Genomic DNA, 72,089 nt, shown 5'->3' on the forward strand with positions numbered 1-72,089 from the left:
AGTACTACATTAACAACAATAATATTGGTAATTTATTACAGGAGGTGTAACTATGTATTATATTTTTGTTTATTTAAAAAAAATAATAATATAGTGTCACATTTATAGTTACATTTCTTGCTGGAAAGTAATATATATCTGGTTTCTGGGTTCCTTGCAATGTCTGTTTTGCATTTAGATTGACTCTTGTCTGACACTTAGACAAGAGAGTGAGTTCTCTCATTGGGGTGGGAAATAAGTGTGACAATCTGGAAAAGTGTTTTTCTGTTAAATGTCTTGTATAATCAAAAATAATAAACACATTGTTCAAAAAAAAAATAATGTTATTGTTCTATGAATGTTTTGAGAGCATTATGTTATGTTCTTGTAATATTTTCTGTAGCTAATTTTATTTTTGTTACCAGAATGTTCTCCTAAAAGGTAGGATAACACTCTCTAAGAACATTTTAAACATGTTTAGTGATAACATTGATAGAATATTATCCCCTAACATTCTTATACAGTTTTACCGGGAAGTTTTCCAGCAGACACGGGACTGAACCTCTTAAAAGAGCTTTAGATGTCTAAGTTTGTTTGAAAGTAATAGTTTGGTTTGGTCACCATTGTGGAGGTCAGTGTTTGCTTTATGTCACAGTGTCTGATTTTTTCCCTGGGTTCTTTCCCTGATCGTCACATTTCCTCATGTATTACATTTCCCATCATCCTGTTCTGTCACTCATCACTGATCATTACACACAGCTGTTCCCACTCACATTGTTTGCACTCGTCTATTTATACCCTGTCTGTTTCTGTGTTAGTTGTCAAGTCCTTGCTTAATGTCTGTTTGCACTTCAGAGTTCTTGTCTTGTTTTGTTTCTTGCTTATGGACTGCTTTATGGATTTTGAACCTTTGCCTGGCTAACGATGAATATGGATTACCCTAAATAAACACTGCATTTGGATCTTACCTTTTTGTGTGCATCACGTGACAGAAGGACTCGACCATGTATAGATCCAGCAGTTCGGGAATCAATAACCGTCTTCCTATGAATGGGGGAGGAAGGGGACCACGGAGAGGAGGTTCGCAAACCTGGGAGGAAGCGCCCCGGTTAAACATCTTTCAATGTTTTGCTTTATGGGCCCATCAGACTGAGGAAGCTGCGGCGGCAAGATCTCCAGTGACAACTTCCGTTAGAGATGGTGAGTCGTTCGAGGGGACTCGTCTGGCCAAGTTCTCCGGAACTCGGGGAGGTTGCAGGTGAGGAGGTGGTCGACAAATTCCACGACACCGTCCTCCGCCCTGCCATGTTCCTGATCCGGAGCCGCTGGTCTGGTCCAGCACAAGACCCTCGTCGCAGGTTCCGCCCAGCACGAGGCCATCACCACGGGTTCCGTCCAGCACAAAGCCCTCTTCGCTGGTTCCGCCCAGCACAAGGCCATCACCGCAGGTCCCGTCCAGCCCAGAGACTTCTTCACCGCAGGTCCCGTCTGCCCAGTCAGAGACTGTTGACGTCCCGTCTGCCCAGTCAGAGACTGTTCACGTCCCGTCTGCCCGGTCAGAGACTGTTCACGTCCCATCTGCCCAGTCAGAGACTGTTCACGTTCCGTCTGCCTTCATGGACCTGGACTATCTGGAGCGTCTGGCTCGGATCCTGGACATGCCCGTGTCTCCTGTTCCAGAGCCAGAGCCAGTGTCTCCTGTTCCAGAGCCGGAGCCAGTGCACGTTCCAGAGCCGGAGGCAGAGCCAGTGCCCGTTCCAGAGCCGGAGGTAGAGCCATTGTCTGTTCCAGAGCCGGAGGCAGAGCCAGTGCCCGTTCCAGAGGCGGAGGCAGAGCCAGTGCCCATTCCAGAGCCGGATGCAGAGCCAGTACCCGTTCCAGAGCCGGAGGCAGAGCCAGTGCCGTCTGCCTTCATGGACCTGGACTATCTGGAGCGTCTGGCTCGGCTCCTGGACATGTCTGTGTCTGCTGTTCCAGGGCCGGAGCCAGTGTCTGTTCCAGAGCCGGAGCCAGTGTCTGCTGTTCCAGAGCCGGAGGCAGAGCCAGTGCCTGTTCCAGAGCCGGAGGCAGAACCAAGGCCTGTTCCAGAGCTGGAGCCAATGTCTGTTCCAGAGCCAGCGCCTGTTCCAGAGCCAGAGCCAGTGTTTGTTTCTGTGTTTGTGTCTGTTCTTGTGACTGTTACAGTTCTTGTGTATGTTCCTGAGCCGGTGTCTGTTCCTGAGCCGGTGTCTGCTGTACCTGAGCCGATGTCTGCTGTACCTGAGCCAGTGTCTGCTGTACCTGAGCCGGTGTCTGCTGTACCTGAGCTGGTGTCTGCTGTACCTGAGCCGGTGTCTGCTGTACCTGAGCCGATGTCTGCTGCGCCTGAGTCACGGGCGCCTGAGTGCCGAGCGCCTGAGTCACTGCCCTGGCCGCCCGAGGGGTCTACTCCGCCCTGGCCGCCCGAGGGGTCTGCTCCGCCCTGGCCGCCCGAGGGGTCTGCACCTCCCTGGCCGCCCGAGGGGTCTTCACCGCCCTGGCCGCCCGAGGGGTTTTCACCGCCCTGGCCGCCCGAGGGGTCTTCACCGCCCTGGTCGCCCTATGCACTCTGTGTTTGGCCCTGGTTCCCGGTTAAGCCCTCACCCCTTGTTCCTGTCTCCCTTCACGGACCTGGCCCACCATCCCTCCCCCTGATCCTCCACCGTTCCACCTCCCTCCTGAACTCTTGTGGCGTGTTTTAGTGTTGTCGTGGAGCGTCTGGTAGCTGCTCATTAGGGGGGGGCCAGGTCCGTTAAGGGAGACAGGAACAAGGGGTGAGGGCTTAACCGGGAACCAGGGCCAAACACAGAGTGCATCGGGCGACCAGGGCGGTGAAGACCTGTTAATTTTCAATAAAAACTTCTGTAGAAGTCTGACAGAAATAAAGTCAGTCTGGTTAGTAATAGGTGAAGCTGGTAATGCTGTTTGTGGAGTTTTTTAATCGTCCTCTGCTGAGATCTTCACAGATTGAATGTCTTCTTTTATCTTCAGGTGATTTCATATAAGGCTGTGTCTGAAGTCAGTTGTAGTTCTTGTGTTTCTGCTCGTCCCTTTTTCTATTCTCGTCTTTCCTTCAGTGATTCTGCTTGTTAACAGGCTTATTAAAGTTGAGATGACTCCATATTTAATATACACAGATTTTGTGGCTCAGATGAAGTCCAGTTCTGGTTTATTTATTTGCTCTTGGCTGACATGTGGCATTGCTATGGCCTGCTTTTGGCCCAGATCTGGCAAACAGGAGTGGGCCACCCAAGTGCCGTAATTCCAAGCTGCACGTGGGCCAGATCCGCATCCCACAAGTGCCAGATCTTGGCCGAAACAATGTTGCTATCTGGGTATCACACTACAGTAACCATAAACATAATAAATACATAAACGCCCTATCGGCCGCTGGACCGTACGTCAACGGCGCTGCCATATTGCAGAGGGCAACTTTCCCTTACCTCTCATTACGGGAACTGAGAAAAACGCGGACGCGTTGACGTATCGCAGCAACGTTCCAAAGCGGCTGTTAGGGCGTCTATGTATTTATTATGTCTATGACAGTAACTGACTTGAGGCCCACAGAGAAGGAAATGAATAGTTTAAATAAAGTTTTTTTTTGTTTTTTTTTCGCACAAAAAGTATTCTCGTCTTTTGATAAACTTAAGATTGAGCCACTGTAGTCACTTGGGCTATTTTAACGATGTCTTTAATAACTTTTCGAGGCCGGCAAGTTCAATTCCTGAAGAAGCCTATGAACTAGTTAGGAGGAGTGATCCAGCTCTCAGATTTCATCAAAAATATCTTAATTCGTGTTCCGAAGATGAACGAAGGTCTTACGGGGTTGGAACAACATGAGGGTGAGTAAATACTGGCAGAATTTTCATTTTTGGATGAACTATCCCTTTAAGGATGATTCAAGAAATATAAACTGAATCCACTTCTAAATATGCAATTGTCATTCATTTCTCAAGTTATTTATTTTCTTCTTCACTCGTGCATCACCAAAGCATATTTTGGTAATGCACTTAAATTATTGATTTTAATACTTATTATCTGATCTTTTAATCAAATTTTTTTTTTTACAAAATATATGTTTAATTTCTGTAACAACGTATTCCATATTTAGGCTTTGAGGGTTTACTTAAGAATATTACTCACAAGCTCCGTTTCCTAGCCAGGGTTACAGCAGCATGGATAAAAGCAGGGAGCGCAGCGATAAACCCACAAAACAAAACCATATGCCGACATCCTCCACGACTTCACGATATCTCAAGCTAACTCTAACCCACTAACTCTACATGAACAACTATTACACCCAAACTTCCTTTTAAAAACAGATTATGGCAACATAATGTATTAAATGTAAGATGCTAAATTAGTTATATCCAAAGATGTATTTGTGTTGGCTTTACCAGTTGTGCATCTAAGCAGGTCATTAACAGCGTGTGTCATCACTATTGGCCAATCATCTCTTGTGAAGTGATTTAATTAACCACCTGGATAATTCCTCATTTAACATTACAAAGAGAAAATCATTCTCTGCTATATATGCATTGATCATGTTTGGCTGTATATTATGAATATAAAATATTTATAAATGAAGACAAAAATAGCATTACATGTAATATTCACAAAGTGTTATCCTTTATTGTGTACATATACCGTATATTGCACATACATGTTCCCATAAAAATGTGAATGTATGTTCACATACATATATACATACACATTCACGTTATGAGTTACAACAGATTTCTAGTTTTTCTAGTTCCCAGCATGCTTTGCTTTTGACTGGTTAAGGAGAGTAAATGTTAAAATGAAGTGTTATTTAATGTGTTTTGCTCAATATTAATGCAGGTGTAGATCTCTTAGTGTTTAGTGCTCTATTATTTTATTAATTTAAAAGGTTTTCTGGTATTTCTGAGTTTTTGGGGTTATCATTGTGCTGAAGAGTAGAGCCTGCGGTTCTGCTAACAATTGGCCGGAGACCAATAAAACTAAAGTTACTTTATATATATATATATATAAATATAAAGTAACTTTAGTTTTATTGGTCTCCATAAATAATATATATGTATTGTCTGTTCACTCCTCACAGTGATAGTTTCTTGGATAAATACTTTAATGCATGTAGGTGTACTAGTGCTGTTGTCAACTAGCTTGAAAATATGAAACATTTATAAATAATTAAAAAAATATAAGACATATGTAACATTATATATTTATCTATAAATGTGTGTTTATGTTGCATGAGTAAATATATCTGCAATATATTACACATGCAGTGGCATATCTGATCACATGTACATCTATATATTATGAAGTGTATTACTGAATATAAAATTACATACATTATGATATATTAGTAAATATATTGTCACATATATTTCAATATATGAAAAGCGGCAATTCCTAAGTATTATTCAATATATTGTAATATATACACAATATATTATTCTGTATTTTTCAAAAATACAGTTAAACCATTGACTATTAATTTTCGTTCCGTAAGGGTTAAAACACACCGGAAAGGCCGGACAATCTTCTCTTTATTTAGTGAAGTAACAATGCAAAGATGAAGTAAATTGTTGTATTACAAATGTATTAAATGTTTCATTTAGGTTCCAATACAATAGTATATTTAAAATGAGAAAGTTTAGTAGACTGAATTTAGCATTTGAGGTATAAATGAAGTGAGTCAGACTACCGAGACTATCACTCTTTGTCTTTAATGGCTCCCTGTCCCAGTCATTGAATAGTCCGGCTGATTGGATAATCACCTTTGCATTTGAAACACACCTTTATGCTGATGAGATCAGGGCTGGGGAATTTCCGGTAATGGGCTGACACTGACGGGATGTACTTCATTTACATGCTTTGTTCAGATTGTCTCCACATCTATGTAAATCCCTCCCCCTTGAAAGGTATAAACTCTACTGTGCTGAGCTATTGAGTTTGACTACAGCGACGCACAGCAAAGTCCTCAATAAAGAGTAACTTCTGCTTGAAAGATATCCCAACGTCTCCTGGTCTCTGAAGAAAAAGTTTCTCCAGCATAATCTAACATGTCCCGTGAAATCCAACCAGACAACTCTAATTATAAACCATTACCCAAAGCTTTATACATAACTGCACTATTGATAGTAGACAATTGTCTACTTTTGCGAAATTTTGCTAACAATTTGCCAGTGTGACCGCATCTTTAAATTGAAATCTTCTGTTTTATTCACAATGGATGATCATAGTGATGATAGTGAACCAAGACATTTCTGTATGCGCACTGCAGTAAATAATAAATATACACATTGGATTGTTGATGGACATACACTTGTTAATGCTGATGGTGAGGATTACAGTGCCACGGTTCATGGATCCATGTGTTCATTTTGCCTATCTGTCGGGTCTGGGGTCTGTGTGTGTGGTGCTTGTTTGTTGCTTAGGAACCAGCTGATCACTCAAATCAGTCTCCATCTGCAGCTAGTCTACTGCTTGTTAAGCTGCCTATATCTAGTGAGAGTGTATATTGGCTTGTGTTGGTACGTCACTCTTGTTTGTTCTCTCACCTAGTTCCTGTGTCAGAGTTTTCCTAGCGGAGTTATTTCCTCCTTTATTTCCTCCTGAAGTAATGAGTGGTAGACCAATCATGAAAGACTTGGCATCTGACGAATCAAAGCAGAGCAGACCAATCACAACAGACTTGGTCATCTGACCAATCAGAGCAGAGTAGACCAGTCACAACAGACTGGGTCATCTGACCAATCAGATCAGAGTCGAGTAGGATTGTGAGGCATTAAGAGAAACTGAATCTGCGGACGAGTAGTTTGAGAAACATTAAAAAATGCGGTGATGTGCAATATATATTATGAGAAAATTAAGCTTGACTTTTGATGCATGAACCCTGTTATAGGAGACCTCAAAAACAAAATTACAAACTATAATAGGGGCACTTCAAACTCTATATAAACTATGAATTAATGCACACAATATTGTGTGTTATCTCATGTACTGTATTTAAGACATCACTGGAACCCAAAGCTTCCCAAGCACAGACAGAAACACAATAATGGTGATTATGTAAAGAACAAAGAAGGCCACATCTATGATTCTTGCCACTCTGGTCCAGCAGAGGCATCTCTGCATCTCGTTCTGATCTCTAACTGAGTCTGGAGGGCTCTGCAGATCTCTCACGCCGTCTATTAGAGGAAATTCAAAGCATGGCCATAGATTAATTTTATAATTATTGTGGTCAGTATCATCTCACATACAATTCTTTGATTAGGATTTGCTGATAGCTCTGTTGACTCTTACCATCTTGTCCACTAACAGCAGCTGTAGTTTCCACTAGTGATCTGCTCTCAGCTCCTCTAGCCATCAGAAAATTCACAAGGATGGTTTCCACAATGCTGATGCCAATGAGACAGAAAATCCCAGTGCAATAAACCCCTGTGAAAACATCAAAATGTTAATGCAACAGCTGAAATGACTCTGAAATTACACCCCTGTTGTTGATGCTAAAATTGTGTGTACGACTTTGGGTATGTCTTTTTATCTTACACTGTTTACTCTTTCAACTCCACAGGAAAATCCTGTAGTGTCCACACTATAACGAGTAAAAGTAACATTGACGCAGTGTTGCAGTGAGATAATTATGTGAATCTGTAAGTGATTTTTGAGCATTAGTGATGAACACCTGCAGTTAACAAGCAGAATCACTGAAGGAAAGAGGAACAACAAGAAACAGAAAAAGACAAGAGACGAGCATAAATACAAGAACTACAACCGACTTCCAGCCATTACACATTATTATACTTATTATTAACCAGTGAGTTTATTTCTGTAATGCATCTACAGAAGTTCTTATTGAGATGTTTAATTGAAAATGTTTGGTCTTACATCACATTTAAGAAGATCAGTGTTGTTATACCACACACACACAGCAAGATTTCCAACAGCAATCAGTTGTAATGAAGAACTTCTTTAAGCACATCATACTCAAGAAAACAGAGCTAACCTAACATTTAGACACACTCAGATATAAAAAAAATCAGCACATGAATCTCAACAATGGTGGCAATAAAAAATGCTGCAGTGCATGCTGGGAGTTTTATACTCTCCTGGAACCCAGCATGCATTGCGACATGAAACTTTTGATTGTCACCATTGTTGAGATTCATCTGCTGATTGTTAATGTCTGTGTGTGTCTGATTCATTTAGAAAGTCAGAATGTTTTATGCCCTGTATGATTCTAATATCCTTCAAAATAACTGATTTCTGAAATATTGTGCTGTATTTCTCATGCTGTAGTATTACAGAGATAAAATAATCAATACAATTTAAATACCCATAAAAATCAAAGATTAGATACAGGATGAGATCAGAGAAATCCATGTTGATTAGGGCATCATCACAACAGCCAAAAACACCTGATGAATTCTCATCCTCTTGACTTTTTCTTACCATAATCAATATGTTTTACCAACTCACAGTTACAGCAGCAAAAGAAAAAACGAATTAAAAAAGTCAAGGTTCAAGAGCCCAACTAAAGCGCCATAATGGTGACTACACCCTTTATTATTTTCAATAAAATATCAACATTTAATGTGGGTTAATTCTCAACAAGTACTTTTGTACATTTATGAAAGAAATAATGTTAAACTGGTTTGTCACTCAGTGTGGCTGGACGTCAGTTCTAGTTCTTGTGTTTCTGCTCGTCTCTTATCTTTTTTCTGTTCTTGTCCTTCAGTGATTCTGCTTATCAGGTGTTCATCAGTGTCTGAATTGACTCACTTCTCTTCATTCAATCTGTCAAGTGGACTATATTAGAGAATTAATGTAGGGAATAGTGAATGAGGGTATAGGGTGTGATTTTGAACACAGCCACTGAGTGTCGACTTTGAGCGCTACCAATTCACAGTATTTTCCTGTTGGTTATTATCTGGAAAATCAGAGAAATAGAAAATTATAAAATATTACCCAGAATGCATTGTTTTCTATGGTATATTTTAAATGGAAAATGGTATGATACTGTCAGAATTTGGCTTTTTTTTTACTGCAAGGTTTAACAGTGTAGGCTAGGAGCTGTTTACACGACAGTGACGTTTTGGGTGGCTGAAAACGCAAACTTTTGAAAACGGGTTTCAAAGTCTAAGGTTTTTAAAACGGTCTCCATGTGAACAACAAAAACGGAAATCTGTGAAAACGATGACGTTATGCACATGCATATTACATGTTCAGTTTATACAGCATAGGTTTTCAATTGTGCTCATGTAGGGCCACAAGTTTATATCCAACTGGCTTCAGCGTTTGATTTGAAAGGAATCCTGAATCTGTATTTGCTGCTTCAGTTGTGTTTGATATGAGATTTGAGATGTTTGAGATACTGTATCCTCCTTTTTTTTTTTTAGCTATTTTCTTTTAATGTGTGAGAGACATCTGATTAATTACGTTGGCTCTTAACTCTGAGACAGGATTGAAGACCTTTGGTCTATTGTTTTTCATCGCCAACTAATTGCCTGGCAGCAGAATACAGCGTTTTTAGTCGCTTTCGCCGATCCGCATGAATGGGGATAGTTTTGACAATGTCTGTATGCGGAAAACTCAAAGGAAACACTTCGAAGTTTCCTCAGTTTCTTTGTCCAATATAGTTTGTGGTAAAGTGAGTGTAGTTGTTCTCCTTGTTAACTGAAAGACTGTTTGACTCCCTTTGTGCGCTTTCTTTGTACAGCCACATAAGTTTACACAGTGCACGTTTTTTGTTTATGTTTGAGATACTGTATCCTCCTTATTTTTCCATGTGGAATTAAGCTATTTTCTTTTGACCCCAAGTGAATTTGCACAAACTGAGAAAGTCAAAAAGTGTTAGGTTGTGCCCGACTCTCCCCTTTCCCCAAAGTCGCACAGCTGGTGTTGTATTTCTTTTGAAGTATGCATTTGTGCATACTCTTTTTAATAACACAACACAAAAATGGATTTGCAAGCATTCAACAATAAATCCCTAAATTCACAGATATATTTTATTTATTAGGAGAATACTGTTGTCTTGACTTGAGCAGTTATAGGATTGCATTATTAACAACATGACAATCGTGTCCATGTTAGACTCACCAATCAGAGGGATTTTATCAGCTGTAGAGGGCAGTATGTCATTAAGAATCAGCAACAACACAGAAATAGACAGAAGTAAAGTCACTTTAAAGCTCAGCTTGTCTGATCCACTTGTGCCCATGAAGAAGGAGGTCACATCCAGCACTATGAAGAAAAATACTGGTAGGATAATGTTGATGAAATACAGAAAAGGTTTCCTCTTGATGGTGATCTGTCATGAAGAGAAAGAGTAGCTACTATTAATTTCATGGTGAAAACACATCAAATTTCACCAATCAAATAAAAAAAGAAATTTGACATTTCATTTTTATTGCAATCATGAGACTAACAAAAGTAACATTCCTTTTTCTAATGATCCACCAATGCGTGATGTACAGTGAGGATAGTCTGCTGTCAGCACAATAGGATTAAACAGCCTGCTGGAACATTTGATTTCTGATCTGATGGAATCAACCAACTGTTATTGCTCAAGTTAAAGGAAACGTAAGCATATGGATCCATAGGATAATTTTGCCACTGTCCATTTACACAGCAAACATTTTAATGAACTCTACTCCGAGCACATATGGCCCCACTCTACAGAGAGTTAAAGTAAAACCTGCTTGCACTACACGTCATTACCCCCTCCTACCCTGTGAGTCTCGAGCCCCGGGATGCCTCTGTTGTTTACAAGAAAACGATAGAGTAAAAACTTTCCCACGTGCTGCGCTGGGAAGGCTCGCTTGCGGGGATTCCTGCTGACGTCATTAAATGGAGGTTCAAACTAAAGTCCTAACACCACTGGCCACAAGCTCTGTGACAATAGGATGAAGCTAGAGCCAAAGTCTTTGAGTGTGAGTTCACGCCACATTTTTGACATCTTCAGTCTTCAGTTATACCTACTTAAAAATATGCTTGTGCTCTGTACCTGATATATCAGCTGATCCATGTCATCCCACACAATGGTGGCTTGAGCTGTAGAGATATTTATGTTGAGGAGTTCCCACTCTCCCTGGGATTTAAAGGATTCCTTGGAGTCAAACGTAACGCCCTCTGCATCATTGAGTGAATCTATTACAAGATTCTTTTCTTTGGGAACAAATATAATTTTTATTATTATTTATTATTAAGCCAAACGATTCAAAATAATAATTTAATTTATGTGTTTGTTTGTCAACACTGATTCATGGTTTTCAGATGTACTTGAATATGATGAAGACTGAAGCGTTATACTGCAGCTTTGGATGTCGAAGGGAAACCTGTAGAGATCCATCTTACAGGCCGTAGTCAGAGATAAAACGTCAGATGTGAGTAAAAAACCCCAATAGCGCAACTGCACATTTGGTGACTCCTTTGTTCCAAACTCTGTCTTGATGCTAAATGGATAAAAAAAGTTAATATGAAATATTATTAAAGACAAGATGATTAGAGGTATTCAAAATAAAGGAGAGGAGGATTTAACAACTCCACAAACAGCTTTAATAGCTTCACTTATTATTAAAAAAACTTTTGAACAGGGTGAAGATGTGTACATTTGTATTTTGTTTAAAGATCTTATTTTTTCATTTAGTACTGTCATTCAAAAGTTACAGAAGATACTTACATGTTTCCCAGAATAATTTATAATTATCTTCAAATTTAAAACATGTACACCCCTCGGCTCCTAATGCATCATAATTCCTTCTTGATCATCAGTGGATGTTTTCATCTTTTGTAATAATTGTGTACGAGTCCCTCAATTGCCCTCAGTGTGAGAAGATGGATCTCAAAACCATGCATTCACTCCTGGAAAGGGTTTAAATATGCAAAAGATGCTGAAAAACTGAAGAATTTGCAGGACCTGAAGGATTTTTCTGAAGAACACTGGGCAGTGGGACTCAAGAACAACCACCAGAAAAAAAATACAAAAATAAAGCAGTTGTGGATCATCCAGGTAACGACACAGAAATATGTAAACTTTTTAACGGGCTCATTTTTTATAAATCTAGTTATTATTTTGTTTTGTGGACTATATGTAAACATATTTTATGTCAAATATCTTATTCAGGACAGTACTAAATAAAAAACAACAATGTGCAATTTCTATGATATCTCTTATTTTTGTTAAAATTATTAACATTTAGCAGATTCTAAATAAAATAAAAACAATGTACAATTTCAATGATAACTCTTAATTTTGTTTAAAATTATTAACATTTACTAGATTCTGCAAAGTGTATGTAAACGTTGTTAGTATAATGTTTATAAATGACTAACGAAAGTGTTATGAGTGCATTTTGGTTATCAGATGTTCGTAAGGTGATCACTCAGGGTTGCTGTTGATAGTGTTACCTATCAGGTTAACTGAGATTAATTTGAAAAAAAAAAGTTGTCCACAAAGGCATCTGATTGCTTTTTTTTATTAAAAAGTATTTTATTTATGTAAATAATATCTACAAAATTTTATCATTTGCTAAATTAAAGTTTGTACAATTTAATTTAGGTGTACTGTGAACATACCTCTAAAATGCTATCAATCATTTCAGACCTTTCATTAAGTGAGACAAATGGGCTAAATGAAAAGTTCTGACAGAAGTATTTTTATACCTTTCTACTATTCCAATGTCCGGACTCCAAAACACATTTTTGGAGAATGCAAGTGTTCCAATTCCACAAAAGTCATTTGGATTCCATGAAAATTTTGAGTCCCTCCAAACCTGCAAAATTATAATTATGGAGTTCACAGTGATTATAAGAGTGAGATGTTTGAAAATCCAAAAAAATCTCTGATCATACATTTTTTTTAACTAAAACCTTATGAAATAAGAGGGAAATAAAGCACTCACAATTATCAATTTGATCTGTGTTGAGATGCTCTGGGCTTTTTCATTCTGTAGATAAAAAGAAGTGAGTGATGAAATGAATTTAAAAACAACTGTGCTAATTTGAATTAGCATGAGATAGGTTGCCTATATGGACTGAATGAAGAATGAAGAGACTTTTATTTTATATATATATAAAACGGTTATGTCCGGTCGAACGATGTATTAATTAACTTGCTGCCTTGTTGCTGCTGTTGCTCTTGAGTTGGTTTGCGTCTGTAAGCTTTGTACATCTTTCTGTTTTGAATCATTATTTACTATCATTCCCTGTTGTTTACATTGCTAAATATAACTTACTCAACATCACATATTAACCTGACATTGCTAGCTTCAATCTAAATCGTTGCTAGCACAACACGCTAGTAATTCGCTAACCTGTTAGGCAGGCTGACGGAGAAGATTTCAGAACAAGAGACAGGCATCCAAACTTTAATTGAGGTTAATTGAAAGAGTTTAAGGGCTTTAGATACTACTTTAGATGCGATTAGCTTAGAGAACACTGAACATAGTTCGGTTCCAGCTGAAGTAGAGCCCGTGCAGCAGGTCAATTGGGTGACGGTGAGACGGTGTAGTCGCGGGACAAAACACCGCTCTTCAGTTCCGATTGCAACATCAAACAGATTCTCCCCACTCAGTGAAACACCCACTGAGAACCCTGTTGAATGTGCCCTAGTTATTGGCGATTCTATTACACGAAACGTGAAAATAGGGACCCCAGCCAACATAGTCACATGTTTGCCAGGAGCCAGAGCGCCTGACATCAAAGCAAATTTTAAAGTGCTTGCTAATGCTAATCGTAAATTCTCTAAGATTATTATTCACGTCGGCACTAGTGATGTTCGACTTCGCCAGTCGGAGATCACTAAAATTAACGTTAAAGAGGTGTGTGAACTCGCAAGTACAATGTCAGGCACTGTAATTTGCTCTGGCCCCCTTCCTGTTCAAAGGAGTGGTGAGATAGTTAGAAGATTGTCCTCACTCAATGGCTGGCTGTCTATGTGGTGCCCGCAAAATAATATACAATTCATAGACAATTGGAAAAGTTTTGGGGCAGACTTGGCCTGTTGAAAAGAGATGGTATTCTTCCCTCCTGCACAGCAAAATCCCCAGTGTACATATGTACACTCTTGGTGTACATATAGGTCCAACTACAGGGTGTTAAAAATGAACACTGAAGCAGTGTTGAAGTTAATGAGATAATTAAGTGATTAATTAAGTGATGATTGGCCATTAGTGGTGACACCTGATGTTAATAAGAAGAATCATTGAAGGAAAGAGAAACAACAAGAACAGAAAAAAGAGAAACACAAGAAATACTGACTTCGAGCCATTACACATTATTGTACTTATAATTACCAGTGTATTTCTGTCATACATCTACACACATTCTTATTTATATTGAACAGAAGTTTAGATGGTAATGCTTTATGGAATGTTTCGTTTCATGTCACCGTTATGGCGATCAGTGTTTGCTTTAGTTCGGCTCTGGGCTCTTTGCCACTTAACATTAATTGTGACCCTGTCTGTGAAAACCCAGCTAAAGTCATTTTTTTGTGATTCACTGTTTTCTACATAAAATCATCCTATCTAATGTAAAGAACATTCTGTGAAAATATAACCTTGATATCTGTAATATTGACTGAGTAAGGCTCAGAAAATCATGTTTTTGAGAAATTCCAATTTTAAAAAAAGCTTATTTTTAAAGCTGCAACACATTTGATCCATAATTATCCTCCATATGTGCCATATACCCTTTTTAGTGATATATGACACATTTTGGGGAAAATTCTTAAAAGTTTTGTAAAACAGGCCTATTTATTATGATGCGCATGTTCAAAAAGCTAAAAGCATAAAAACATTGAAACGAATGGGGCCACCACAAGAGCTTGATTGTAGCAATTACAATGTCAATTCAGTTGAATGATTTGTATAACTTTATTAGTAAAATGAAATATCAGTGAAAATATAATATCAATAATATATCAATTAATTAACATATAACATTTCGACAGAAAATCTTATTCTCTTACTGGGCCACGGTGTAACATTGAGTAAATCTGGAGTAAAAAATAAATAAATATTCAAGGAATAGTTCACCCAAAAATTAGAATTCTGTCATTATTTACTCAGCCTCATGTTGTTCCAAACCTGTATGAGTTTCTTTCTTCTGCTGAACACAAAATAAGACATTTTAAAGAATGCTGGTAACCAGACAGTTGGCGGCACCCATTGACTTCCATAAGAAAAAACACTATGGAAGTCAATGGGTGCTGCCAACTGTCTGGTTACCAGCATTCTTTAAAATGTCTTATTTTGTGTTAAACAGAAGAAAGAAACTCATACAGGTTTGGAACAACATGAGGCTGAGTAAATAATGACAGAATTCAAATTTTTGGGTGAACTATCCCTTTAACAGGTCAGTCTCAAATTTTGTATAAATTCTAAAATTGTCTAGATGCGAAATATTTAATAATCTCAGATTCTATTCACAAAAGTATTCAATTTTTTCATTAAAAAGTCTAAAATTAATATTTAAATTAGAAATAAGAGTATGTACATAAGCAGCTCCATTTAGAGACTACAAAGTCAATTAAGTTAAGCCAGTTTCATTTTTTTGACAAGACCATGTGGGATCTTTTTTGGACTTCCAAGACCACGGGTGTGGGGTGGAGCAGGAGTCAGCACCTCTGCATAGACAGCGTTGTTGTTTTCGTCACTCTGAACCTTGTTCTGTATTGTTGGATTAGGGAATACCAGATCTTTACATCTTTCGGCCACAAATTCCCGAATCTCGTTGAAGAGGTACATTTTCCTCTCGTTGCTAAGTCCTTCTGGTACCAGAGTGGCAGGTTTCTCACAAGGCACGTCATCTGGGTCACACTTCAGCAGCTTGTATGTGACTGGCTCTGACTGTGAAAGGATCTTGCACATTACACTTCCATCTCTTCTGCATTCAATGTGATGGAGTGGCTTGATTGATGGCAGCTTTTTGAAAAACTGTAACAGGTAGGAATTCCAGCCATACATGGGGACAATAACATTGCCCATCTCATCACCACAAAGTTGGGGAATCAGCACACCACTTGGAGAAGCCTGCCGCACAACATTCTCAATATCAGCCAAGCAGTCCACCTTTGAATTCCTGTACTTGCGCTTGAACAGAACAAACATGGAGTCGGGAGCAAACTTTGTATGACCAGCCACCATGAATGAAAGAGTGATCCTCTGATGCTTACCCGTTACAACGCGCCAAAGAAGGTATTGAACCAGTGCATTGTTTTTATTTTCTCCTGAGCAATTGTCTGCATGTAAGTGCAAGTGGGTCTCCTTCAAACCATAGTTCTCAAAAAAGTAGTCCAGGAGACTGATCACACAGTTGGCCCCTTTGCCAGTGATGCTTGCCTCATCTAGAAGGAAGATCACCATCTGTGGAAGCCCTTCTGTTACAACGCCGAACACAGCACACTTGCGAGGAGTCTTGAAGAAGATGGGTCCTGGCTGCATGGGGTTGTGGGGATAATGCAGCTGTTGAGCAAAGTCAAAGCTGTAATGAACCTGAAAAATAATATCCAAATGTTTACTCAATTTGTCAATACAGGTTAGAAAAATCAAAATCAATTAAAAAACAGATGAGTGCCCTCATGTTAGTGCTTAATGGCAGAGATGGAAGACATCACAAGATTGCAGGTAATTTTTTTTAATAGCTGATTGATAACTTAACTATTTTAGTAACCGTAGTGTAGTATACAGTAGTGTAAATAATGTAAAATGTAAATAGTACTTTCAATAGCTTTCAGTAATGTACTAACTTTTATTATTCAACCACAGTTGTGACTTCAAGTATGTCCATGCATTCAATATGTGAATTACTAATAGACTGATAGAAAAGGAAATTATAGAAAAAAATACCTCAAAATCATTTGATGAATTTGCTACACTGTTCCCAGGCTCCAGCAGCTTGGAGACACCCTTCTCAGCTAAAACTCTGCGGCACTCCTGGACCTTGCTGTTGTAGAATGAACGTTCTGTTGTGGCCTGCCACAGATGTTCCTCTGCTTTCACTAGTGCTTCTGTTTTCTCCTCCAAGTCTTTCTTTGAGGCCTTTACCAATAAAGCACTGTTCTTTTGGCAGGTCCAGCATAGATCTGACATCGGTTTCATTGGCAACACGTTTGGCACATACTGCTGCCAGAGACGGTAAAATGTGCGTTCACTCACAGCTCGATGACCACTGACCTCACAAGAATCGCTGTACAGTTTGTGGACGGCAACTTTGCTGACAGAAGAGGGCAGTAGCTTTAGGTCGTCCCTTTTGTATCCTGGAATTCTGCCAGGAAGCAGCACTGCATTTTCTTCTGCATAATTGTGGATAAATGTCACAACTCTCTCAATGTCATTTACATCCAAGGCATGCTTAGGCAACTTGCCCTTATTTCCATGCATCCTAGGGGTCACACCATTCTCTAAATAATGCTGGACCAATGCAGCTAGGCGATCCTTGAACACCGCATGCATATACATAAAAGTGTCACGACAGATTTTCTGCCCCTCATAGTAGTAATCTAAACGACGACGTTTACGCACAGTCTGTGATCCTTTTTTTGATTTAGCGGTTTCTTCCCCACAGTGCAAGTGACTTCGTATTTGAGCTAAAACTACCATGTCGAGTACAGTATTGTCCATCTCCAAATGACTCATCCTGAGTGACAGCAACTCTCCCTCCTTGAAAAATGAAGAACACTTTTCAGCATTGAAATACTTGCAGTTGCAAGAGAAACCTATTTTAAGTTTCACATCTGGACTTCCAGCATTAGAAGCAAATTCTTCTTGTTGGTGTTCCCTCTTCAGATTCGCCAGACTAATAGCTTGAGGTTCAATCACCAAAACTGGCTCGTCCTCATCATCATGTTGGTCACTGCCTGAAAAAATCCACATTTAAAATGGATAATGAAGCATTTTATATGAAAATATCAGACTGGATCAGATTAATTGAGGGGAGGGCATAGGGACAAAAAACAGGTATGGCTATATGGCCATGGCTTCAATTCAGAGTGTAATCAAACAAATAAACATCATGTCATAAACGTAATTAATTTAAACTGACTCAATTCCAATCAGCAAATGTAATAAACATTTAAATCCACTATTTTTGCCACAGGATGAATTATGTGATAGCATTAACTTACATTGGCTGAACACTGACAGTATATTACATATTCAGCTTTAAAAAACATTATAATGACAAAAACTTACCGTCAAATTCCTCGTCAGTTTCGTCCAAGAATGTGTCCTGTTCATCCTCACCATCATCCTCCAGAAAATAATCCGCAATAAAACCGCTTAAATCACAATTTGGGGCAATTCCACCGAGATTAATGTCTAACAAGCTGTTTAAGCAATCAGGTATTTTGCGTTCCTTCTCATGCTTCGGTGCTGCATTGTCAGATGTCAAAACGACGCAGTTAACAGTTACTCCAGCAAACGAATTATATATTATATTATTGACACTTATATGATACAAATGAAATTAATATAATTGGCAAAATACTGAGCTACAAAACAAATAAACTGTTCTTAAGTTAAATGTTTGCCGATGAAACGAAAAATCTCCTCAGACATCTGAACCCGGCTGAAGTCGCATTTTTTTTTTTTTCATTGTGTTGACCTGATTGCCGCTCGTGCAGATTGATATTAAGGTCTGTTTACTTTTTCTAATAGAAAATAAGTCGAAAAGAAGTTCCTGAACTGAATGATATAAGAATCAGCAGGTGTTGTTGCGCCGAAAAATAAACCCGGAGACAATTGAAATCAATGTTTAGAAAGCCCGCGTCCGTTTTTTTTTTGTTGCGCAAAAGTATAACGTAGTGTCAATAAAATCATTAATTTTAGTATTTATCATGTTATAAATGAAAATTTGAGTATTGCATCTGAAAACCCTTGGTATAATCTATCATTTACAGCAATAAACACACATGACCTATTTTTGTCATTGCTATGGCTATGACTACTTTGACGCTCTTTTACTCATAATTAGATTCTGCGACTTTAGCCGGGGTTTCACAGGCTGGGTCACAATTTTTCTCTGGCTGCTCCTACTCTGTGTTTATAAAGCACATGTGTTACTGCAAGAGAAACCATGACATGGGCTGTGTTTCCCGAAAGCATTGTAAGCCTAATTTGATCGTACAGGTATTTTGTTGCTATCGTTCTACGATCAAGTTAGGCTTAAAATGCTTTTGGGAATCACAGCCCAGGTCATGATGGTGATGTTTAAATTATAATCCTGTAGTGTCCTGATTCACTCAACTAGCATTATAAATTGAATATACTAAGGTTCTATTCATTACAGTAGCTAATTCCAGCAGTGCTTTAATAATCTGAAGGTTTTAAAATCCAACACAGATATCACAAATCTACATATGAATCTCAACAATGGTGACAATCACACGAAATGTTCATATTGCAGTGCATGATGGGAGCCACCAATCAATTGTCACCATTGTTGTGATTCATATGCTGATTCTTGATGTTTGTGTGTCTAAACACAAGACTCCAGTGCACAAAGATTTTTCAAAATTGTTCATATTGCTGTTTGATATCAAACTGTAGAATCTCAGGGCTACAATCACCAATGCTAAAACAAAAAATCAGTCAAAGATTCAGACTCTGAATGACATCAGTGAATCAGGTCACTACGTGATGATAATGTCATCATCACAGCATATTGTTAGCAGGTTTTCTCATGCAATAACAAATGTGCTTTATAAACACAATGTTGGAGCAGCCAGAGAAAAACTAAAAATAAAAAATGAAAAGGTTCAAGAGCCAAACACTGACCACCATAATGGTGGCTTGAAATTAAAATTTCCATAAAACATTGCCATCTAAACTTCTGTTGATTCTCAATAACTTTTGTAGATGTATGACAGAAATAAAGTCACACTGGTTAATAATAAGTGCAATAATGTGTAAAGGCTCGAAGTCAGTAGTTCTTGTGTTTCTCTTTTTTTCGTTCTTGTTGTTTCTCTTTCCTTCAATGATTCTGCTTATTAACATCAGGTGTCACCACTACTGGCCAATCATCACTTAATTAAGCACTTAATTATGTCATTAACTTCAACACTGCTTCAGTGTTCATTTTTAACACCCTGTAGTTGGACCTATATGTACACCAGGAGTGTTAATTTAACACTGGGGATTTTGCTGTGTGAGATGGTGCTGCTCTTCTCTCTAGTAATATGGCACATAGTCTTAGAGCTCAAACATGACATTCTGGGGCTCGGGTCAGGAAGCAGACAAACTGACTAAACCGACCGTCTGCTCGCCATCTCACGTCATTAGGAATTAGGAAATACAAAAAACTTCCAAACCCATCTAAGAGTAAAAATTTTATTGATGTTCAACAAATAAAAAACAGATCTAATACAAATGAACAAAGGATAAAGCTTTGGTTGCTGAATATTCGATCCCTTTCTTCAGAAGCACTACTGTTAATGATATGATTACAGACTATAACCTAGATGTGCTGGGTTTGACAGAAACCTGGCTAAAACCAGACGATTACATTACTTTAAATGAGTCCACCCCCCAAGATTACGGTTATAAACATGAACCTCGTCTGAAAGGGGGAGGTGTTGCTGTAATTTATAGTAATATTTTCAGAATTACTAAGAAGTCTAGTTTCAAATATAATTGTTTTGAAGTATTGGTGCTTAATGTAAAAATATATAGTGCAAATGATAAATCACATTTAAGATTTGCGCTGGCTACTGTATACAGAACACAAGGGCACCATACAGACTTTATCAATGAATTTGCTGACTTTCTATCAGAGTTAGTACTGGCTGCAGATAAAGTCCTTATTGTTGGTAATTGTAATATACATGTAGATAATGAAAAAGATACATCGGGATTGGCATTTAAAGACATTCTTAACTCTATTGGAGTTAGACAACACGTTTCAGGACCTACTCATTGTCGTAATCATACTCTAGATCTAATATTATCACATTGAATCAATGTGGATGCCGTGGAAATTCTGCAGCAGAGCAATGACATCTCAGATCATTATCTAGTCTCATGTAAACTTCATTTAGCCAAGGCTGCAAAGCTGACTCCGTGTTACAAATATGTTAGACCCATCACTTCTGCCACTAAAAGTTGCTTTATCAATAATCTTCCTGATCAGTTTTATCCTCTCAGCATCCCAGATAGCTTAGAATAACTCGATATTGCGACAGAAACTTTTAACTCTCTCTTTTCCAGCACTTTAGACACAGTTGCTCCTTTGCGCTTAAAGAAGATTAAAGAAAATAGTCCAACGCCATGGTACAACGAGCACACTCAGGCCCTTAAGAGAGCAGCCAGAAAAATGGAGCGCAACTGGAAGAAAACAAATCTAGAGGTATTTTGCATTTCATGGAAAGAGAGCATCATTGCATACAGAGAGGCATTAAAAGCTGCTAGATCTGCTTATTTTTCAACCCTTTTAGAAGAAAATAAACAAAACCCTAGGTATTTATTTGGAACAGTGGCTACATTAACGAAAAATAAAGCTTCTAGCCCAGACGTTTCCAAGCAGCACAGCAGTAATGACTTTATGAACTTCTTTACTTACAAGATTGATAATATCAGGGATAAAATTATAACTATGCAACCGTCTACTACAGTATTGCATCAGGCAGTGCATTGTAGTCTCACTGATGAAACATTTGATTAATTCATTGCTATAGGAGAGGAAGAATTTTCTAAACTCGTTAAATCATCTAAATCGACAACATGTATGTTAGACCCTAGCTAGACTAAGCTACTAAAAGAGATGCTTCCAGAAGTCATAGATCTTAATATCATTAATTCATCTTTGTCACTAGGATATGTACCAAAAACTTTTATACTGGCTATGATTAAACCACTTGTTAAAAAAACGCAACTTGATCCTACAGAATTAGTCAATTACAGGCCGATTTCGAATCAGCCTTTTCTGTCAAAGATACTAGAAGACTTCCGCTTCCGGCCGAATGGAGTGAGCAGCGAAGTTAGGCAGCTCTGCAAAAGTTTCAATAATTTAAATATCCTGGGTCAACAAACATCACTCTTTATCAGCAATTCACCTATAAAAATAATTTAGGACAATATTGGAATGAAGGGTGCTCAGAGATACACACACAAAACTCTACAAGCCACACCTGCATCGGGGGACACTGCTCTGGCCAACGATGCATCTGCTAACAAGGCCTCAACCGGCACTGCAAATGCTATTGCAGCACAGGCTAACAAAACCCCCGCTGACACCTTTCCAGCTAGTGAAACTCCGGTCTGCTCACAAGGCGAAGGCGTAATGGCGGAAGAAGAAACACTTCTCTCTGTGGGAATATTTCGAAGCGAACTACGTGCCTACCGCGAAAATGTAAAGAATGATATTAAAGTGGAAATCGAGATTATGCATCTTGATATATACGCAAAGACATCTCATCGCTACGGGATGAAGCTAAAGCGGACATTAACACGCTCCGAAACGAAATCTCACAGAAAATAGAAACACTGCATAGGGCCCACACTGACACACAGAGAGAGATGGAAAGATCTCTCTGTGATGTTTCGGACAAAATAACCACCATGGACAAAGCACACGCAACCTTACAGAAAGACTACAACAAACTGCAGGAGAATTACATGGACATGAAGAACAGAAGTTGCAGGCAAAACCTACGTGTGGTGAGAATTAGCGAAGATACTGAGGCAGGGAACCCAAGCCGCTTCATAGCGGAGTTTTTTTCAGAAGTGCTCGGCGAAGAAAAATTTGAATCACCAATTCACCAACACCAACCTTGCCCCTAAACCCCGTGCAGGAGAGCGCCCAAGAGTGATGATAGCTCGCCTACATTACTACACTGACAGGGAGAAGATTCTGCAGCTATCCAGGAGCAAACACTGCGTCAAAAGGGGTGTATACGGGAGAATTCAGACAATGAATATGCCCGCTAAATGTGCTGTTTGGCAGGGATCTTTGGAACTTTGTTATGCGTACCTATAAATGTCCGCAAAGGCCCGAAAACAGGAACTTGTCTGCCCACATGCTGTTAATTGATGGCTTGGCTTTGTAAATGCTAATTTGTTTTGGTACTGGCAGCTCAAGATTGCCCCTATTCCCCTGCCCCCCTCATTAGTATTCAGGAAAGGTGATTAGGCTGAGAGCGGAGTAGAGATGTTACTCCTTTACGTCGGGACAATGTGGCTATTCAAACTCTGAGTCCGAACGAAAACAGACTGGTGTATATGGTAAATGCAAGTTTGAAGAGGATATTTGAAAAGCTGGAGACGATGGACAAGAGGTTGGCTAAGTTGGAGGCTGACATCAATGAGCTCAAAGAGGCAAAAGAGGAGCCTGCTTCAAAGAAATTAAAGAGAGCTGGGAATAATTCTGTTGCGGTAAGTTATTTTCTGACTGTCACAAACATTTGGCGGTGTCCGCTTAACTTTGTGTGCTTTATTTATTAATGTATTTAAATTGAGCCCTCATATTATGTTGGATTTTTACAGGAAACTGTACGGAGATTGCACAACGGGGAAAACAACATACACAAATATGACCCACTGAAAAGGTATATCTTTAAAACTATTGTTTCATAACAGTCCTTTCTTCTAAATTATATTTTTAATCAACCTTCTTTAATTACTGCTCCACAGTCTATCCTCCCCCCACAACCTCGAGGTCACAACCTATCTTTTTAATGGCGTCTCCATGGCTGTACCGAACGTAGATCCTGCTGTTGTTAAAGGTAAGTCACAAGAGAATGTCCCAAGGCTACAACTATTTAACTGTATAGATTAGTTAGTTATAAATAAACACATTCTCCCCCCTCACTATTTCCCTCTCTCTAGCATCCTGCAAGACGTATTTTGAAACTGTTAAAAGGGGTTACAGGATGGCCCAAGATGAGAACAAAAACAAGATGGAGGACAGCAGGATCATTGTGCGCATGAGACAAAGAAAAAGAAGAGTAAGTATAAATAAATATAAATCTCAGTAAAAGACTCAGCCTGGGAGAGGCTCCCATCCCAACCCATTTTATATTTTCAGTGGTTTAATTACTTTTTCCCCTCCTATTTTGCAGCTGCTGAGCAGCAGGACTGGCGTTCTCCAGACAGAGGAAGAGGCAGCTATCTGGAAGACTGCAACAGTTGACCACATGTCTGAAGAGGAGGATGCCGTCTTAGATGGAAAGTCAGTGTGGGTTGTTCGGCCTCGGATCAGAGTTGGTGCAGATCGAGTCACGGTGGAGACATCAGAAGCTGGCCTGTGAATTATTTTAGTATTACGCATCTAAATATTATTCTATAGTATAATTTGAATATTCTGTTGTTTTTTTTATATTTAGTATTATTTATATTATATAGTATTATTTATAGATTGTATTAGATACAATTCTATATAGTTTTTCTATATATATACTGCATTTACATATTCCATACAATTCCATATTGTTATCTATTTATAAATTGTATTATTTAAATATTGTACTATTTATATATTCTAAAGTATTTGTATATTATATTGTTTTCTATATATTATACACAGGCCTTATATATTATATGGGGTTATATATTGTATGACTAATAGTAAAGTGTATTCTGTGCTAACGTATTTTTATTTATAGAATTTTGACTGTGTGTATATATATGTCATGGGCCCAGTGTCATTTACAAATAATAAAAATAACAAACTCAACTTTGTCTATCTGATTGTCTTGACATTATAGCCATGAACACCAATGATAATAAATATTAATAATGAGTAATAATAAACCCAAAAGAGGCCATAAACTGGACCAATAGTTTGGGGGTTTAGAGGAGGGACAAAGCATTGAGCAGCCAATCCAATGTAAGCTCTGACCAATTGAAGGAGGCCACTGCCTTGTGTCCCAAAGGTGTGAAATGCTAATATTCCCTTGCATTGCCCCCGACCGGGGGATTATTCACCATGGTAACTGATGGCCCTTAGTGGCTCCCTGCTGTGCCCCAAACTCTGGTACATATCCAGGAGTATTCGGGATTATGTGACAGGACAGCAAACTCCCGTACACACACGTTTATTTGTGGAGTACACAGGAGTACTCAGGAGTTTTACATGCCCGATTACAGCTCTTTTCACGCAGTGAAAGGCAATCTATTCTATACAAAGGATCACCTGTACATATCTTTCCGGATATGAGTCCAGAGGTCAGCAAGCTGCGAGCTTCTTTCAACCCGGTTAAGGTGAAACTACGCAATGCTGGAATACCCTACAGCAGGGGTCAGCAACAGGCGGCCCGTGGGCCAAAACTGGCCCGCCAGCAATTATATCTGGCCCGCGCCCACAGCCAGATTATTTTGATAGTGGCTGATTCTGAAACAGATCTGTCATGACAGCAACAGTTACTCACAATCAATTCGTCTTTAGTGATTTGCCTTCAAAATAAAAGTACAAGAACGTTTTTGCAGCAATGTTTTATTTTGATATGAATTGAGAACTTTTAATTTGAAAAGTTCTAAAAAGATTTTAAAAAGAGTCTGTGGATCGCTTCGTTGCAGATAACACACACGGCTTTGCATTCACAAAACTAGGTAGGATGAACGCATAGTTGTCTTATTCTTCTTTGTAGCCTATGCCCCATTTTCGCTGTCAACTTTCATATTTAGACTCTTTGATAGTGCCATTTTCTCTCACCAGCTAGCTCAAATGTTAACATCATTCTGCACACAACATAATAGTGTACCTCCAGCATGCAAACAATTAAAAAAAATGCAGTTTAGTACTTGAGGATGCCAAGGAATAATTCTGAGTCTAAAATTAGGCTACGTCAAATAATTGTTACAATAAGTTAGGCTCCATTGTGTAACACGTAAATTAAAATTATACACATTTATTATTCACAATAAAAAAAGACGAAAGAGGAAATAAAAGTTTGTTAAGAGCATGACTCAAACATGTCATTAATGGGCTTATTCAAGTCCTCTTTTATTTTTTTTATTTTTTTTATCCATTCTGCATCTCCCACATATGTCTGTGTGGCAAGTTGGTGATTGAAGATACTTGCCAGGTTACGTGTCACTACTGTTTTATTAATTTATCCAGTGTAAAACCCGGACACCGACACACACATGTAGCTTTTTGTTAATGACTGACCTACAGGATTTAACACAGAGTAAAAGGTCCTTTCACACCGAGTCCGGATGCGAAAAACGCAGAAAATCTAAAAAAATGAATTTTTTTATGACTGAAGAAAGTTTTGGAGGCAGTGTGTAATTGACACAACGTGAGGTCGTATTTATTTTTTAACATGCAAAGATTTGGAACGAGAATTTCGGACTTATTGTGCAAAGACCTTAACAGCTCACTACCAGTTACAAAAGACATTGTAACAGTCAGTCACAGGCAGTTCTAGTTGCATTTTTCATCAATTAATTTCTTAAATTATCCTTTAACTAATGTTCTGGTCCACCATCTAGTGGCGAACATTTTTTTTTGGCCCGTTGCCATACTTACATGCCGACCCTTGCCCTACAGTCTGTACTACCTGGCAAAGTTGATCATAACGATCAACCAAACACCAAACACTCATTCACTGACCCACGGGCAGCCGAAAACTTTATCAAAACCCAGGCCTCAACTACACAGGTTGAAGAGGATTAAAGGTATTTGAGTATTCCTTTCAACATACAATTGTAATGCCACCAGAGAAAACACATTAAAGACACTTCTCTTTTGCCTGTACCACATGATTTAGAGGATATTGGAGTAATGTTGATTTGACAAGAAAAATGAGGTGTTGACAGGTGGATCAACTGGAGGTGTGGGTGTGTGTGTATAAGCATATAAATATATATACGTGTGTGTATGTAGGTATATATATATACGTATATTTATTTTATTGTATTTTATTTATTTATTCTCCTACCCCTCAGGTTTTGTTTATAACAAGGTTGGGTAATTATTATAATTATTAGCAATATGTTTTGTTTTTTTTCTCTCTGTGTATTGGACAACAATCGGATTTAAATTTCATGTTTAGGAAATGGGTAAGGAGTTAAAGTTAATTACTACATTTGATTTGTGTTTACTTTTATTCAATAAGAGTGGGCCACAACTACAAGTGATTTGACCCACTAGTATATAGTATACAACTTAAGGAGTTAAGTGGTAAGTCAAGAGTCCATGGACTTAGGGATCTTTATGAAGATCATGTTTGTTTTTTGTTTTTACCTTAGCACGTTTAGCTTAGGGATGTTGGGAAAGTTCATATGTTCAGACTTTGTTCTACTTCAGAGGATGTCATACAAAATAGTTTTCACTGCCAGGCATTAATTAAATATGACCAAGGTAAACACCATGTCGGCTAAAACAATTCCGCACAACTTGTGACTTGGAATTGCAAAGGGCTTAATGGAGCCATACAACGGAGTAATATTTTAACACATTTGAAAAAAATAGTCATGGATATTGGCTTTCTACAAGAAACACACTTGAAAAATCAAGATCACAACAGATTACGCAATAAATGGATTGGACAGATATTTCATTCTAACTTCGGTGCAAAGAGTAGGGGAACAGCAATATTATTTAAGAAAACAGTGCCGTTTATCGCTTCAAAGATAATACCGGACTCTCAAGGCAGATTCATCATTGTCACTGGTAAACTTTATGATAATTTGATCACATTAGTAAATGTATATGCTCCCAACGTTGATGATGAACAATTTATAAACTCATTGTTATCAAAAATACCCGACATGGACTCTCATCAACTGATAATTGGGGGAGATTTTAATTTAGTGCTTGATTCTGACCTGGATAGGTCATCACATAGACCGGCTACTGTGACAAAAATGGTAAAAAGTGTTGAGAAATTCATGAAAACTTATAAAATAATAGATCCATGGAGTACCCTGCACCCCAACACACGGCAATATTCGTATTACTCCCCAGTTAATCAGACTTATACCAGAATAGATTACTTTTTAATAGATGGTTAACTCCTTCAACAAATGAAACATTGCAATTATAAAGGCAAGGCAAGGCAAGTTTATTTATATAGCACATATACACAATGGTAATTCAAAGTGCTTTACATAGAAGATATTAAAATAATCAAAAGAAATCAGAATAATTAAAACAGTTTAGAATAAAAGATAAAATACAGAAATAATCAAATGAATTCAGAATAATTAAAACATAAAATAAAATACAGTACAAACAGTCGGACGAACAGTGGTACAGTGCTCATTCAGTAAATGCACAGCTAAACAGATGTGTTTTGAGTCTGGATTTGAATGTGACTACTGTAGGAGCACATCTGATCTCTTCTGGAAGCTGTTCCAGCTGCGGCTAGCATAGTAGCTAAAGGCGGACTCGCCATGCTTAGATTGAACCCTTGGTATTTCTAGCTGATGTGATCCTAATGATCTGAGTGATCTGTTTGGTTTATATTCAGTGAGCATATCTGCAATGTATTGAGGTCCTAGGCCATTGAATGATTTATATACCAGTAATAATACTTTAAAATCAATCCTAAATGTAACTGGCAGCCAGTGTCAAGACCTGAGGACTGGTGTGATATGTTCATATTTTCTGGTTCTGCTCAGAATCCTAGCAGCAGCGTTCTGTATGAGCTGCAACTGTCTTATGGTCTTTTTGGGAAGGCCAGTGAGAAGTCCATTACAATAATCCACCCTACTGGTGATAAAAGCATGCACAAGTTTTTCTAAGTCTTGACTGGAAACAAAGCATCTAATTCTTGCAATATTTTTCAGGTGACAATATGCTGATTTAGTTATTGCTTTGACATGACTACTGAAACTAAGGTCTGACTCCAGAAACACACCAAGATTCCTGACTTGATTTTTAGTTGTTTGACCCCTAGACTGAAGGTATGCGTTCACCTTGAGAACTTCATTTTTGTTTCCAAACGCAATGACTTCAGTTTTGTCTTTGTTTAACTGAAGAAAGTTTTGGCACATCCAATTGTTTACTTCATCAATGCATTGGCAAAGGGAGTCAATGGGGCTGCAATCGTTAGGCGATAGGGATAAGTAGAGCTGTGTGTCGTCTGCATAGCTATGGTAAGCGATTTGGTTATTTCTCATTATTTGGCTCATTGGGAGCATGTACAGGTTGAATAGGAGTGGCACGAGAATTGAGCCTTGAAGGACTCCGCATGTCATGGGTGTCCACTCAGACTTATGGTCTCCGATACTCACATAATAACCTCTGCCTCCTAAGTATGACCTGAACCATTTTAGGACTATCCCAGAAAGCCCGACCCAGTTTTCCAGCCTGTCAAGAAGTATGTTGTGATCGACAGTGTAAAATGCAGCACTAAGGTCGAGTAGTACCAGCACTGATAATTTGCTTGTATCAGTATTTAAGCGAATATCGTTTAATATCTTTATGAGCGCTGTCTCTGTGCTGTGATGCGGAAACCGGATTGAAAATTGTCAAAGTATCCATTCGAGCTAAAGAATTTGTTCAGCTGATTGAAGACAACTTTTTCAATGATCTTGCCTATGAAAGGAAGATTTCAGATTGGTCTATAGTTGTTTAATATGGTCTTATCCAGATTTCTCTTTTTCAAGAGGGGCTTGACAACTGCAGTTTTCAGGGAGTTATGAAAACTCCCAGAGAGAAGTTAGGCATTTACCACTTCTAGGAGATCTGCTTCTGCTTGTGGCAGCAGTGGCTCAGTGGTTTATGTAGGTTGTCTAAAAACCAAAAGGTTGGTGGTTCGATCCCTGGTTCGACCTGACCAAGTGTTGAGGTGTCCATGAGCAAGACACCTAACCCCAGCTGCTCCTGACGAGCTGGATGGTGCCTTACATGGCTGACACTGCCGTCGCTGTGTGAATGGGTGAATGTGAGGCAAATATGTAAAGCACTTTGGTGGCCATTGGGTCTGTGAAAGCGCTATATAAATGCAGTCCATTTACCATTCAAGCTTTGTAACACATTTTTGAAAAAAGATGTGGGAAGTGCGTCAAGGGCGCAGGTTGATGTTTTTAGGTGCTGTACAGTTTCTTCCAAAATTATGCTTTCAATTTCTTCGAAATCAGACATAGTGACTACTTTCTCAGGCTGTTGTCTGATCTGCCTGACCCCAGCACAACTCAAGGATGAGCTGATCATCTTTCTGATATTATTGATTTTCTCAGAGAAGAAAGAAGCAAACTCACTGCACTTGCTCTCTGAGAGCATTTCACTGGGAATCTGGCTTGGGGGGTTTGTCAGTCTCTCTACAGTAGCAAAAAGAGTGCGCGTGTTGTTTATATTGCTGTTTATAATATTCGAGAAGAAAGTCTGTCTAGCTTTGCCTAGTTCCTTATTGAAAGCATGGATGCTGTCTTTGTAGATGTTATAATTGACTACAAGTTTTGTTTTCCGCCACATGCGCTCTGCTTTTCTGCATTGTCTTTTCATATTTTGCACTGCTGTTGAGTTTCTCCAAGGTGCTTTTTGTCTGCCACTCTTCTTCCTGACTTTCACAGGAGCAATATCATCAATTACACTCTTAACTTTTGAGTTAAAAGAATCAAGGAGAACATCAACAGAGTCAGCAGATATGCTTGGTGTTAAAGATATAGCATTCATAAATAGTACACTAGTGTTCTAATTTAAGCATCTCTTCTTGACAGACACAGATCTAGCTTCAATGGCAGGAGAGATCAATATATCAAAGAAAATGCAAAAAATGATCAGACAGTGCTACATCCTTATTAACAATTGATGAAATGTTTAGACCCTTACTGATAAGTAAATCTAGAGTGTGTCCACGATTATGTGTGGGTCCATGTACATGCTGAGTCAGATCAAAAGTTTTTAAAACAGTTTTGATTTCTTTTGCCATATTGGTTTCTGCATTATCTATGTGAATGTTAAAATCTCCAGCAATGGCAAAGCAGTCAAACTCTGAGGAAATTGTTGATAACAGTTCTGTAAAGTCCTCAGCAAAAGCTGGAGAGTATTTTGGAGGCCTGTAAACAATGATAAGTAAAATGCGTGGAGCACCTTTTAACACAATACCCAGATATTCGAAAGACGGGTAATTCCCAAATGATATTTGCTTACATTGATAGACATCTTTATAAAAAGCAACTAAACCTCCGCCTCTTCTGACAGCTCTGCAGACACTCATAAAAGTAAAGTTAGGAGGGGCTGTTTCATTGAGGACTGTTGCACTGCAGCTGTCTTCTAGCCAAGTTTCATTTAGGAAAAATAAAATCCAGGTTGTATGTGGTTATTAAGTCGTTGACTAGAAGTGATTTATTTTTAAGTGAGCGGATGTTTAAAAGTGCTAACTTAACAGTCTAACTTTTTGTCCCCACAGCAATCTCAGTTTGTCGTGTAATAGGCACCAGATTAGATGGGTTTGCTGTACGGCTTTTGAAGGCCTTAGACTTCCTATAATGTAATTGAACAGCAATAGAGAAAGATACAGGCACACTGGGTTCCCGCTTGTTCTGTAAACATTTGAGAAAGTTATTGTTATCATAGCGGGGACCCAACACATAACACTGAGAGCTGGTATCAGTTGTTTTTGGTTCACCTCGAGCCGCTGGAGGAGGGTGTGGGCCCTGGCGTTGTGGCAGAGGCCGAAGAGCTCTCACAGGGGGAGGGGGGGGGGGGGGGAGTGCGAGCTGGGCCCGCAGGCTTTGGTGGTTGCAGGGCCTGGCGTTTTTTGGTTGGTATCTGGGGGCTCGCAGCAAAAGAGTGGGATAGTCTAGTTCCAGCATACACCAGTTGTTCCATTTTCTCTGAGAAGCACAGAAGTGGAGATGCTGGAGAGAAGGATAACGTGTCCGGTGAGAGGGGCTGTTGCTCTGGTGTTATTGGAGGCTGTAATATGCTGTCCTGGTTTCCCTGGTTGTTTTCCAGAAAGTCGTCCTTGGGTGCTGAATCTTGGAGCAGTTCTAGTATGTCACAGTCTGTCCTGGGCCGGCGCGTCCATATAGGCGATCTAGGCCATTGCCTTTAGCGGCGCTTTTGTAAGGGCGGCAAAATGTGTGCCAACAGGGAATGAGCAATTCACAAAATAGGTTATTTATATGATTTACTGAGCTGCCGCCGCACCGCAGCGCCGGTGCGCCCCTGCTCTCACGAGTCATGACTGGGTGATGGGAAGTTCGGATCATTTTACTGACTCTCTTGAGTCATTCGAGTCATCATGAGACCGCTACCGCTAGCACAGCTAACGTTATGGAACATCCCGAGAGCAGATGCTAACATCAGCCTGCTTTCAAATCTACCGTCAAGTCCACTATCACCAGGTCAGGAGGAGATTGCTTACTCAGCCAGTGAAATTACTCCACAAGAAACAGCAAATATCAGCAGTATCATCGGACCTCAGACAGCTGACCAAATAAGTGTACACAGTGAGGATAATTTTAATGATCCCAGTAATTGGCCAACAACAGTAAACCAAGGACTTAGAGACATTTTAATTGAGAGAGGACCATATCAAGTGAAAGGAATTGATTTTCCCTCAGTCAGTGCACACAGAAAGTTTTCTGTGTGTCATTATAGACGGACATTGACAAACGGAGAAAATCTGGAAAGGCCCTGGCTAGTTTATTCAGTGAGTATGGATGTTACGTTTTGCTTCTGCTGTAAACTTTTTTGTGGAAGCGAGAGAAAATCAGCTCTTGGAAGAGATGGTGTTAAAGACTGGAAGAATCTGTAAGCATCCTTAGCAACCATGAAAAATCAACTGAACATATTGAAAGTTTTCATAAATGGAAAGAGTTGGACATAAGATTGGTCTCGCAAAACACCATAGATGCACAAATCAGCGGAAACTTGCTGCGGAGACAACAAACTGGCAAAATGTGTTGCAGCGGTTGATTAGTCTCATCAGAGTGATGGTTATGCAAAACCTGCCATTCCGTGGTAGCACAGATAGATCATTTGAGCATAAAAATGGCACTTTCCTGAAACTAGTGGAGATGATAGGTCTTTTTGACAGCGTTATGGCTGAACACATTAGGAGAGTGAGTTCAAAAGAAACACACGTCCACTATTTAGGCAAAGATATTCAAAATGAAATCATAACAATGCTAGCATCCCAGATTCAGCAGGAAATTCTCACGATGCGGAGGTCAGCTAAATACTTCTCTGTCATTTTAGATTGTACTCCCGATGTTAGCAGAAGAGAACAGATGACCGCGATTGTACGTTTTGTTACAACACAGGGAGGAAGTGTGGAGATCAGGGAACATTTCTTGGAATTCACGGAGATAACTGATTGTACAGGAGCCGGCATGACTGAGGTCCTTATTAAGAAACTTAGGGAGCTGGATATTGTTATAATGGACATGAGAGGTCAAGGCTACGATAATGGATCAAACATGAGAGGTAAGCATAGTGGTGTGCAAAAAAGAGTGCTTGACATAAACCCAAGGGCATTTTATGTACCTTGCCGTGCCCACTCTCTTAACTTGGTAGTTAATGACGCAGCCGCATGTTGTCTGCAGTCTGTCGACTTCTTTTCAACTATCCAGGAGGTTTATAACTTTTTCTCTGCTTCCACCTCTCGCTGGAACATGTTAAAACAGCACATAGGTGAGCGTGGCCTCACAGTCATGCCTTTAAGTAACACGAGATGGGAAAGTCGGGTCGATGCGCTCAAACCCATCCGACATCAGTTGGGGGATGTATATGTTGCGCTGCTGTCACTGGCAGAAGATGAAAGTCTAACTGGCACATGTGGAGCTAAAACTAGATGTGAAGCCAGAGGCATTGCAGCCAAGATCAAAACCTACCCGTTCATATGCTCCATCATAACGTGGTATGACATTTTATATGAGATAAATGTGACCAGCAAAATACTACAGACAACGAGTCTTGATGTACCTCGTGCGGTGGCACAGCTGAACTTGACAAAACGATTCCTGGTGGACTATCGCACAGACAGCAGTTTTGAGAGAGTGCTGTCCAATGCAAGAGTTTTGGCGGAGGATTTGGAAACAGAGGCCAGCTTTCCTCCACAAAGTGCAGTGCGACCACGAAAGAGGAAAAAAATGTTTCACTATGAAGGAGAGGATGAGGCAGTGATGGATCCACAACAGGATTACAGAGTGTTTTTTTTAACAGAATACTGGACTGTTCTATTAATGCTCTTGAAGAGCGTTTTTCTCTACTCCAGGAGCACGGTAACATATTTGGGGTGTTGTATGACATTGCATCCATCAAGGAGAAAAACGCTACTGTCGTTCTCCAAGAATGTACAGCGCTGGAAAAAGCCCTGACACACGGCGACTCCAGAGATGTTGATGGACAAGAGCTTTTTACGGAGTTGACTGCTTTGAATAGACGTTTACCAGCTGGAACTAAACCCCTTGACGCACTCAAGTTCACATGTGATAACAGGATGGAATCAGTTTTTCCAATGCTTTTGTAGCATTACGAGTGCTTCTCACCCTTCCTGTTACAGTGGCTTCAGGAGAACGCAGTTTCTCAAAGTTGAAACTAATAAAAAACTACTTTCGCAGTACAATGAAACAAGACAGACTTAATGGACTGGCAACAATCTCCATAGAACATGAACTGGCTCAGAGAATCTAAATAAAGGATGCAGTTAAGAGCTTTGCTGTGATGAAGGCCCGCCATGCGCGCTTCTGAAGCGTAAGTTAAGCTTTATTTGCTCTTTAGTCGTTATTTAAGATGCTGAACCTGCTGATGATATAATGTGCTTGCGGACATTTCATTTGAGTGTGTTTTACGCACATAAGAAAGTGGTGTAAAGAGATTTGCCAGCAACAGTAATTTAAGGAGGTGAAATGTGATTATTTGGAAAATTCCTATCATGACTGCTTAAAGAAAAATGCCAGCCGGCATTTGCCTCCTGCATAAACTTTAATATTGTTGACATTTTGGGCACACGTGCGTCGCGCACTATATTTCCGTTATATGTAGGCCTATGGCTTATTGGTCTTTGTGTGTTGTTGCTGGTTTTGCGTTATATGTATATGGCATGTTGGTCTTTTTTGCAGCCATGTATTAAGCCCAAGCAACCGTGAAAACCTGTTTGTTGCTCTTGCTGGGAGCGGTCCACTGATGAATGTCTGAACTTTCAGTCTTTAGAACTGAACTTTCAGAACTGAACTTTCAGAACTGAACTTTCAGTCCTTTAGCACTCTTGAACCAAGTTTGTTTGGGTGGTGGCCATCCTGTTGAAACAGTTGCCTCTGACTCCAGAAAATCTTGAAGTTGTCAATGAAGTTCACTCCTTTTATATTGCAGGTTTTTTGCAGCCATGTATTAAGCCCAAGCAACCGTGAAAACCTGTTTGTTCCTCTTGCTGGGAGTGGTCCACTGATGAATGTCTGAACTTTCAGTCTTTTAAGTGTTTCAAAAAGTTCATTGAAATCCTTTTTAAGGAGTTCCGACTGCCCTTTATGAATATCATTCTTCCTCACATGAATGAGTCGATTTGCAGTCTTATGTTTCATCAGAATGTTCTGATGTTCCCTGTTTACATCAGATGTTGTTGCTTGTGGAAGGCAGCATCTAGTTGTATCCCTGCTATTAATGTTTCTGATTATGGAGTCGCCCACTATCAGAGTCCTGGGCCAGGCTGCGCTGTGAGCTGAGTGCCGCTGTCTGCTCGACCTTGACCCCCATTTAGCATCAGTGATAGCTACAGGCTGATTCAGTCTGTGTTCGATCACATTCATCAAATTTGGGGATTCCTCATTCATTAATACTTCAAATCTGTTCTCAAGATGTATAGGCGGTGGTAGGAGACCAGTGTTTGCAATCCTTGTCAGAGCCGTATCTGGGGTAGAGGATGCTACTGCGGCAATATGTGATCAATCTGATGTCTCGAGTGCCTTTGGGTCTCGCTCCCTGTTTGCAGTGGTGGAAAGAGTACTGAAAAAACATACTCAAGTAAAAGTACCATTACATTCCAAAAAATGTAGTGTGAGTAGAGTAAAAAGTACTTGTCCAAAAAACTACTTGAGTAAGAGTAAAAAAGTAGCTTATTTAAAAGTACTCATGAGTAGTGAGTAGTGAGTACTGAGCTGCGGATTCTACGCCTTATACTAAACACTGTGCACTACAATTTATAAATTAAAAAAAATGCACATACTGTAATTCACATTATAATTTGTTCTTTGTCAGAAGGATTGAAGAATATATATCATCCATCTTTTTAAAATGCATCAAATCAGTACACTCATCACCATTTAAATCATATTATTTGGGGGGGAAAAGCATTTCAAATTAGGCGAAAAGAAACTGGGCCTGAGCATGCTATTGTTGCACATAAAATATCAATATTCATAACTGTGCAAAGAATTCAAAAACCTTTAGAAACTCATGATAGTTCAGCATCACACACCATGAGATGGGTTAAATAGAGAAATTAAAAAATACCCAATTTCTCTCCAAAACGGTACCAATGTTAGTGTTTTGATAAATGAGAATCACTAATATTATCAGATTACCTCACCTTATGCACTGAAAAAGGCTAAGATAGTGAGCTAACATTAATTACACACTATAATTCCATGCTATTAAATATGTTAGAATTTAAACGTAAATGCACATTGTTCTAGAAGGGTGGCATCATCCCTTACATTTTACACGGCTACATTTACTCACATTGTAATGCTGCTGATAATATAATTTGTAAGGAAAATTGTGCATTAAATAGGGAAGTTATATCCAGGAAACTTTTACAAAAGAAACAAACAAACACACACACACACACACACACGAATGTCTCTTTGTAGTCTCGGCGAAGCTGTTTTATCAGCAGCATCCACACACAAAAAAACAAAAGTTCAACATGAAAAATGTTTTTGCGCAAGTGCACTTGCCAAATGAAGACGGATTGTTTAATGGATCAATCAAAAAACGTTGTTTATTAACGAGCTGTAACGTTAGTCACAGATGGACAGAAATGCAGTTCAAGTTAACGGCATGGTTCATAGACTGCACTGATTCTGTCTCTGGCGGCATGGCGAGTGCGAGACGCGGCAGTGCACAGATCGTGACGCGCGTCTCTCTATAATATGATTGTGAAGTAAATGGGAGCGGGAATTCAACGCATTATGAACTCGTCACGCAATACCCCCAACCTACAAATGTTAGGCCATGTAGACAGGCCAGCCTATATAAATATCATATTAAGCAGAAATGTGAAATGTACCTTTAGCATATTAGAGGAAGACGCTGATATCTGGATTGAATTGATGCGTGAAGAATGCACTTCCACAGCAGTCATGAGTAACAGCAGAATCAGAATCAGAATCAGAAAGAGCTTTATTGCCAAGTGTGCTTGCACACACAAGGAATTTGTTTTGGTACTGAGGCTTCCAGTGGACATATACAAATACAAATACAACATGAAACATAATACTACAAATTATAAGAATAAAAAATAAAAATATAAATATATGAGAATAAAACTATCACAGTTGGGTTTAGTCAGAATAGACATTTTCAGATTTACAGATTATGAACCTATTTACAGTGTTTTGAATATTATAAATAAATAAATCTACATATAAGTATCACCTGAGTTGTGGGATATTGCACTAAACAGTGGGAGCATTGCACTTACAGGCATATGCCTTGGGAGGAGTGTTAACTGTTCAGGAGGGAAATGGCCTGTGGGAAGAAACTGTTCCTGTGCCGAGATGTTCTTGTGGCCAGTGATCTGAGTCTCCGTCTTGACGGTAACAGTTCAAACAGGTGGTGTCCAGGGTGAGTGGAGTCTGTGATGATTTTACCTGCTCTCTTCCTCACTCTGGAAGAGTACAGGTCCTGGAGGTTTGGCAGGGGGGCACCAATGATCCTCTCCGCAGTCCGGACTGTCCGTTGTAGTCTCCTGATGTCTGATTTGGTAGCTGAACCAAACCAGACAGTGATGGAAGCGCACAAGACAGACTCAATGACGGCTGAGTAGAACTGAATCAGCAGATCCTGTGGCAGGTTGAACTTCCTCAGCTGGCGAAGGAAGTACAGTCTCTGCTGGGCCTTTTTCACAGTGGAGTCAATGTGATTGTCCCACTTCAGGTCCTGAGAGATGATAGTGCCCAGGAACCTGAATGACTCCACTGCTTCCACAGTGCTGTTCATGATGGTGAGTGGGGGGAGTGCTGGGCTGTTCCTCCTGAAGTCCACAATCATCTCCACTGTTTTGAGCGTGTTCAGCTCAAGGTTGTTATAACTGCACCAGGCAGCCAGCTGTTCAACCTCCAGTCTGTAAGCAGACTCGTCACCGTTTCGGATGAGACCGATGACAGTGGTGTCGTCTGCAAATTTCAGGAGCTTGACAGTGGGGTCTTTAGAAGTGCAGTCATTAGTGTACAGGGAGAAGAGCAGTGGGGAGAGAACGCACCCTTGGGGAGCACCAGTGCTGATTGTGAGTGTCTTGGATGTGTGTTTCCCCAGTCTCACTCGCTGCTGCCGGTCCGTCAGGAAGCTGGTGATCCACTGACAGATCGAGGATGGTATGGAGAGCTGGGTCAGTTTGGCTGTGAGAAGACCAGGCATGATGGTATTGAAGGCCGAACTGAAGTCCACAAAGAGGATCCTTGCATAAGTCCCTGGTCTGTCGAGATGTTGCAGGATATAATGCAGTCCCATGTTGACTGCATCATCCACAGACCTGTTTGCTCTGTAAGCAAACTGAAAGGGATCCAGCAGGGGTCCAGTGATGTCCTTCAGGTGGGCCAGCACCAGTCTTTCAAACGACTTCATGACCACAGACGTGAGAGCGACAGGTCTGTAGTCATTAAGTCCAGTGATTTTGGGTTTTTTGGGGACAGGAATGATAGTGGAGCGTTTGAAGCAGCAGGGAACTTCACACTGCTCCAATGATCTGTTGAAGATCTGCGTGAAGACCGGGGCCAGTTGGTCAGCGCAGGCTTTTAAACAAGCAGATGAGATGCCGTCTGGGCCTGAGGCTTTCCTAGTCTTCTGTTTTTTGAAGACTCGGCTCACATCCTCCACACAGACCTTAAGCTCAGGTTGGATGGCAGGAGGGGGGAGTGATAATTGGAGTACAGGAGGTGATGCTGAATGTGTCAAGTGCAGATCAGACCGGGTGTGTGGTGTGAATGAGGGCTTTTCAAACCGGCAGTAAAATGAATTTAAATCGTCAGCCAGGTGTTGATTGTCCACAGATCGAGGGGATGGTGACTTGTAGTTGGTGATGTTCCTCAGGCCATTCCAGACTGATGATGGGTCGTTGGATGAAACTGGTTTTTCAGTTTATCAGAGTAGTTCCTTTTAGCAACTCTGATCTCCTTTGTCAATCTGTTTCTGGCCTGGTTATACAAGATTTTATCCCCACTTCTGTAAGCATCCTCTTTGGCATGACGAAGGTGTTTGAGTTTCCCAGTAAACCATGGTTTATCATTAGTGAATGATAAGAATGTCCTGGTAGGAATGCATGTATCCTCACAGAAACTTATATATGATGTTACAGTATCTGTGAGCTCATCCAGATCATTGGTAGCAGCTTCAAAAACAGTCCAATCAGTGCAATCAAAGCAGGCCTGTAGATTCTGCTCTGCTTCATTAGTCCATCTTTTTACAGTCCTTATTCCAGGTTTAGCAGATTTCAGTTTCTGCCTGTAGGTCGGTATGAGATGAACCAAACAGTGATCAGAGAGCCCCAAAGCTGCCCGTGGGACGGAGTGATATGCATTTCTTATTGTGGTGTAACAGTGGTCCAGTATATTACTGTCTCTGGTGGGACATGTAACGTGCTGTCTGTATTTTGGTAGTTCACGGGAAAGATTTGCTTTGTCAAAATCCCCAAGAATGATTAAAAGAGAGTCTGGGTACCTTTGTTCCGTTTCAGATATTTGTTCAGCCAGCTGTTGTAGCGCCGCTCTCACGCACGCGTCTGGAGGGATGTAAACATTCACGAGAATGAAAAAGGAAAATTCCCGAGGCGAGTAGAAGGGTTTACAGTTTATGAAATGTGCCTCTAAATTAGGAGAGCACATCTTCTTCAGTGTTGTTACATCTGAACACCAACTTTCGTTAATGTAGAAACACAATCCACCACCTCTCGTTTTCCCCGTTAGCTCCGCGATGCGATCCGCTCGGAACAGCTGGAAGCCCGGCAGATGTATTGCGTTGTCCGGTATGGCTTCACTCAGCCAGGTTTCAGTGAAGCACAAAGCAGCAGAGTTTAAAAAATCCTTGTTAGTGTGGGTGAGGAGAAGAAGTTCATCCGTTTTGTTAGGAAGGGATCGGAGATTCGCGAGATGAATACTGGGGAGTGCAGTGCGCAGGCCGCGCTCGCGGAGTTTAACCAGCGCGCCGGCTCGCTTCCCGCGTTTGCGTCTGAAAGCGCGTTTGAACAACACCGCTGCCCCTCCGACGAGAATGTCCAGCAAAACGTCCGAATAATCAAAAACTGTAGAAAAGGTTTCTGGTGTGTGTTTCCTAATGTCCAGTAGTTCGTCTTTGGTGAAACTGATAGGAAAAGAATGACTAAACGCAGAACAAACGAACAAAAACAACACAATAGCTGGAGAGCTCCACACCGAGGCAGCCATCCGCGGCGCCATCTTGGATTGTGGAATCCATCTTGGAGCAGGAATAGGCGGTTAAAGTTTTCTATGCACAATTTGATTTGATGACAGTCATGAGACCGATTACTCAATCCAATCACGTTGATGGATAAAAATAAAATGAAATTAGGCTAAAACAAGCATATGTAACGAGTAATTACCACAAACAGAAGGAAAATAGCGGAGAAAAAGTACCGATACATCACTCAAAATGTACTCAAGTAAAAGTAAAATTACACAATTTTTAAACAACTCAAAAAAGTAGCATTTCTGAAAAAACTACTTAATTACAGTAACGTGAGTATTTGTAATTCGTTACTTCACACCCCTGCCTGTTTGTGCCATCGATGGAGCAATCTAGAAATGCACTGCAGCTAAAGCCATATGTGTGACCATTTTATATTTAAAATCTGAAAATGATAAGTCTAAAACTCTGTATTTAGTTAAATGTTTTTCAAGCTCATGTCAAATTACTTTATTTTGATTAGACTCTAAAATGCAAACTGATGTTTAGTCATCTTCTGAGCAGAGGTGGAAAGTAACGAATTACATTTACTCGCGTTACTGTAATTGAATAGTTTTTTTGGGTACTTCTACTTTTTTAAGTAGTTTTTAAAATCTGTAATTTTACTTTTACTTAAGTATGTTTTGTTTGAAGTATTGTAATTTGCTACATTTTAAAACATATCCGTTACTGAGTAAAAAAAAAAATAATACAAAAAAAAATGCTTTGGGTGAAATCATTGCGCTCGGGAAACTACAGCATTGATGATTGAAGGGCGGGAGAACAGACGCGCTAAAATCACAAAACCATATGGAGAAGGTGACGGACAACTTAGACAGACAGTGACTACGTTTACATGCAGCCAAATTTCGGGTTATGGTCGGGTTAAGGTCACTATTCGGGTTTCTGAAACATTAGGGATAACCCGTTTACATGCGTGAGCAGAGAGAGTTACTCCTGTGTACATGGAATTGCAATATCCCGATGTAAACGCGACGCGCGGTTAGCGTCTGGACGTACGGACAACCTTAAGACGCAATATGCGTCATTTCCGATTCTTCTTCCTGTATCCAAAGACAACAACAACAGCAGCACGCGGATAATGAATAATTCGGGGCAGATAGCGATCGCCTTTGTTTGCGCTTTGGTGCTGGTAACGTTACTGACCTCGCTCCAAAAGTATGCTGTGCTGCGTCTCGCCATGTTTACTTCCGGTATACTGCACGCGGGGTTTTGTATGCGCCGAGAAGTTTCTCTACTCAAAAGACCAAGATTCCTTGCGAATAGAACATGCGCAGAACACACATCACTATGGGGATATGCCGATGCACGTTTACATGACCAAAAATTCGGGTTAGAAAAGGGGTACCCCAGGTATAATATCCCGGTTTTTAAAATCCGGGATATGAGCATATTCGGGTTTTTGCCGGTGTTTACATGGCCGTTCAAAACCGGGTTATTGCTAATATCCCGGTTTTGAACGGGTTATTGGCTGCATGTAAACGTAGTCAGTGACTAAAACGAAAAGGATATAGATTCATGGATGATTCTACCACTTTCATTAGCAGGCCGAATAAATATTATTTGAATGAATGTTCTGCCTAAGTTTCTGTTCTTGTTCCAGTGTATTCCTATTTGGATAGCCAAGGCATTTTTTAATATTCTCTCATGTCATATTTTATATGGAACGGAAAAATGGACTTTTTATTTAAGGGTCAAGAGCCCAACTAAACCAAACACTGATCACCATAATGGTGACTTAAAAATAACGGTTTTTCTCCTTCAGAGATTCTGCTTGTTAACATCAGGTGTCTTCAATAATGCTTAATCGTCACTCAATTACTCACTTAATTTTCTCATTAACTTTAACACTGATTCAGTGTTCATTTAACACTCTGCTCATAGTTTATATAATGCACACTTTTCAGTGTTAATTTAACACTGGGGATTTTGCTGTGTATAGGCAACGCCATCTGGGTCAAGAACACTTATCAGTAACCGTACTGTCTCCCTCTTCACCGTAAATTCTTTCTGAATACATGCTAAGTGCATCATTCTGTATACAATCATTTAGCTGATCCAGTGATTTCATCAGATATAAAGCTGGTTAACTCCATCCAGCCTGAAAAGTGTTTTCGCCTGTAAAGTCTATTCTGGCACAGAATACTTTTGGAACGTTCTAAGACAACTGGTAATGCCATGCTGGTAGATTAGCACCTGTAAAATTTCCTTTTGTTGAAAGCCCAAATAAAAGTAAAAAGCTATATTTAGATCCATGAGCGCATTTACTAAAAGAAAAAGAAAAAAAAACTTCTTCGGAAGACTATAGGCTTATCTCATAATTTTGACTTTATTCTCAAAATATTACGACTGTTGTGAAGAGGCGGAGTCAGGATGATCCATTTGCAGCATTTATTAGAATGGTCAAAACAGGCAGGGTAAAACAGTGGCAAACAACTCAAAGCAGGCAAGGCTGAGACAAAACCAGGTAGACAGGCAAAGGGTTGAGGCAGGCAGAGAGAATCAGAGTCCAGTAAACAGTCCGGGGTCAGGACAGGCAGAGAAGGGTCAGCAACGAAAAACAATCCAAGGGTCAAACACAGAAATCAAACTCAGGAAATAACGCTCATAAATGATGGCCAGGGCAGATCAAGACTTCGCACTGAATGAGTGTGTGAATGATGCTTATATGAGTGTTTGTGAATGAGGTGCAGGTGTGAGTGCAATCAGTCCCAGGTATGAGGGATGATGGGAATTGGAGTTCGATGAGTGAAGTTAATATTTCGGAGACGGTTCCCTCCGGTGGTGAAGAGGAGGTGGTGCGGGAGCCTGCTCCATTACAACGACTTTATTCTCAAAATATTATGATTTTATTATCAAAATATTTTGACTTTAATCTCGAAATGTTTCGTCTTTAATCTCGAAATATTTATACTTTAATCTCGAAATATTAAAACTTTAATCTCAGAATATTTAGACTTTATTCTTGAAATATTTAGACTGTATTCTACTAATGTTAGATTTTTTTTTCTTTTCTTTTTTTACATTGCAGTTCAGGGCTTCCGTATATTTCAAGTAGGCTACAAATATCTAAAAATTCTTAAATTAAAATCAAATGATCTGCCAGTGGGGTAAGAAAAATAACCTTAATGCAAACGGAAACAAAGTAAGAAAAGTATTTTTTTGCAGTGGAGGTACATTTATTCATTGTGCATATTTCATACAAGATCTTGTAGATGAAGAGTCTGCATTAATTCTTAGGCCTTTACATAATTTACGTTTTTTTTTTTTGTGCCACTCACATGCATATTTTTTTGAGCGGTACAATTGCGACCTCTGGAAGTAACCTAATAATTATAATTCCCTTTAGGATTTCCAATGTGGTTGGATGCATTGATGAAACGCATTGCCTATTCCCATCATCGCACCTTCTGAAAATGAAGCAGATTACTGTATGTAATGAATATATATACCATAAGCACCACCACTGTTAAATAAACACAAATTATTCAAAATCTACTAGGCCATCTTTATTTCCTACAAATACAAAAACAACAGTTAATCTTCTTTTTTCTTTTTTTTGGACTGCTTTACATCCCATAATGACCCGAATGAGAAAATAAATCATGCTGTACTCATACCACATCTATGATGGAGGACACATATAGGTCCACATAAGTGACAATAGTAGTGGTCCATGGCACCTGGGGTCGTGTGCGAGTCATCTGAGTGTTGGTCTCGTCCAAACCGAGATGTTGAATAAGTGCCTCATGAGCTTCAGCATAAGCTGTACTATTGCAGATTTCCTCATCAGCGTCAGACACCCAACCTGTGAAGACTTTTTGTTATGAAGTGCAATTTTTATTTTTTTTAGTTACTGTTTCTAGTTACACATCCCTGTACCATACATTGTAAAAAAACAAAATAAGTACAGTCAACGTTTAAGTGTTTGTCATCTCAACTTAAATTACATTAAACTGACTTAAAAAAAATTAGTTTAATCTTGTACAACTTATAGAAAAAAGTAGAAAATTGCTCAATTAATTTTGATGAGTTAAAACAAAGTAAAAACATGTTGTCATAACTTAATAGTCATATAATTTTTTTACAGTGAAGTCAATTCGCTGTACAATATGTTTATATTGTTACAAATAATTGTTATAAACATGATTTGTCCTTTCAAGTGCAAAAAGATTTGAAAGAGAACTCAATTGTTCTCTTTCAAATCTTTTTGCACTTGAAAGGACAAATCATGTTTATAACAATTATTTGTAACAATATAAACATAAAACAAAATAACATACATTACAACATAAAATAACAATTATGTCAAACGTCTGTCTTTGCAAGTATTCTCATAAATACGGTTGATTATGTCTTACATCTATTGTCTAGATCAGCAGTTGAGCTAATGGTTTGTCAGACCTTGACTTAAGCAGTTTATTTCTCACACTTTAATATAGCTCCTAACTTAATAAAACAAGCTGTGTTAATACTATGATGAATATTTACATTGAGACTTTATGCAGGTGTGAGGTGCTTTATCTAAATGAAACGCATACACCTCTCTTGCTTTTGCTCACATGCACTGCCAAGCACAGTTTTTTCTTTAAATATTCATTTTTATAATCACACAGACACAGACACACACAGACACACACACACACACACACACACACACACACACACACACACACACACACACACACACACACACACACGCACACACGCACACACACACACACACACACACACACACACACACACACAAACTAATGTTCACAAACACAACGAACTTCTATCGTAAAAACAATATTCAAAAGTATTTACTTACTGATTGAGGCCAGAAAAAACAACAGTAGATACATGGCCACTAAAGAGTTGTAAAGTGTTGAGAAACTGTAGAATGAAGATTCACTCCAGAACAGATGTCTGTCGTTTGGTCAAATGCACTCTGTGTAAGAAACGTGCATCTCACCATATATATTTTGTAAAAAATAATTAAAAAAATGTTTATGATAATTCAGTTAGGGTCGGCAAATAACTCCTGGGGACACACATGAAGGGGATTATAATGCTTTAAAAGTATTAATGGTCAAATATTTTGTGTAAACATAAAACTTAAATTAGAACAATCCTCTTAGGAACAATCCAACTGTAATATGAGATGATATTCCTCAGGGACAAAATGTAAATTTAAATTTGTTAAATATACTTTTTTTTTAAATCTACCAAACAGTGCACTCCCAGAGTGCATTGCGACATGAATGAATTAAGCAATTGCTTTGTTTTGCCTTTTTTTTTTATGTGTGTGTGTGCGTTTCATTTTACACCCTGTAATGTGCACACTGAGCAGTGTTCATTTCACATGTGGGGCCTACATGGAAACTGGCTGGGGCCCACAGCTGTGTTGGCTGGGTTGTGATCGTATTGTTCATGTTGTTACAAATAATACCTAAAGACTGTTGTAGAAATTTTAATAGTCATTGATCCCAAACAGATATCATAAGAGAGAGAACCTATTCAATGTATAAAAATATATGTGTGTACGTGCTTGTGGGTGACTTTTCAGGAACATATGGGACAGGACCTCTGACCTTAGAGACGGTCAGTTTTGGCCAGTTTATTTCAGTACCAGTTTGTGTCTTTAAGTAGAAACTGAACAGCAGTAAGGACCTTATCTGAGTGGGTGAAAGGTACAGCGGGTGAGGAGGAACCTTGAAAACAGTATAAAGGCTGTCTCATATCTTCCTGTTGTGTGTCACTCTCTTGCACAGCGTAACTTCTGTGTACTAGACTGGACCTATTCTTGCAAGAATAAATACTTTTCTTTTTTATTAATTTGACTCTGAGTGTTTCTTACGCAGTGATGATGTTTAACAGGATTTTTGCCACAACAAGACACAGAGTATGTGACATATTTAATGTCAAATATACTGTATAATCACACTGTTAAAAAAACAACTTTATTTTGATGGTCCCTTTTGTACATTCTGTTGACTGTGAGTAACTTTGAAACTACATGTCGATGCTCCCAACAGACTGATGAACAAAGAGAAAAGGTGATTTGCTGGTGTTGGTTATGATTTAACATAGTTTAATTGTTATTATTATTTGACCTGAATCAGTGAACGCATATAGAGCTTAATTTCTGAGTTAGATTTACTTTATTGATTGTAGCAGCACTGTCCTTTTACAGCATAATGTTTTTAGCTTTTTCAATGTATTCTAAAGAATGTCTTTTTTCTGTTACAAAAACTATATGTAAAACCCTTTTTTTTTTTAGACAAACAGACATCAAGAATCAGCCTGTGAATCTCAACAATGGTGATAATTATAAAGTATGTTGCAGTGCATTGTGGTGTGCATCTCCGAGATTAGGCTCTATATGAGTTCAGTGATTCAGTTCAAATGATGCTGATGTAACATTATGAAACTGTACTTTAGTAACATTACTTGTTTCCTTTCAACAGGTATCTTAAAGGATTCAAGGAGAGGAAGAAAGACTGATATACCAAAAAAAAAATAATCTCAGTTTATTATCACCAATGGCATGGTTAAAAATGTTGAATGTTGGCAAATAATACTATCCAGCGGCACACAAATGGCCAACAGCAAGGCCTCGCTATCACACAGAAACACAGTGCAACAAACACCTCAATCTCAGTTAGCACAGCACCACAAATAGGAAAAACTCTGTACACAGCAAGCTCGGAACTGGATAGTACATATGAAACCACACCAACTCTACACTAAAGGCTAGCTTTGGGCAAGTGCTGCACAATGTTATAATACCGTTTGCCAGACAAGAAAAAATCCAACAACCATCCCTTCAGAAAAAGAAAGAAAAGAACAAACAAAACAAATAAACAAAATGTACAATAACCCTTGGAGGTACAGTATAATTCTTAAAATTACAAGAGGGGAAAAAGCGGCAATTACACCCAGAAGCACTCTGTTTCTGCAACAAATCGCAAACATACCATAAGCACACATAGCATAAAACCAACTGCACAAGTCTCTTTCCATTTGTATTGTCCTTCCCTGGGTTACAAAATAGTGTTTCACACTGTATAATATCCCACCTACAACATACCACACAGAATAAATACATAACATCTGTTTTTACCCACAGCAATAATTCACCACGTTTAAGCCGAAAAGGCACAAACAAATAGCACAGTCTCTCCCACATTAATGTATTAAATTACATAATTACATCAATGTACCTTGCACTAAGGATCCCCGCTCGGCTACTAGGTTTCCCGTTTGTGACCAAAAAGACTAAGAACGAGGAAGATAGCTCTGTTAAAGTGCGTCCTCGATTACCGAGCTTCCTAACTTGCACGCAACAGTCAATTAAAAACAAGGTGCTTACCGTTCCTGTTTACAACGACGAACAGCAATATGTCGCCAGGGTAAATGAAAAGCTCTCGTTGCTCCAGCTCACCGCTGAGAACAAGGAGAGAGACAGTGTGTGACTTAACTACATCACTTCAAGGCATCATGCTTGGTGTATAAAATGTCGCCGTTAATAGGCGCTTACCGTCCCTGCGTCTCGGCTGAGAACAAAGGAGATGAGCCTGCCGGATAAATGAATTACTCTCGTCCCACTTTTAAATGTCGCACTTGACGCACGCTGACTAGGCCAACCAAACAAACAATTCATCAACCAATTCATGTCAGGGGGATGGTGATATAGGGTGCACCAATGGTAGAGCATCAGATCCACCTCACTGACGAGGTCCCCATTAGGCAGAGATACCGTCGACTGCCCCCTTCCCAGTACGATCAAGTCAAAGCCCATATCCAGCAGCTGTTGGAGACCAGAATTGTGAAACCTAGTTCTACTCCCTACTTGTCGCCTAGAGTTATCGTGCAAAAGAAAGGGGGAGACCTTAGACTCTGTGTTGACTACCGGCTCTTGAATGCAAAGACGAGGAAGGACGCTTATCCACTCCCCCCCATAGATGAGTCCTTGGATGCACTGACTGGAGCAAAGTGGTTTTCAACGTTTGATCTTGCCAGTGGTTACAACCAAGTGCCAGTTGCTGAAGTGGATAAAGCTAAGACAGCATTTTGTACACCGTTAGGACTCTTTGAGTTTAATCGTATGCCGTTTGGCCTTTGTAACTCACCGAGTACGTTCCAGAGGTTGATGGAGAGGATCTTTGGAGATCAAAGTTTTCAATCACTACGAAACTTTATCTAGACGATATCATCATCTTTTCGACCTCTTTTGACGAACACTTGAAATGCTTGGAACTCGTCTTTAAACGTCTGCACAGTAACCGCCTCAAGTTAAAACCATCTAAGTGCCACTTCTTTCAAAGAGAGGTAAAATATCTGGGGCATGTCGTTTCTGCCTCAGGAGTAGCCACGGATCCGGATAAAGTCAAAACAGTAGCAGAGTGGAAACAGCCGACTACTACAAAGGAACTAAGATCTTTTCTGGGGTTCGCATCGTTTTGCCAGTAGAGACTTGCGGCCGACCGAGAGAAATATGTCCAACTATAGCTCCCGTAAGCTAGAGCTTCTAGCCCTTAAATGGCTATAACCAGCAAGTTTAGGGAGTATCTCCTAGGTGCAAAGTTTGTGATCTTCACAGACAATAACCCATTAAGTTATTTACAGACGGCTAAGTTAGGGGCTACAGAACATCGTTGGGCCTCGGAGTTAGCAATGTTTGACTTAGAAATCAGATATCGCCCAGGCTCTGCGAACAGAAATGTGGATGCACTTTCCAGGCTGCCAGCCCCTGTTTCCATCGCTTCAGTGGCCCCAGGCCTAGAGATCCCCTTAGCCCCCTCAAGTGGTAGTGACTGTAGGACCCAAACCTGGTGCCAAGAGATCAGTGCCTTACCAATCCGACAGAAGGCTGATTTGCAAGCACTACAGGTAGAGGTTCTGCCATTGGGCCATTCATCCATTTTTGGAAACAAGGAGCAGTCCCAACGAAATCAGAACGGATGCTACTGCGCCTAGAGGCTCAGAAACTGCTTAAGCAGTGGCCAAGGATTCGGTGCCGGGATGGGGTGTTGTACCGCTGCGTTCGGCTCCCAGGCTACAGTAGAGAGACGTTTCAGCTCATCTTGCCACAGTGCCTAAAACAGGAAGTCTTGAGAGGTCTTCATGATGACCATGGACATCAAGGCCAACACAGTAGCTAAATTACTCACAGAGGGTTAGTTCTATCGTTATGGGGTGCCCAAGCGGCTCCACAGTGACCAGGGCAGAAGCTTTGAGGGAGATCTTATGAAACAGTTGTGTCAGTTGTACCATATCGCTAAGAGCAGAACGACATCGTATCATCCGGAGGGCAACGGGCAGTGCGAGAGATTTAATCGCACGTTACACAATCTACTCCGCTCTTTGCCCCAGGATCAGAAACGTAAATGGCCCCAAGCACTTCCCCATGTTCTTTTTGCTTACAACACCACTCAGCATGCGTCAACTGGATATTCACCCTTCGAACTGATGTTTGGACAGAAAGTGCGACTGCCGGTGGATTTTTTTTTTGGGCAGTACTGAAGAGGAAACTGTCCCTGGGCACCCTCACGATTGGATGATACAACATCAGCATGACCTCAGGGCAATTCACACACATGCACGGGACCACTTAACTCTCTCAGCAGAGCATCGAAATCAGCAGGTCACCCCGTCAGCGAGCCAGCCACTTGCCCCTGGCACATTAGTCCACAGGAGGACTGGCAAATGTGTCCAATAGGACGGAGGACCACACGGGCATTGATGTTTACGTCACCCCCACAATGGAGATTGAGCAAGGTTTCCCCTCAAACCCCGACATTGTGGTAAGGCGCTCAGTAAGGGCTACAGCAGGTCAACATAGTGTAACCAGATTAAGTAGGCTATCTATACCTACTCCCTTCCTACAGAGGGAGTTTGTTGCAGGCTAACCTCCTTTGCATAGTTTTCAACGCAGGTGCTATGGGGGTGGTTGGAACTAGGAAGTAGATAAACCGGGTTGATGAATTGTTTGTTTGGTTGGCCTAGTCAGTGCGCGTCAAGTGCGACATTTAAAAGTGGGACGAGAGTAATTCATTTATCCGGCGGGCTCATCGCCTTTGTTCTCAGCCGAGACGCAGGGACGGTAAGCGCCCATTATCGGTGACATTTTATACACCAAGCATTATGCCTTTAACTGATGTAGTTAAGTCACACGCTAACGTCTCTCTTCTTGTTCTCAGCGGTGAGCTGGAGCAACGAGAGCTTTTCATTTACACTGGCGACATATTGCTGTTCGTCGTTGTAAACAGGAATGGTAAGCACCTTGTTTTTAATTGACTGTTGCGTGCAAGTTAGGAAGCTCGGTAATCGAGGACGCACTTTAACAGAGCTATCTTCCTCATTCTTAGTCTCTTTGGTCACAAACGGGAAACCTAGTAGCCGAGCGGGGATCCTTAGTGCAAGGTACATTAATGTAATTATGTAATTTAATACATTAATGTGGGAGAGACTGTGCTATTTGTTTGTGCCTTTTCTGCTTAAACGTGGTGAATTATTGCTGTGGGTAAAAACAGATGTTTATGTATTTATTCTGTGTGGTATGTTGTAGGTGGGATATTATACAGTGTGAAACACTATTTTGTAACCCAGGAAATGACAATACAAATGGAAAGAGACCTGTGCAGTTGGTTTTATGCTATGTGTGCTTATGGTATGTTTGCGATTTGTTGCAGAAACAGAGTGCTTCTGGGTGTAATTGCCGGTTTTTTCCCCTCTTGTAATTTTAAAAAATTATACTGTACCTCCAAGGTTTATTGTACATTTTGTTTATTTGTTTTGTTTTTTCTTTCTTTTTTTTTCTGAAGGGATGGTTGTTGGTTTTTTTCTTGTCTGGCAAACGGTATTATAACATTGTGCAGCACTTGCCCAAAGCTAGCCTTTAGTGTAGAGTTGGTGTGGTTTCATATGTACTATCCAGTTCCGAGCTTGCTGTGTACAGAGTTTTTCCTATTTGTGGTGCTGTGCTAACTGAGATTGAGGTGTTTGTTGCACTGTGTTTCTGTGTGATAGCGAGGCCTTGCTGTTGGCCATTTGTGTGCCGCTGGATAGTATTATTTGCCAACATTCAACATTTTTAACCATGCCATTGGTGATAATAAACTGAGATTATTTTTTTGGGTATATCAGTCTTTCTTCCTCTCCTTGAATCCTTCAAGATACCTGTTGAAAGGAAAAAAGTAATGTTACTAAAGTACAGTTTCATAATGTTACATATGCAAAGGAGGTTAGCTTGCAACAAACTCCCTCTGTAGGAAGGGAGTAGGTATAGATAGCCTACTTAATCTGGTTACATCCACCCCAGCTTTGAGAGCTCGCCATCCCGGTGAGGATATTCCCCGTTCTAATTATCCCCATGGTCTAAATGTTACTAACAAGAGAGCAGGGGTTGTAGGTCTACCCTCAATTGAATTAGTTTGGCCAACATTCCCACGGACATTTCTAGGCAGATGGAATCCCTTACGAAACAAAAATATATTGCAGTATATTGGAAAATATCATGTGATATATTAGGCAATATATTTCCATATATGGGATTTAATATTTATATTTTCCAATATATTGCAATATATGCATAGACCATATATGTATATATATTGATACATATAAAACAAATATATTGCAATCAAGACCAAAAAAGTCACTATATTTCTACATATAATAGTTTGTCTTTATATGCTTTAATATACTGCAATATATGTGCTATATATATATATATATATATATATATACTGTAGTTTTACGGAATTTGACTGTTTTATTTTGCAGATTTTTCATTTATATTTATATAATATTACATAATAATTAATAGATTAGCATTTATCCCTTACGGAACAAAAATATACTGCAAAATATAATGCGATATATAACATAATACATTTCCATATATTGGAAACAAGTGCTTATATTTTCAATATACTGAAATATATGCATTGATCATGTATGTATGGCTATGTATTAATACATATAAAATATGTATTAATGAAAACAAAAATAGTATTACATGTAATATGCACAGTTTTATCCTATATTTTGTACATTATTGCACATACATGTTCCCATATTCATGTTAATGTATATTCACATTCATGAAATTAGTTACAACATATTTCTAGTTCCCAGCATGCTTTGCTTCTGACTGGTAAAGGAGAGCAAATGTTAAAATTAAGTGTTATTTAATGTGTTTTGCTCAATATTAATATAGTGGGAGATCTGTTAGTGTTTCGTGTTCTATTATTTTGGAATTTAAAATGTTTTCTGGTATGTCTGAGTTTTTGGTGTCACCATTGTGCTGAAGTGTAGACCCTGTGGTTATGTTGACAATTGGCTTAAGACCATTGAGAGTAAACTATAATTACTATATTTTAATAATAATGACTTGAAGCACGAAGGGTTGGGCGATATATCGCACGATATTGTTATGTGCATCTCATATCGCATCAATATCGAAATTCAGATCATAATTTATTCATATCGCAATGCATGATGGGAGCCATTAATGAGTATGTCATGCGATATATCGCCCAGCCCTAATATATATATTTCCATATAATTTTACATATATTTCAAATATATTCTACCATATATTAAACATAAATGTGGCACTATATCTTTACATATATTATCAATACATTTTCCCATATAAATCGGAATACATTATGGTGGTTATTTATAAATATAAAATTGCATATATTTTATGATATATAAACACATATATTATATATTCATGTTCAATATATTGCAATATATGGAAAGCGGCAATCATTTGTATATTTTGCAATATATTGCAATATATTACATGAATATATAATATATTGTATAATACATTTATCATTAAAATATTATTCCATGTATTTCCAATATATAATATATTGGAAAATAATATATTACAATATATTTCAAGTAATATATTGGTAAATATATTTTCCTTTCGTAAGGGATGGGTTACTATGTTGACCTGCTGTAGCCTTGCTGAGCGCCTTACCACAATGTCGGGGTTTGAGGGGAAACCTTGCTCAATCTCCATTGTGGGGGTGACGTAAACATCAATGCGCGTGTGGTCCTCCGTCCTATTGGACACATTTGCCATCGGCCCAGGGGGGCTAGGTGGAGTTAGATGGTATTCGGGAGGCGCACCACTGTTATTCTCCATGTTAATCCATGGTTCCATCAGCACGATCCCATCTTCAGAATCACCATCCTCTGCCGATCGCAAGCTACTTATTCCCGACTTCTCCGGGTTTTGACTGTCCTGTACCCTGTGAAGTATTGTGGAGGGGTTCAGGTCTGCCTGTGCCTTAGTTGGAATAACTCGAAGCTCTGATCTATGCATGTTCTTTTCTGGCCCCGTCCCTTCCAGTGGGCGGATCTTGTACACTCTCCCATCCTGGTCTAAGGCCTCTTGTACTCGATACACTGTAGCATCCCAGAAGTCTTGAATCTTATGGCGGCCCAAAGGATGATTCCTCCTGTGGACTAATGTGCCAGGGGCAAGTGGCTGGCTCGCTGACGGGGTGACCTGCTGATTTCGACGCTCTGTTGAGAGAGTTAAGTTGTCCCGTGCATGTGTGAATTGCCCTGAGGTCATGCTGATGTTGTATCATCCAATCGTGAGGGTGCCCAGGGCCAGTTTCCTCTTCAGTACTGCTAAAAAAAAAATCTACCGGCAGTCGCACTTTCTGTCCAAACATCAGTTCGAAGGGTGAATATCCAGTTGACGCATGCTGAGTGGTGTTGTAAGCAAAAAGAACATGGGGAAGTGCTTGGGGCCATTTACGTTTCTGGTCCTGGGGCAACGAGCGGAGTAGATCGTGTAACGTGCGATTAAATCTCTCGCACTGTCCGTTGCGCTCCGGATGATACGATGTCGTTCTGCTCTTAGCGATATGGTACAACTGACACAACTGTTTCATCAGATCTCCCTCAAAGTTTCTGCCCTGGTCACTGTGGAGCCGCTTGGGCACCCCATAACGATAGAACCAACCCTCTGTGAATAATTTAGCTACTGTGCTGGCCTTCTGGTCACGGGCTGGGTATGCCTGCGTGAACTTTGAGAATACGTCTGTCGCGATCAGAACCTGTTCACGCCCATCTGTTGCCTTCTCCAAAGTGGTGAAATCGATGGCTACAACTTCTAGAGGTCTGGACGCAGTCAGGTTCCCCGGAATAGTTCTCACCTGTGGGCGGACAGCTTTTGCCACGATGCAACGACCACACTCTTGACAGTAGTTCTCGATCTCTCGAGACATACCAGGCCAAAAACATCTTTCTCTAACGAGGCGGGTTGTGCGTTCTATACCTTGATTTCCATGGTCATCATGAAGACCTCTCAAGACTTCCTGTTTTAGTCACTGTGGCAAGATGAGCTGAAACGTCTCTCTACTGTAGCCTGGGAGCCGAACGCAGCGGTACAACACCCCATCTCGGCACCGAATCCTTGGCCACTGCTTAAGCAGTTTCTGAGCCTCTAGGGTCATTAGCATCCGTTCTGATTTCGTTGGGACTGCTCCTTGTTTCCAAAAATGGATGAATGGCCCAATGGCAGGATCCTCCACCTGTAGTGCTTGCAAATCAGCCTTCTGTCGGATTGGTAAGGCACTGATCTCTTTGCACCAGGTTTGGGTCTTACAGTCACTAACACTCGAGGGGGATAAGGGGACCTCTAGGCCTGGGGCCACTGAAGCAATGGAAACAGGGGCTGGCAGCCTGGAAAGTGCATCCACATTTCTGTTCGCAGAGCCTGGGCGATATCTGATTTCAAAGTCAAACATTGCTAGCTCCGAGGCCCAACGATGTTCTGTAGCCCCTAACTTAGCCGTCTGTAAATAACTTAATGGGTTATTGTCGTTGAAGACCACAAACTTTGCACCTAGGAGATACTCCCTAAACTTGCTGGTTATAGCCCATTTAAGGGCTAGAAGCTCTAGCTTACGGGAGCTATAGTTGGACATATTTCTCTCGCTCGGCCGCAAGCCTCTACTGGCAAAAGCAATGGGCTTCCTACGTCCATCTTGCTCTTGGGCTAGGACGGCTCCGAGCCCAGCATGGCTTGCATCAACTTCCAAGATGAACGGTTTTGTGAAGTCAGCATATGCTAAGACGGGGGCGCTGATCAGACAGTTTTTAGAGTCTGAAAACTCTGCTGGCACTCTGGGGTCCAGCCGTCTCCTAGTATGTTGGTCCGGGACTTAGGCCTATTAGAGCCTGTCTCCACCTGAGCAACCAGTCTATGCAGCGGGATAGCCATCTTTGCAAAGCCCTCCACAAACCGACGGTAATACGATGCGAACCCCAGAAATGATCTTAGCTCCTTTGTAGTAGTCGGCTGTTTCCACTCTGCTACTGTTTTGACTTTATCCGGATCCGTGGCCACTCCCGAGGCAGAAACGACATGCCCCAGATATTTTACCTCTCTTTGAAAGAAGTGGCACTTAGATGGTTTTAACTTGAGGCGGTTACTGTGCAGACGGTTAAAGACGAGTTCCAAGCGTTTCAAGTGTTCGTCAAAAGAGGTCGAAAAGATGATGATATCGTCTAGATAAAGAAGTAGTGATTGAAAACTTTGATGTCCAAAGATCCTCTCAATCAACCTCTGGAACGTACTCGGTGAGTTACAAAGGCCAAACGGCATTCGATTAAACTCAAAGAGTCCAAACGGTGAACAAAATGCTGTCTTAGCCTTATCCACTTCAGCAACTGGCACTTGGTTGTAACTAGGGGTGCGCCGATCCGATACTCAGTATCGGTATTGCTCCGAAACTTCCAATGTTTGCCGGATCGGGTATCGCCAGATGAGACCATCCAAATCCGATCCGATATTGTAGCCTACGAATGTTATTGTTATACAACACAAAGGCACCAAAACATTATAAAGCACTATAATCTTTTCGTGTACTATATTCCAAGTTTTCTGAAGCCATTATATATAGTTTAATGTGAGGTACAGATTTAAATCGTTAAATTAATCTTCACCTAAGTGCATCCCTCTGCTGCGGCTGTCAGTCATTCTCAGCACTCAAACAGCGCGTCGCGCTCGGGTAAAACAGTCAACACGATGAAACTCTCTCCAAGATGAGTCAATGTTCCTATTATTATAGTGTAGATCTGTAGATAAAGGTCTATGGTTTGCATAAAGGGACTTTAACGTGCTGGAGTTTCACATGTTACTTTCTACCGGGTGTCTGTTAGATCACAACACAACTGATCAGTGATAACAACACTGGAGTAGAGAGCGATATAATTGCTCCTCACGCGCACATTAACTGAAATTTAAAACTGTTAAAAGGCTCAAACTAATGAATAAATAAAGAAATATATGTATATCTTACTTTTGTGCTTTGAACTTTTCAATGCGAAGCGCTGCGCGCCATGACTCCATGTTGCTTCGAGCGCATCATTCTGCGCACGGGATGCGCATAAGGTTTCGTGCCGCTCTGAATTGGAGCCTTTCATATTACTGTACTTTTGCGCAATGGCAGTTTATCGATAGCCTTAGTTGTTCTGTCCAATCTATCATATGTTGCTGCTTCATTAAAAAGTTGTGCTTAAAATTTTAAAATAAATGTCTTTTAATTATATAGTAGGCTATATATTTTGTCTGTATTGTTTTACAAAGTAAGGAAAATAATGTTTAAGTCAAGCTTTGATGCCTTTAACAGAAGAATAATCACAGTCTCTTCCCCACAGTGAGACATACAGATACAGTTTATTAGGTAATTTGGCACTGTTTTTTTTATTATTATTTTAGCATTGGATTGGATCGGTATCGGCCAATACTGAGTCCCAGGTATCGGAATCGCAATCGGAGGCAAAAAAGGCGGATCGTGCCACCCCTAGTTGTAACCTCTGGCAAGATCTAACGTTGAAAACCACTTTGCTACAGTCAGTGCATCCAAGGACTCATCTATGCGGGGGAGTGGATAAGCGTCCTTCCTCGTCTTTGCATTCAAGAGCCGGTAGTCAACACAGAGTCTAAGGTCTCCCCCTTTCTTTTGCACGATAAATATAGGCGACGAGTAGGGACTAGAACTAGGTTTCACTATTCCGGTCTCCAACAGCTGCTGGATATGGGCTTTGACTTGATCGTACTGGGAAGGGGGCAGTCGACGGTATCTCTGCCTAATGGGGACCTCATCAGTGAGGTGGATCTGATGCTCTACCAAGTTGGTGCACCCTATATCACCATCCCCCTGACTGAAAACATTGCTGTGTTTCTGCAATAGCACCTTTACTTGATGTTCCTGATCTGCAGATAGGGTTGGCCAAGACGTGTTAGAAAAATCAATTGGGGGAGTGGCTTTCATCTCCGCTGACTGGACTACGGCAACCTGTTCTCCACTACACCCTTCCACAATGTTCACTGAACACCCTAAAGACATTACCTGAACAATATGGAGTGCACCCAAAATGGTGTGCGGTTGCAGCCACACATCTTGCAAACTCACATTAGTGACCGGTATTTCTACCACCCCGTTCTTCACTGCTAGTAGCGCCTTAGAGATCAAAATACCCATTGGCAACTGGATTTCCTCTGTGGGTGGCTCCAATAGCACAGAGTGGAGAGAAAGGTTAGCAGCACTAGGACAAACTATAGGGATAAGTTTTAGAGACCCGGCAGGAATGCCTGCTGCAGAAATCTGAACTCTGGCCTTGCCTAAACATCCTTTGCTGTGGAGGTTCTCAATGGACTGGCATGTGATGAAAGCCTGCCGCCATACCCTGCTGTCTTTATCCATAGGGGAGACCTGTGCTGAGGTTTACGGTACGTCGGCGAACAATTCTTTATAAAAGCTCTGAATGATGTTCATACCTTATAAACCGGGAACTGCACGCTTCTGTTGTTGAGTAAAAGGATCAGTTGGATCACGCACTACTAAAATACCCATACTAGGGGAGGTTTTACCCAACACTGTCACATCCAGTTCAAGGTAACCTGAGTATGGTATTTCATATCCATTGGCTGCTCGTAATTGGAGCCAACTACAGGGTTTAAGGGACTCCTCACGTGATTGAAAATTTTCCCAAAAAAATGTTTCCGTTATTGTGGAGACCATAGAGCCTGTGTCCAGCAAACATGCAACTGCTTTTCCCCCCATCCAGACATGAACCACTGGACACTGGCCTAAGAGATGGGGCATACTATCAAAAACCGAGTGACAAGAGCCTAATTGAGCCCCCCTTGGTGTTTGGCTCTCCACACCAGAGGGCGCTAGTTTTCCTGCGGCTGCGGAGGAGCGTGTGATTCCACTAGCTGATTTTGAGCTACAGCCCTCTCCCCCCCCCCCCCCCCCCCCCCCCCCCGGTTTGCTACATTAGTCAAATTGGGATCGATACGACAGTATTTGGCAATGTGACCTGCTCTGTTGCAGCGATTGCAAATCAGCTTACCATCGGAATGAAACCGGTATGTTTTGGACTGGTCTCCTACACTCCTTGAGTTAGCCTGGGGGCGAGATGAATTTACTTGTGACAAAATGGCATCTAATTGGGCCTGCTGACGCCGTAGACATTCCTTTAGCTCTATCATTTCAGTGTTGGTCGCCGAGATTGCGTTAGAATCTGCACCCCGACTTCCCCCAACCGATACGTGAGTATCAAAAGAAAAAGCTCTAGGTCTAGTCTTCGTTCCTTGTTTCCCCTCATCCCCCCATTTGATGGCTATGCTACGGAGTGTAACAAAACTCATATCAGGGTCCAATGCAAGCCGTCTTTTTAGCTCCCTTCTCAGCATGTCATCATATACATTTTCAGCGAACTGGTCCCGCAGCACTAAGTCATGATTTAGAATTCCCCCAGGTGTCTTTTTTATTACAGCATCCATTAAAGATTTTAAAACATGAGAAAAAATCCTGTAAGGACTCCCCCTCCTTCTGGTGTCGTTGAAAGAAACACAACTGTGCGGCCACATAGGACTGAGAACAGCTGAAATTTTCAGTAAGAATCTTAAAAATCTTTTCAGCTGTATCTCTATCTGAAGTTTCATGAAACTCAACCTCTGCTTTTGCCCCCCCATCAAGATGATCATAAAGGAACAACACCTTTTCAGCATTAGATATAGGCCTGGCCTCGAGGCATCTATGAACCTCAGTGACCCATTGATCTAAGGTGACTAGGTCAACAGACAGTTTACCAGTAAATTTAGAACATTTACGCTCTCGTGGGACATAAACATAACGTGCAGGAATCGAAGTAGCCCCAGATGCACTACTAGATGTAGACTGCAGGATCAGTAGAGGCAGATCTTTGACATTCTTCGCTACAATTTGTCTAAATATCAAAAATGTGTGAGATTGGAGAAATCAAAATACCTATCGAACATAATCAGTAGTAACTCCCATAAACCTTCTGTACTGTTTAGCACCATTAATAGTGTTTTGAATACCCCGCAAGCGGCATGCTTAGAACCCTCTGCTGAACTGTGTGAACAATTTTTCTACTTTTTTATTGATAAAATTGATGAAATTAGATCGAATATAGTATCTTCTTTGACTTTCCAACCTATTGTTGTTGAGCACGTAGCTGTCCTGAATCAGTTTGCGTCGGTGTCTCTTACTTCATTGAGGGAGATTTTTGACAAAATGAAATTATCTACTTGTTGCACAGACATTGTTCCTTCACGACTATTAAAGGATTCATTTGAAGCTATTAGCTCGTCGGTCCTTGCTATTATTAACAGTAGTCTGGCTACAGGAGTTGTACCCAAATCGTTTAAGCATGCAGTGGTGGAACCGGTTATTAAGAAATCTAATCTGGACCCATCACTTCTTGCAAATTTTAGACCGATCTCTAAACTTTCATTTTTGTCGAAATTACTCGAAAAGGTTGTATTTGAACAGTTAAATGCATTTTTAAATTTAAATGGTATCCATGAAGTGTTCCAGTCTGGTTTTAAGTCTCTTCATAGTACAGAAACTGCATTGCTGAGGGTGTCAAATGATCTATTACTCACTACGGACTCAGGAAATTGCGCGATTTTATTATTACTGGATCTTTCAGCTGCATTTGATACCTTAGACCATGGGATTTTAGTCTCACGTCTGGAAGAATGTGTTGGCATCGAGGGTAATGTGTTGGCTTGGTTTAAGTCGTATTTGTCCGAAAGAAGTTTTTCAGTTCGCATTGGAGAATTTGTCTCCTCAACGGCTCCTCTCACATCTGGCGTCCCCCAGGGTTCCATTTTGGGGCCTATGTTGTTCGCCTTATATTTATTGCCCCTGGGTCATATTTTTAGGAAATTTGGAATATCGTTTCATATCTATGCTGATGACACCCAGATTTACCTGCCTCTGAATAGAAAAGACACTTGTACGTTAGCGCCTTTACTGCAGTGTCTTGAGGAAATTAAGGCCTGGATGGCAAAAAATTTCTTATGTTTTAATGAAAACAAAACAGAGGTAATACTCTTTACCCCTGGAGGTACTTATGAATCGCAAAATTTTGATCTAGCTGAGTTGAATCCATTAGTGAAGTCCTATGTCAAAAATTTAGGTTTCACTATGGATTGTGATTTTAAACTGGACAAACAGATTAACTTGGTAGTTAAATCGAGTTTTTTCCAGTTGAGACAGCTCACCAAGGTGAAATCATTTCTGTCTTCCAGAGACTTTCAAAAACTCCTCCATATTTTCATTTCATCACGTCTAGATTATTGTAATGGCCTTTACATAGGCATTAGTCAGGCCTCTCTCTCTAGGCTGCAGAGGGTCCAGAATGCTGCAGCTCGCTTGCTGACAGGTACACGAAAGCGAGAACATATTAAACCTGTTTTGTCCTCTCTTCACTGGTTACCAGTATCTTTTAGAATTAAATTCAAAATTTTGATGTTTGTATTTAAATCACTTCATGGCCTCGCTCCCAGGTATATGACGGAACTGATTAGGCAGTACGCTCCGTCAAGAGCGCTTAGGTCCGCTGACCATTTGCTTTTAGTAGTCCCGCGTGTGAAACTGAAAACCAAGTGTGAAAGAGCATTTTCAGTGGCTGGACCGAAGTTGTGGAATAGTTTGCCCCTGTTCATTAGGCAGTCTCAAACCATTACTATTTTTAAATCGAATCTTAAAACTTATTATTACAGCTTGGCATTTGACGCCGTGTGAGAGTTCTGTTTTATTCTTTTATTGTTTTATTGTTCTACTGTTTTTTATTTTTTGTATTTTGGTCATGTTGGTTTGATTGCACAAGTATGTTTGTGTACAGCACTTTGCTAAACGCTTGTTGTTTTTAAAAAGTGCTATATAAATAAACTTTGACTTTGAGTAGAGGCAGATGTTATACGAGACTCACTGTTAGAAGTAGAAGCATTAGTATGCCTGTTTCTGTCCTGTCTGTGTGCTTTCAATTGTTCATTTTCAGCCTGAAGCTGTCGAATTTGGTCCATTAGCTCATGCAGTTCCATCATACCAAGTGGAGAAGACATTGCCTCAGCCGATCTTCAATGAACACTTGCTGACGAGTCTCCAACCACGTTCTCCTTGAAGATGGTGAACTGCCGCTTTTCTCCTCCAACAAAACAACCTTATACCTCCAAGTATCACAATAATATGTTAATGAAACATGAAAAAAAAAGGAGAAAAAAAATTATATGTAACCAGCCTTAGAATCCTGCCGACTACGCCAGATGTAACATTATGAAACTGTACTTTAGTAACATTACTTGTTTCCTTTCAACGGGCATCTTAAAGGATTCAAGGAGAGGAAGAAAGACTGATATACCAAAAAAATTAATCTCAGATTATTATCACCAATGGCATGGTTAAAAATGTTGAATGTTGGCAAATAATACTATCCAGCGGCACACAAATGGCCAACAGCAAGGCCTCGCTATCACACAGAAACACAGTGCAACAAACACCTCAATCTCAGTTAGCACAGCACCACAAATAGGAAAAACTCTGTACACAGCAAGCTCGGATTTGGATAGTACATATGAAACCACACCAACTCTACACTAAAGGCTAGCTTTGGGCAAGTGCTGTACAATGTTGTAATACCGTTTGCCAGACAAGAAAAAAAACAACAACCATCCCTTCAGAAAAAGAAAGAAAAGAACAAACAAAACAAATAAACAAAATGCACACTAACCCTTGGAGGTACAGTATAATTCTTAAAATTACAAGAGGGGAAAAAGCGGCAATTACACCCAGAAGCACTCCGTTTCTGCAACAAATCGCAAACATACCATAAGCACACATAGCATAAAACCAACTGCACAAGTCTCTGTCTTCCATTTGTATTGTCCTTCCCTGGGTTACAAAATAGTGTTTCACACTGTATAATATCCCACCTACAACGTACCACACAGAATAAATACATAACATCTGTTTTTACCCACAGCAATAATTCACCACGTTTAAGCAGAAAAGGCACAAACAAATAGCACAGTCTCTCCCACATTAATGTATTAAATTACATAATTACATTAATGTACCTTGCACTATGGATCCCCGCTCGGCTACTAGGTTTCCTGTTTGTGACCAAAGAGACTAAGAACGAGGAAGATAGCTCTGTTAAAGTGCGTCCTCGATTACCGAGCTTCCTAACTTGCACGCAACAGTCAAGTAAAAACAAGGTGCTTACCGTTCCTGTTTACAACGACGAACAGCAATATGTCGCCAGTGTAAATGAAAAGCTCTCGTTGCTCCAGCTCACCGCTGAGAACAAGAAGAGAGACATTAGCGTGTGACTTAACTACATCAGTTCAAGGCATCATGCTTGGTGTATAAAATGTCGCCGATAATAGGCGCTTACCGTCCCTGCGTCTCGGCTGAGAACAAAGGCGATGAGCCCGCCGGATAAATTAATTACTTTCGTCCCACTTTTAAATGTCGCACTTGACGCGCGCTGACTAGGCCAACCAAACAAACAATTCATCAACCCGGTGCGCTGCTTTTATCTACTTCCTAGTTCCAACCACCCCCATAGCACCTGCGTGGAATACTCCCTCTGTAGGAGTAGTATAGTAGGTATAGATAGCCTACTTAATCTGGTTACACTTATGTCAAAACACAACCAACACCATCAAATCACCTTTTCTCTTTGTTCATCTGGGTGTTATAACTCAGTTACAGCAGCCAAACTAAATCTAATGAATAATAAAATTTAAGGTTGAAGAGTGGTGGCAGTCTGACACTGAAGCTTTGATACGTGCTTCAAACCATTAACTACATTTCCATTTGAACTACTCCGAAGGTTGCTTTGGTACGGAAACAGCAACTGCTTCATGACGGATCCACCGCTGGAAAGATCAGAAGACCCACTGCTGTACTGGATAAATCACAGAAATGTGTACCCTCACCTTTTTATACTGGCTAAACAGTTTTTATGCACGCCGACGTCATCCATTCCCTCTGAATGAATATTCTTTAAATGTGCAGAGGTTGTGAGCAAAAAAAGACTCAGACTCAGTCGAAAAAGTGTGGAAAAAATATTGTTACTTAATAAAAGATCTTTTGAGTGTTCCCTATCCCAAATACCCCCTGGTCATATTTACACAAGCACACACAACTTGTGCAATATTTTGTGCACTAGATTTATTTCACTCGTCTTAAAGCCTCCTGTCCACCATCTAGCTGGGATAATTTAGATGCAGCCTTGGCACTTGCAGGCGAGGTCACTGTTACTAAATCTTTGAGTAATGAACCCATTTTCATAACAATTCTTCTAAGTGGTTCAGTGCTTCACCAAAACTTAATTTGCCCATCACTAGTGAAGAGCCCAACTAACACTGATCACCATAACGGTGACATAAAACATATTAAAACATATTTTCTCCTTTGGTGATTCTGCTTGTTAACATCAGGTGTCTTCAATAATGCTCAACCATCACTCAATTATTCACTTAATTATCTCATTAACTTTAACACTGCTTCAGTCTTCATTTAACATTTCAACACTTTAACACTCTTGAGTGCAGAGCCAAATAAACTCCTAGAGTGTTTGCTGTGTAACATGATACTGAAAGAATGATTGTTCACAACAGAGAACTTGCCAGAATGTTGATCAAAGTTACACTTTTGAGTCAAAAAGTTCAAAACAAAGTTTTAGATGATTAAACTCTCTCTGTCTCTCTGGTATATTTTTCCCTCAGAATGTCTTCATCTGACTGATGTTTGGATATTTTTCAGTTTACCTGCCAGGCACGGTGCCAGAGTTTCACTAAAGATGCCCTGGAAGTCTCTGCATTCGTGTTTGAACACAGACACAATACCTTGAAATTTGAGAGTATCAGTTGAATTCAATTTAATTCCTCCCATTATCTGTTTTTTTCCTATGAACTTGCTGTGAACAACAAACCTTTTGTCATTTACCTTGGTAGGATAGGATTATATATTTATTTATTTATAATATTTACCCGAGCAGGTCTAGTGGAATATGTTTGTATAGCTTTAACACAATGCCAACATCGTGACAGCATTGTGCATTTATTATAGTGGTGATCTCCCTGAAGCAATGCAGATTCTCTTTATCTTCCCTGAACCTGAATGACCAAACCACTACATTACATTAAACTGACAATAAAAATTAGCTGAATATTGAATAACTTATAAAAAAAAAAGTTGAAAATTGCTTAATTTATTTTGATAAGTTAAAGCAAAGTAAAAACATATGTTGTCATAACTTTTTGTTCATATAATTTTCTACAGTGTTGATCCTAAAGAGATGCTGGGGAACCAGGTGCAAAAGCACTTCCACAAAACATCTACTGTATATGCTGAAAACTGAGACATTTCTTGGAGTCCTTTTGCATTGGACCCAGTCAACACGTTGATCTCACAGTGATCTCTCCATGTGATCACAATATGAGCTCATCCCAGCTAGAAATGTTATTAGACGTAGACTCCAACATCACTCAGACGTCAAAGTTTGGTTGAAAATTAAAATCGGGTTGACGTCTAAACATTTGATGTCAGGCTCCGAAGTCATTAAACAACTCCACAAACATAATTTCCAGCTTCACTTTACTAACCAAATTTACTTCTGTCATATTTGTACAAAGTCCTTATTGAGATTAACAGAGGTTTAGATGTTGATGATTTATTGAAATGAATAATTTGGTTTGATGTCACTATTATGGTGATCAGTGTTTGCTTGAGTTGGGCAGTTTGACTCTATATGATTTAATGTTAGTTTTTCTCTGGCTGCTGAAACTGATTATGTCAAGAACAGTAATGCTGGGGCTACACCAAAATATATTTAAAATCTTATATATCTAAATTAAAAATGAAAATCCACAAACATGAGGACAAAAAATCCTTGATTTAACAGTTTTGCTCCTATAGTGTGTGGTGTTAGCCTGGCATGCCAGACACAGGAGCAAATGAAAATTAAGTCATTAATTACTCACCCCCATGCTGTACCAACCCCGTAAGACCTTCGTTCATCTTCGGAACACAAATGAAGATATTTTTGATTAAATCTGAGAGGTGGATCACTGCTACATAGGCTGCCTAAGGGAATGAAACTTGACGGCCCAGAAAGTCATTGAAGAAAATGTTTAAATATTCCATGTGCCTACAGTGGCTCAACTATAAGTTTATCAAGCGACGAGACTACTTTTTTTCCGAAAAAACCCCCCATAAATAACGACTTTATTCGACTATTCCTTTTCTTCCTTGTGGGCCTGAGGCGAGAGTTCAAGAGATTTCCACGACGCATGCGCGAGAACTGAACAAGAAGTATTAGAAGAACGTCCTCTTCTCAGTTCTCGCGCATGCGTCGTGGAAATCTCTTGAACTCTTGTCTCAGGCCCACAAGGAAGAAAAGGAATAGTCGAATAAAGTCGTTATTTTTGTTTTTTTCCCCGCACAAAAAGTATTCTCGTCGCTTGATAAACTTATAGTTGAGCCACTGTAGTCACATTGAATATTTAAACATTTTCTTCAATGACTTTCTGGGCCGTCAAGTTTCATTCCCTTAGGCAGCCTATGTAGCAGTGATCCACCTCTCAGAGTTAATCAAATATCTTCATTTGTGTTCCGAAGATGAACGAAGGTCTTACGGGGTTGGTACAGCATGGGGGTGACTAATTAATGACTTAATTTTCATTTTTGGGGGAACTAACCCTTTAAGCTGGAGGAATCAGATTATATACTAACAGCTATGCTTCAGTAAAACATTGTATATACATTATGCAATTGTATATTTTTTTTTTACAGTTGTTGAAACTGATTGCTTTAATTTCTCAAACATGTTTTTTCAAAGTTGTAAGTGTCATAACCCGGCTCAAAGGGCATGACAAATGCGGAGAGGACACAGAAGATTGCCAAAAGTAAACATATTTATTATAACAACTTAAACAATTAAACTGATAATTAACCATGTTAGTCAGTGGCATCAGTGGTGTAAATGTGGATGGGTGACTAAAGTTTGGGTGTTGAAGAGGGATAACAAAACAAAACAAAGATGTGCTGCTGCTGGCAGAAGTGGGACAAGATAAGAGAGAGCGAGAGCAAAAGGGCCGGAGTATTTATCCTCCCACAGCATCTGGCGCAGGTGCTCCCAATCTGGCTAACGGGTGCTGATACCTTCAGAGACAAAAGGAAAACAGTAAACTGCCCAACACCACACAGTTAAAAACCCAACTAGGCAGGGCCGTCACACACCTTAAAGTCGGTGTCCGCCAAAAACGACCGACCAAGCAGTAACACCTAACAAAACTACTCAACATATCTAAATAATCTTCTGTAAAGATTATTCTTTAAGATTATTTTATAAAATCTTCTTTACTTTCTGTAAAGCTGCTTTGAAACAATATGTATTGTGAAAAGCGCTATACAAATAAATTTGAATTTAATTAATCTAAATTACATCAATATAACACAAAAAAGAGACATGACCTCTGACCCGGCAACTTCGCCTGCAAACTTCCAAACTTATCATCGGCAACCCCGATACCTTAGAAGCAGATTAAGAGAATACATATAGAAAAAACAGATATATGACAGAACAAGAGGCAACAACAACTTTGAAGCTCATACTAAACCCCATCAATGCAGAGGAGCACGAGAAAGTGGATCTGCAACAATACTCTCTGACCCCTTTATGTATCTAATGTCCAGGTTATAAGCCTGGAGAAACAATGACCACCGGGTCAATCTCTGGTTGGGACATCGGCCCTCCTTCTGCTACATAGACATCGAAATGTTGTAAAGCCCAAATAAGTGACAATGCCTCCTTCTCAATCACAGAATAGTTACTCTGGTAACTGTTAAACTTTCTAGAGAAGAAACTAACTGGCCTAACCAAACCCTGGTCAAGTGAAACTAGCACCTAACGCATCCACTTGAAGCATAAAAGCTCGATCAAAACAAGGAGCTGCTAAGACAGGAGCAAAACACAACAGCAGTTTCACATTATCAAAGGCTTGTTGACAAGCAGTTCGGTGAGGGGAAACACCACAGTGGAGAAGTTTTTGCAAAAACCTCTATAATAACCCTCTAAACCTAAAAACCTCTGAAGTTCCTTCTTTTGTGGTGGGTTGTGGATACTCCGCTATTGCCTTGACTTTAGCCTGGACTGTAATGCAGAGACATTCAAAAAACCAATGTTGGGACAACAATGCAGCTTTATTTAACTGCAGATAGGCTACTTTGTGTATATAGGCCTTTATCTGAAATTTAACCTAATCAATACAAATTTTAACTAAACCAAACATCAATTTAACGTACTAATGTCATGAGGTTGGAGGAACGAACCCAAATGCAGACGATATGCAGACTAACAGGGATTTATTGAGGCACAAAACAGAAAACAAAAACCCACGAGGGGGCAAAACAGGACAGATGGGGCAGTACAACTAGACTAAGACAGGAAATAAACTAGGACTAGATACTGACTGTTAAAGACAAGATGAAGAAAACAAACAGCTACATAAACTCACAATTCTTATTACAATATTCAGACAAAGTACTCACAGGACTCTCACAAAGAGTAACACGCACAGGTTAACAATGTACCGACACAGGACAGCAAACACAAGGGGATTAAAAAGGGAGACACTAATGACAAATACAGGTGAAGCTGACTAGACAAGGACAGGTGAAACTGAATAGACAATAATGACGAGATGAGGATAACAAGGGGGCGGGGTAACGTAACGAGACAACACAAGCACATGGCCCAAGCAATTGGCCATGCGCTTGTACACAAAACACGGGTCTGTCATGATCCAGGCTCAAGACCAGAGGAAATCAAGGACAAGAAGGCCGGATCATGACAACTAAAGTAGTTAATAGACTTCAGTCCCTGCCTTTTTAAATAAAGCAACATGCAGCATATCATCACGGAGGGGTTTGTTTGCGATACATATGCTGTCTATATAATAGACTGTAAAACGCTGTTTTTAATGGTTATACCTTTTACAGTCTATGGTTATATCATGACAGTGTGAGATGCGGGAGCTGCTGAACTTCTCCAGATCGAGAGGAGGCGCTGATGCCTCGAGTTAAGACTCAGTCTGTTCTCACAGAAGAAGACATGGCGTCACGACTTTTCATAAACACTCTCAGGTGAAGAAGATATGGAGAATTTGAGCTGATTTCAACTCAGACATGGTTTTAGGTAAGATCGTGTTGCTGTTATTTTTTTGTAACATGTGTGTCTTTATCACTTCCAGTGACTTCGCCTTTACTGTCACTCAACATTCGTGTGAATTATTGCAGGCATTTACCAACTGCATAACCAGTCACTCCCCCTTACATGCTTTACTCTATCAGTGAGTACTTTATCATTTCTGCCTGTTGAGCCTCTAATACTCTTATATACACCACACTAACATCAACTATTTTATTCATTTGTATTAATTTAAGATTAATAAACAAGCGCCAGAAAGGATCTATGAGCTGAACTGCATCGACATTTGATGTCATTTGACAGGTTGTTTTTGCACCTTTATTTATCTATCTTTTCGTCACATTAACACATTAATCTGACATTAGACTTTGCTGTCATTATTATACAATATATTTATACCTAAATTTACATATTGAAATATATTTTTAAAATACATTTTACATTAGTATCTATTTTTTAGGGCTGGGCAAGGATTAATCGCATCAAAAATAAAAGTTTGTGTTTACATAGTATTATGTGTGTGCACTGTGTATAATTATTTTGTATTTATAAATACACACACATGCATACTTTTATTTTGTATGCGATTAATCACGATTAATCTTTTCACAGCCCTAATAAATATATATAAATTCAAATATTTCTTAAATATATACATGCATATGTGTATATTTATACAAAGTACACACACATATATTACGTAAACACAAACTTTTATTTTGGATGCGATTAATCGTTGCCCAGCCTCTACTATTTTCATAAAATTTGTTGCATTGACAAAATGAACGAATGAACAAGATTTTAGGTTCAAATCTGTTATCCTTAAAAAAAATCACAATATTTCAATAGCTTAAAAAACTGTTTGTTTAAATTGTCCTATGCCGAAACTAAGAACAAATATTGCATTTAGCCTCTCAATTGATATGAATTCATTAAACAAACCACGTCATGCATATTTATCACACAAGTATTAGAAGTGCTGTACTAGTGCTATGATTGATGTTGTACAGCATGCTTGAATCACGTTGTTCTCTCAGCCTGACGGATAGTTGCGATGGAAATAATGGCAGTGAACCTGCCGTCGAGCTCCAGTCTTCCCCCGTCTCCGTGTGCCGAGGACTCGGGCTTCCCGCTGGCCTCTCTGGACAGCGAAGACTACGTGTTTGTGGAAGCTCGGCATGCCAACAAGGTGCTGGAGGGCTTGAACAGCTTACGGCTCAACAAGGCCTTCTGTGACGTGACCCTGTGCTGTGGAGGACAGGAGTTTCCCTGTCACCGCATCGTCCTCGCCTCCTTCAGCTCATATTTCCAGGTAATGACAAACCAGCATCAATTTTGATTAATTACCCCAGAAAACAGGACATAATGTCTTATGCCATTTCACTCATCTAGTAAATGCATCTTGATTTAAGAAGAGGTTACAAACACTAAGTAAGAAAAGCATGTTTTGCAGTGTGAAGTCTAGCTAGTTGTTGACTGAAATAGTAGCCAGTACCAAATCTGGCAAAACTGTAGCAAATATTTTCAGATATTTAACATTTAGCAAGCAATATGACCTCTTTGTTTCACACATTTTGCAGTTTTTAAGTGCATTCCATGTCATTCTGCAAATTAACCCAAAATCAGCAGAGAAAATGCAACAACATCAAAAAAAACTGGTATCTGAAATTAAATTGTAATGTTAAATGTGCGATTATTTCACAAATAATTTGTTCAAACCCTGAGACATAAAAGAGCCTGAAACATAGTTTAATCGGTGGATGTAAGTGGACAATTAAGTTAAATACCTTCCTTGGATTAAGTTAAAACATGCAATGTAACAACAATAATTTTTTTTACATTGATAAATAATTAAATGTTTACAAGACACAGTTTTCTACTAAAACCAGAAAACTTTTAGTGCTTTTTGGCTCCTCATTTGCGTTTTAGGTGCGGAAATTGCAAACTTTTGATAATGAGTTTTTGTTACATAATGTTTCTAACAATACTGTTATAGACTCTGTTTAAACTACAAAAACATGACTCTGATTATATTTATAGGTGTGAGTGATATGACCAAAATCATAAATTGCTGTATTAATGGTTTTATATGACTGTATAGTTGTTTTTGCTGAAAGGTTACACCGTTGTCGTGTAAATGAACGGCCAAAACGCTTAAAGTTTTACGTTTTTAGTTGAAAACGGTGTCGTGTAAACAGCCCCTAAGTCTGGCGTCAGTGCAGAAACATCATTGGACATTTGAGTTAAAAACGACATTTATAAAACAGGTTTCAGTTCCACTCGAATCACTCCTTTCAGTCAGACATTAGGAATATGCTATACATTAAGACTCTTGTGAATGGATGGATGAAGCCCCTGATGAACGTTTAAAGGTGCAGTCTGTAAGAATGACAACTAGTGGTTGAAATCGGTACTGCAGTCCAAATGGAGACCGTCGTTTCCCCGCTTCCTGCTCCTCTGACTCGATGCTCACGTGGGTTACCAGTTTGAGACGCGCAACAGGAACAAGCGCAAATGACAACGAAAGCTGAGGGGACTTACATACTGTTGATGAGTTGATTTAACCGCGTTTTATTACGTTTTTTGGATGGATACTGAGGCTTTTTAGGTTGGGTAGAATCTGCGACCTTTCTTCGTTGGCTGCAATACGCTGTGTTTTTTGCTAACTGGCATCCCCGGGTGTCGAAATACTATTGGGTGAACTGGTGGTGAGCGGGATCACACACACCAAAAAAAAAACACACATTCAGACACGGAACGCACATTTCACAGTAAAATAACTGTCTGTAGAAGTGTTTATCAGAGAAACGAGTACATGTTTCCTCAATAAATGCAAACAAATGATGGTGTTTTTATGCTTTAGTAGAGTGAAAAAGTTTCATAGCGCACCTTTAAAGCTGTGTTGTGTTGTCGGCACAGGCCATGTTCTCCACCGATCTGATGGAGTCGCGCCAGGAACGTGTGGCCATCAACGGGGTGGAGCCGCAGATGATCGGGAT

At 39.8% G+C, this 72,089-nt stretch overlaps 3 protein-coding genes across 12 annotated transcripts in view; 1 reads left to right on the forward strand and 2 right to left on the reverse strand.

Moving 5' to 3' along the window:
• Positions 1-6,993: 6,993 nt before the first annotated feature.
• On the reverse strand, positions 6,994-45,935 carry LOC143738584 (5-hydroxytryptamine receptor 3A-like). Its single transcript, XM_077230577.1, has 9 exons — positions 45,866-45,935; positions 44,139-44,326; positions 12,891-12,935; positions 12,652-12,761; positions 11,269-11,441; positions 10,994-11,154; positions 10,087-10,297; positions 7,291-7,425; positions 6,994-7,175 (listed from the first exon to the last, which is right to left on the reverse strand). The coding sequence occupies exons 1-9, from the start codon at positions 45,933-45,935 to the stop codon at positions 6,994-6,996; spliced, it is 1,275 nt and encodes a 424-aa protein (XP_077086692.1).
• LOC143738585 (uncharacterized) lies at positions 15,522-20,264 on the reverse strand. Its single transcript, XM_077230578.1, has 4 exons — positions 20,260-20,264; positions 18,180-18,265; positions 16,836-17,845; positions 15,522-16,481 (listed from the first exon to the last, which is right to left on the reverse strand). Exons 1-4 carry the CDS (start codon positions 20,262-20,264, stop codon positions 15,522-15,524), a joined length of 2,061 nt encoding a protein of 686 aa, XP_077086693.1.
• Positions 45,936-68,928: 22,993 nt separating the features above from the next.
• LOC143738651 (kelch-like protein 24) overlaps positions 68,929-72,089 on the forward strand; it is a 17,622-nt gene continuing 14,461 nt past the window's right edge. For 2 of the 10 annotated variants that reach the window (XM_077230697.1, XM_077230703.1), the window contains exons 1-3: positions 69,225-69,393; positions 70,128-70,402; positions 72,010-72,089. The exon at positions 72,010-72,089 is cut by the window's right edge and continues 247 nt beyond it. In XM_077230697.1, coding sequence (XP_077086812.1) covers positions 70,145-70,402; positions 72,010-72,089 — 338 coding nt within the window. In that variant the 5' untranslated portion in view covers positions 69,225-69,393; positions 70,128-70,144. Of the gene's footprint in view, positions 69,079-69,133; positions 69,394-70,127; positions 70,403-72,009 lie in introns of those variants that run through there. The other 8 variants (XM_077230700.1, XM_077230702.1, XM_077230699.1 and 5 more) reach the window with 8 other exon arrangements.

This window comes from Siphateles boraxobius, unplaced genomic scaffold, assembly GCF_051911475.1.
Source record: "Siphateles boraxobius isolate OS27281-9 unplaced genomic scaffold, OSU_SipBor_1 15, whole genome shotgun sequence".
Lineage (NCBI taxonomy): Eukaryota > Metazoa > Chordata > Actinopteri > Cypriniformes > Leuciscidae > Siphateles > Siphateles boraxobius.

What these genes read in the sequence shown, in the direction of transcription:
- LOC143738585 (XM_077230578.1), bottom strand. An exon ending in AACTGACGAGGAATTTGACG is followed by an intron (nt 17,846 to 18,179) that starts GTAAGTTTTTGT and finishes GGATTTTTTCAG; the next exon opens with GCAGTGACCAACATGATGAT. An exon ending in ATTCATCAAATGATTTTGAG is followed by an intron (nt 16,482 to 16,835) that starts GTATTTTTTTCT and finishes ATTATTTTTCAG; the next exon opens with GTTCATTACAGCTTTGACTT.
- LOC143738584 (XM_077230577.1), bottom strand. Translation starts at nt 45,935, where the DNA reads ATGAACAATACGATCACAACCCAGCCAACACAGCTGTGGGCCCCAGCC. An exon ending in TGGATCAGCTGATATATCAG is followed by an intron (nt 10,298 to 10,993) that starts GTACAGAGCACA and finishes TCTTCATGACAG; the next exon opens with ATCACCATCAAGAGGAAACC. An exon ending in TGCTGTTAGTGGACAAGATG is followed by an intron (nt 7,176 to 7,290) that starts GTAAGAGTCAAC and finishes TTCCTCTAATAG; the next exon opens with ACGGCGTGAGAGATCTGCAG.